This window comes from Stenella coeruleoalba (assembly GCF_951394435.1).
Source record: "Stenella coeruleoalba genome assembly, chromosome: 12".
In the NCBI taxonomy this organism is placed as follows: domain Eukaryota; kingdom Metazoa; phylum Chordata; class Mammalia; order Artiodactyla; family Delphinidae; genus Stenella; species Stenella coeruleoalba.
This window is the reverse complement of record NC_137158.1, coordinates 17694653-17766741: the sequence shown is the minus strand read 5'-3', so window position 1 is coordinate 17766741 and position 72089 is coordinate 17694653. Positions and strand designations below refer to the sequence as shown.

General features: G+C 41.0%; 1 protein-coding gene across 2 annotated transcripts; it reads left to right on the top strand.

The window, feature by feature from the left end:
* Positions 1-37176: 37176 nt before the first annotated feature.
* TENT5A (terminal nucleotidyltransferase 5A) lies at positions 37177-45240 on the top strand. Of its 2 annotated transcripts, none has more exons than XM_079939285.1 (3): positions 37177-37320; positions 37565-38120; positions 39233-45240. In XM_079939285.1, the coding sequence occupies exons 2-3, from the start codon at positions 37602-37604 to the stop codon at positions 40007-40009; spliced, it is 1296 nt and encodes a 431-aa protein (XP_079795411.1). In that variant the 5' UTR covers positions 37177-37320; positions 37565-37601; the 3' UTR covers positions 40010-45240. The 2 variants fall into 2 exon arrangements, with proteins under 2 accessions (XP_079795411.1, XP_079795410.1); XM_079939284.1 differs by having other exon boundaries at positions 37209-37375.
* Positions 45241-72089: the final 26849 nt, after the last annotated feature.

Below are 72089 nucleotides of genomic sequence, written 5' to 3'. Positions count from 1 at the left end.
TTTGTCTTTTGGCAAACTGTTCAGACCCTCTGACCTCCAGCTCTCTCAGCTCTAAACCGGGAATAATAGTGTGTGCTGTCTGCAAACCTCTTAAGGTTGCTGCCAGTATCATAGCGATATTTGTAAATTAAAATATGCTCTCCAAATGCAGGCTATTACAGACCTTAAATAGCTAAGCTTTGTGTCAAAGTTTTGTCCTTGGGGCATCATATTTCTCTAAGTGAAACTATCTGATTTGTCTTTCAACGTTTTTTAAATATCGGCCTGAGAATTAAGAAAATCAAACTAAACAGAGCTTTTGGATTTTTATTTCCAGACTCAGCCTGAGAATCAAAGTTTCTGGCACTGAATAAATACTACTTACTCCAGTCTAGTAGTGGTGTCAATCAAAATGGCAATATTCCAAGTCTGTTAACATTATTATTAACAGACTTTTCCTTACACTGCCAATCATGCAATTTATTGGTGCTTTAAAAGGAGTTAAAAAGTAACCATTTTCTTTTCCTGCTAAGGTTTTCATCTAGTTAGTTCTGATTCTTTGAGGTAAATATAAAGCAGCAGTGGATATTTTATCAATAATAATATCTCTGCCTCAGAAAATATAAACAGTAAAAAATATAAGCAACAGAGCAATTTCTGAAGATGAAATGCAAATGCCGTGTTAATTATTCTAGAAAAGCCAATTAAAAAGTAAATCCAGGGACTTCCCTGGTGGTGCAGTGGTTAAGAATCCAACTGCCAATGCAGGGGACATGGGTTCGAGCCCTGGTCCGGGAAGATCCTACATGCCACGGAGCAACTAAGCCCGAGTGCCACAACTACTGAGCCGGAGCACTGTAACTACTGAAGCCCGTGTGCCTAGAGCCCGTGCTCCACAACAAGAGAAGCCACCACAATGAGAAGCCCTCGCACAGCAACGAAGAGTAGCCCCCGCTCGCCGCAACTAGAGAAAGCCTGCACACAGCAACGAAGACCCAACGCAGCCAGAAGTAAATAAAAAAATTTATTTAAAAAAAACAATCCACCTTCCAATGCAGGGACGTGGGTTCGATCCCTGGTCGGGGAACTAAGATCCACATGCCGTGAGGCAACTACTGAGCCCACTCACTCTAGAGCCCTCGCACCACAACTAGAGAGAAGCCAGCGTGCTGCAACGAAAGATCCCGCATGCCTCCTGCATGCTGCAACGAAGATCCCAAGATCCCACATGCCACAACTAAGACCCGACGCAGCCAAATAAATAAATAAATATTTACAAAAAAGAAGTCCCTGATCTGTAAAAAAAAAAAAAAAAAAAGTAAATCCAAATATTTTGTTGCCTCGATAACCTCATCTACCCCAGAAAATGTAAAGGTCAAAATCTCTGTGTGTCATATTAAAACAATGCTTCAAGTTTCCATTTTCAATCCTCTTAGAGAATCATAGAAATTCCAAATTCCCATATATATAAATTTTGCAATCACACGATCCATTGCCCTGATATTTATGGTTGACTTTCCCATGCCAGAAAGTCAGACATTTAAGGACATTAAAAATTGTCCTTCAGAGAAGGCGGCTCTGGTCTAATACTTAACTCTTTAGAGTGGCTAGGGAAGGTCTCTACCACCTCAGCAGAAATCTCTCCGTCAGGAAGACATTGTTCCATAGGTGATAGACCCAAGGAGATGCCTATTATTATTCCCTGCAGTGATTCAATCAAAAGAGGACTTGACGTGGATTCAGAACCGGGGCTTGAGCTCCAGCACGGACCTACAGGCTGAGTGACCTCAGGCAATTCACTGAACTTCTCAAGACTCAGCTTCTTCCATCTGTGAGATGTGAGTAATAATAGCTTAACTCACAGAGTTGTCGAGAGAGTCAGATCAAACATATCTGTGAATGTACCTGGTAGACCGTGAAATGCTAATAAGTGCAGAGCAGCTATAGTTCCTGACAGGGTAATTCAAATTAAGTACTTGCTTTGATTTTACAAAGTGATTTACGTGAAAACCAGTAAAGTATGAGCGCTTTTGCTCTCTCATCTTGTGCAACAGAACCTGTGTGTTCGTTCGTCCTAATCAGCTCCACGTTTGGGGGGCAAGCATTTAACTTTGAAACAGGCCTCACAAGATACCACAAATATAAAGTGTCCCCCAACTGTTTGCACCCTGGAATTATTGCCTTGTGCAACAAGCATCAGACAGAAGTGGCTTGTTCACGTTCCTGTATTCAGATGGTGTCAAAACACTGTACCTTTTCACACCCTATTCCACTAGTTTTCCATATATCCGTCCTCCCTACTCCAGGCAAGACTATTTGCCTGCCATCTTCCTCACACCATTTGATTGCTTCCTCTTCTATATTTTTAGATGGTGAATTTTTATTTCCCCGGTTACCCTCCTTACTTTAGAGCAATGCATTACTCTTACCCCCTTTAAGATCTACCTCTTCTGTACAACTTTCCCTGACTGACTCCCATGCTTCTTTGCTGATTCTGTTTTCAACCCCACATTTAGAAGAGAGTCATGCAAGATCCCATATTTCGTAGATGTTGATGGGGTTTTAGAATACTACTTGAAACTAAGACTGGGTCTGCATAATGACAGTGGATCCATTAAATAATTTCAGTCAGTTCATCGCAGCTTTTTCTTTTAAAAACAAAACAAAACAAAACCCAGAAGTCCTAAAGCAGTCCGTCCAGTTCCTATATGAAGAGAAACTGCTGTGAATCAGATAAAAAGTGAAGGTCACTCCAACTTAATGTGTGTAGGCATGAGTGTGTGCGTATGTATGTGTGTTTGGGATTGTCTCAGTTGCTTAACTCTTTGACTGCTTAATCAGTGGAGCATAGAGGAAATTCATTAGGTAGGAAATTGTAATCTGTGCTGCTGCTAATTTGCTGTGAGTCTTAGACAACCCACCGCAGGCCAGTCCTCTCCTGTATAATGAGTGTGTCACACTAGCTGACCCATAAGGTCCCGCCAAGTATCTATGACCTATAGGCAAGGAGAAATCAGTAACCTATCTACTCCATAACGTATCTGAGAAATACCTCGCCATTCTCTGGCACACCACTTACAGTGAATTTCAAGTTGCTTTAATTTTTTTTTTTGCTCTGACTTCTGGAGCTTTGGAAGGTAGCAGGAAACTATGCGGGTGACCTTCTTGCAACAGGCCCCAAAGTGAAGTTGGGTCTCCCTGTTCCTCCTGCTGCCGTTCTGGGCAGCCTGACCCAGGGATCTGGATCAGCAGGTGCAAAGAACAGAGTCTTAAATCAAATCACTCGTTTTGACTAAAAGACTCTGACATACCTGTGGGCAGTTGATGGATGACCTAGGGATTTTGAAGGCTTGGTAGACTTTCTAAGGCACTGAAGCGAACTGATAATGCTAAGTCTTACACAGAATAAATGCTTCATAAGTGTTTATTGAATTACTAAACCAGATGGAGTAACGTTTTAAAGAAAGTTCTCCAAGAGCAGTGATGGTGAGCCAGTACCAGGAAGACAAAGTTTTATGGAAACAAGCATCAAGCCCTATTCTTAGGTTGATATTAATAATAAAAGGGCCTTATGTTTGTATAGATTTTCACAGCTTACAAATCATTTACACATACTTATTCCATTCAATGTCTACCCCAAAATGCCACATTCCTATATTACCACTTTTTAATAAATACAGACAGTATAACTGTGATACAGATACTACAAACAACTTGCCCAAAGTCACACATCTAGTCAATTGCTGACTGAACTCAAGATCAGGTCTTCTGATTTTAAGTTTTGGGCTCCTCCTAGAATATATTAAGGTGCTGTGTGCAGCTAAGGGACCATGTGTGTTTAGATAGAGGAAGCCCTGTCTCCATCAAAATACCTTTGGTGAGTAGCAATCTTAACTCACCTTCATGAAAATACATCATACAGGACAAGACTAACACGTCTATTGAACTGTGTATTGGTAGGCCATATATGGAACACATATTCTATTCTGAGTTTTATATTGTAAGGTTTGAGATGAAGAGTCATAAAGTAGAGAACTGCCAGGAATTCGTATTAGTGGTTAAAGTTCTGAAAACTTTCCCTTACAAGGAGCAGCTGAAAGAATTTGAGGCATTTAGCCTGGAGAAAGTTATATTGGTGGTGCTGGTGGAGGGTGGGGTGATTAGGGCAGGGAAAGTATACATTCATTGTCTCCAGAGCTCTGAGCAGCTGCTGCATCAGAGGGATTAGCTATATTGCTCCAGAGGCCAGAATAGAACTGCTGAAGAGAAATTACTGAGGTCATTTTTTTATTCACCATAAAGAAAAATTTCAAAAAAATTAAAGTTGCTCAAAAATTCAGTACATTTTCTTGTGAGGTATAACTTGTTAACTAATCAAGCAAAGCTGAGTAGACCTACTGGTGTGGATGATATAATCATGATTTTGGCATTGGGTAGGAGGTTGAAATAAATGTTCTTTAAGGGTTTTTTCAGGGCCTCTAAGATTCTATGGTTTAACCTTTCTCTAAAATAATTAAGCTTGAACAGAGGCAGAAACATATCTATTTTCATAACCTGTGTTTCTAGTGGTACCTATGCTGCACTATCAGTGTTTACCTACCATATTACCCCCAAACTTAGCAGCTTAAAATATGTATCCTGTGAGTCAGACCAATGGAGAGGTCTCCACATCTTCTAGTGCTCAGCTGGGAAGACTCAACAGCTGGGGGGAGACTCAACAACAGGTGGGGTGAATGGATCGACTAGAGGCTGGAATCAAATCGTCTAGAGCTGTCCAACACAGGAGGCACTAACCCCACGTGGGTATTGACTACTTGAAGTATATCTAATCTGAACTGGGTTGTGTTCTAAGTGAAACATGTACACACACATAAACACATATATACACATACTGTTCCAAAGACTTAGTATGAAAACACATTAATAATGTGTATATTGGTTACATATCGAAATAACAATATTTGGATAGTGGGTGAAATAAAATATATTAACCACATTAATTTCCCTTGTTTCTTTTTAATTTTTAAAATGAAAACTTAAAGTTTTATGTGTAGTTCATTCTTATTGGACATCACTGATCTCATGTATATGGTGGTTAATGCTGGCTGTTGACTGGCATCTCAGCTGGGTGACTGACTCTGGAGCAGCTGCTTGTGGTCTCTTCATGATGCTAGGGCTTCCCCATAATACGGTCATCTCAGGATAGCTGAACATTTTGTAACTGAAGACTCCAAAAGTAAGCCTTCCAGTGTGGAAGGTGAAAGCTGCATTGGCTTTTTGACTTAGTCGTGGAAATCACACGCATCGCTTTTGCTGCATTCAAATGGTTACCAGTGTATATAAACCAGCATAGACACGAGAGGAGGGGCACACTGCAGTAGAGACTGCAGGATGGGGGCTACTGTTGCAGGCTTCTTGGAAAATACAATCTCCCACAACTTGTTATGGGCATAGACCAACAGAGTTATGAAATACCCTTCAGATCTCAGGAGCCATTTCTGAAGTTTAAGTAAAGTCCTGGATGTGAGACAGATTAGAGTTCTTCTGGAGAGACCTTCAAATCTTAAAATTAAGCAAATATGTGATGCTCAGGAATTGCATTAATAGCCATTATTAAAGCGGAATGTAGTTTAAAGTGCAAACTGTCCTTTAGGTGTTTAAAACGCTGTGCACATGCCAAGGAAACAATCAGAAATCCAGGGTTGTAGTCACAGAGTTGAATCACATGGCACAATACTTCCAGGTTTTTTGTTGTTTTTGTAGTCTGTTTATCTTTCATTAACCAGTAGAAGAAGTATGTTCCTAATTCCTTAGAGATACACGTTCAAAACGGACTGGCAAAAATCTTTCCTTTTTCCAAATGTACTTAAATTTTTCTTCGTTTAAGTTAAGCTCTTTGAACATCAATTAATAATTTATACAATGAATGTGAAGATGTGTGGTATGTGTTGGCTTGAGGATAATGCGTGATTTGTAACAAGCATTAAAGTATTTTATAAGATGTAATTTATTTAATGCATTATCCTATATTTACTTTTTAGAGGGCATTGTGGAGCAGTGTACCCAGAGCATGAAATGTCATGAAGGTTAAATCAACATTGGGCTTTAGTCAAACAAGTGTAATTGGCCCAGAGGGCACCTAGTAACTATGGACTTCTGGAAATGAATGATTGTTGATTTTTGTGTGTGTGGTTTTTTTCTCAAGTAATAATAGGAATTGTCAATGTCAAGTTAGCTTAAATGTTCAGTTTGCATCGTTCCTTTTGCACCTCCTCTTTAGAGTTTCAATTGCTCAGATTATTTGCACTTTGAAATTAATCTGTTAATACAAACTATTATTTTCATCTATAATTGATTTCATTATTAATCACTGAATAATTAACCATGATTTAATTTTAATTTAATTTAATTAATCCTCAAAATAAAAGTATATAAGTCCATTACTTTCTCCTGGGTTATATGTGGAAAGCACTTTTTGATATGCATCATTATAGATGATATGATGGACAGTGAATTGAACTTGGCATTGGGAGTGGAGAAAATACAAAACAACAAGAACAACAACAACATACAAAACCAAAAATAAAAAATAAGCCTGCATTATTCGTAAAAGTTATCAGAATTCTGCACTGCTTCTTAATTCTGGTTGGCATTTTATTCCTCTTCATACAGCAGCCAGAACACACTGAAAGATTTCCCTCCACTTCCAGAAAGGTGGCCAGATTCACCTGTTTGAAAAGCACACTGATATGGGCTGGATTTTATTGCACATAGAAGATGTTCAGCTCTGCTCCTAACATTTGCTTTCTAAATAACAAAGGCTCTTGCAATGAATCATGAAACTAAAAACAGGTTCTAGTACTTTTCAAAAGGATTTTCACTTATAAGAAAAACTTTTTGGCCTGTGGAACTTTTCACTTCATTCCATTTTCTTATACAAACAAGAAGGACCAACAGGTAGCACAGAATACTAATGTTTTCAATTTAGTATTATGGAGAGATATGCTACAATCCAGTGAATTGAAGAGAAAGCTACATCAAATAACCTGAAGCAAAACTAAAGCCTTTCAGGTCTCAAGTTATTTAAATTAACTAATAAATGTATGATGCTATTAAAGTAAAGGTTAATAGCATGGGCTTTGGGTCATACACACATAGGCCATATACGTTTCCTCATCTATAAATGAATGCAAGACTACCTAGTAGAATTTTGGGGAAGATTAAATAGGAAAACATAAATCAGTGGCTTAACACAACACATAGCAAGGCGTCACTGTTGTTATTTTTAGAATACAGTAGAATATCAACAAACTGCCTATTGAGGGAATGTACCTCAACATGATAATTGCCATATATGACATGCCCACAGCTAACATCATACTCAGTGGTGAACTGAAAACTTTTCCTCCAAGATCAAGAACAATACAAGTTTACTCTTGCCACTTTCATTCAATGTAATACTGGAAATCCTAGCCAGAGAAAATTGGCAGGAAAAAAGATATAGAAAGCATCCAAGTCAGAAAGGAAGAAGTAAAACTGTTTCTTTTTGCAGAGGACATGACATTATTTATAGAAAACCCCAAAGGCTCTACCAAAAAACCATTAGAACTAATAATCAAATTTAGTAAAATTTCAGGATACAAAAATCTGTTGCATTTCTATACGCTAATAAGAGACTATCAGAAAGAGAAATTAAGAAAACAATCCCATTTACAATTGTATCAAAAATAATAAAATATCTATGATATATTTAACGAAGGAGGTGAAATATCTGTACACTGAAAACTATAAGACATTGATGAAAGAACCTGAAGAAGACTCAAATAAAAGGAAAGATATTCTATGCTCATGGACTGGAAGAATTAATATTGCTAAGATGTCCATATTACCCAAAGCAATCTACAGATTCAATGCAATTCCTATTAAAATTCCAATGGCATTTTCCACAGAAATAAAAAAAAAAGCAATCCTGAAATTTGTATGGAAGCAGAAAAGACCCAGAAGAGCAAAGCAATCTTGAAATAGAAGGATAAAGCTGGAAGCATCACACGTCCTGGTTTAAAACTATATTACAGGGACTTCCCTGGTGGCACAGTGGTTAAGAATCCACCTACCACTGCAGGGGACACAGGTTAGATCCCTGGTCCGGGAAGATCCCACATGTTGTGGAGCAACTAAGCTCGTGCGCCACAACTACTGAGCCTGCACTCTAGAGCCCACGAGCCACAACTACTGAAGCCCGCGCACCTAGAGGCCATGCTCCGCAACAAGAGAAGCCACCGCAATGAGAAGCCCGCGTACCGCAACGAAGACCCAACGCGGCCAAAAATAAATTAATTAATTAAAAAAATAAAATTTAAAAAAAAGTATCAGGCAAAGAACTCAACTTAAAAAAAAGAAAACGATATTACACACAAAGCCATAGTAATCAAAAGAGTATTGTATTGGCATAAAAACTGACACACTGATCAATGGAACAGAATAGAAAGCCCAGAAATAAACCTATGCATGCATGGTCAATTAATGTATGACAAGGGAGCCAAGAATTTACAATGGGAAAAGGATAGTGTCTTCAATAGCTAGTGCTGGGAAAACTGGACAGCGACATACAAAAGAATGAAACTGGACCACTATCTTATACCATACACAAAAATCAACTTAAAATGGTTAAACTTGAACTTAAGACCTGAAACCATATGACTCCTAGAAAAAAACATAGAGGGTAAGTTCCTTGACATCAGTCTTGTCAATGATTTTCTGGATATGACACCAAAAGCAAATATAACGAAAGTGAAAATCAACAACTTGGACTACATCAAAGTAAAAAGCTTCTGCCTGGCAAATAAAATCATCAACAAAGTGAAAACACAACATAAAGAATGGGAGAAAATATTTGCAAATCATATATATGATAAGGGATTAATATTCAAAATATATAAGGAACTCAGAAACTCAAAAGCAAAATAACTAACAATACAATTAAAAAGTGGGCAGAGGATCTGAATATGTTTTTACAAAGGAGAAATCCTCTTTACGTGTGAGAAAGACCCTAGCAAATAGGAAAAGGTAAAGCCAGGATTTTAAACTGGAATTTCAAATCTTTAACTCTTTCCAAAACAACAAATATTAAAAGTTGGGTGGGAGGGAAGGAGAGAGGGAGGGAGGGTGGGAGGGAGGGAGGAAAGGCACAGGGACTTCCAGGAAGCTATGCTGTCCTTGCATCCTTGTAAGCCTGACCCAGCATTCATTAACCCCTCTACAGTCTCCCTATCTGCCCATAGCCCAGTCATTAGAGTGTAGATGTGGCTCTGGGCAGCCTGGTGGATTCTGTCCTGTGCATTGGAACATAAAGCATATTTTCACAGCATATCTGAGAATTCTGAAAGGTTCTTGCCACCTCTGATGTCCTGGAAAATCTATTTCAAATAATCTCCAAATTGCTTTATTTATGGGGAATGGAGCCTGGCACTTGCAAATAGAAAAACGAGACAAACAAACAAGCAAACTTTGCTGGGAAACACTAGGATCTTGCTACCTAGCTTATCCAGGTTAAACATCAAAATCAGTTCACAGCAAGAGGACACGTATTAAAGAATTATGTGTGAGATAAAAGGTGAACTGAGCAGCCAGCCCTGAGGTTAAAGCTCTCCTTGCAAAAGAGGTAAGAACGATTGACATTATTCTTATAGTAACTGAACTCACCCCATCTTTATGCTGGTCATATTGCTATGGGGCATAGATTTTTGTCATTTCAGGTGCCTGAGGTTACTCTCTTTGTCCTACGGAGGGGCCAGGTTTTCTCTGTGTATGCAGAATCTAAGCCAGTCAGCCCCAGAGCCCATCGGAAGGAGTGGGATGGCAGAAAGCACAGGAATGTTGTGGAAGCTGTGGGGTTTCTTTTGAAAGAATGTGTTTTCAAGCTCAGTTTTTCTGGAATTTTTTTTTTTTTTATTGACGTATAGTTGATTTACAACATTGTCTTAGTTTCAGGTGTGCAGCACCTGCATATATATATATATATATATATATATATATATATATAGTTTTTCAGATTCTTTTCCATTGTGGATTATTATATATATGTAGTTTTTCAGATTCTTTTCCATTATGGGTTATTACAAGATATTGAATATACAGTAAATCCTTGTTGCTTATTTATTTTATATATATTAGTCTGCAACCGTTAATCCCAAACTCCTAATTTATTCCTCCCCTCCTTTCCCCTTTGGTAACCATAAGTTTGTTTTCTATGTCTGTGATTCTGTTTCTGTCTTATAAATAAGTTTATTTGTATTATTTTTTAGATACCACGTATAAGTGATATCATACGATATCTGTCTTTCTCTGTCTGATTTACTTCACTTAGTATGATAATCTCTGGGTTCATCACCTAGAAGCTATTCTTACAACTTGGGTCTGCCATCATTTATTTGGTATGAGCTCACAAGTAAAGGCTTTTTAGACACATCCTACACAGCTTCTGGAGGACAGGCACATACACAAAAGTCAAAGCTCATTCTGATCATTTTAATTTAGTCATGTGTTCACTCTCAGTGAATGAATGACGTGACACGTCCCACACTTGAAGGCTTTTGCAGCTCAGAAGACCCTGGGTAATCTGGCTCCAGCCTCTTCCTCATGATGTGATAAAGGAATAGATTTCTCTGAAGGGCTTGGCCTCTGACTGGAGTGGATGCGTCACAAGGCCTGGCTGAACTTCATAGCTCTTCATCTGGCCACAATCTGGCCTTGGATTCATCCCATTACTGCTGTGAACAAGCCCCCAAGGTGGGCCCAGTGGGAGGATCGTCCACCAGAACAAGGTGAGACAGCTTGAAACTGAAACCATGCACCTCAGATTGGGACTTGAACCCACAGTCTTTTAATTGAGATTACACACCTGGTCTCAGGACTTAATGAAGCTCATGTTCCTGAAGTCTCATGGCAGAAAGAATTCAGTGAGAGACAAAGTGATACATAAGAAGTGGATTTAGGGGCTTCCCTGGTGGCGCAGTGGTTGAGAGTCCGCCTGCCAATGCGGGGGACACGGGTTCGAGCCCTGGTCGGGGAGGATCCCACATGCCGCGGAGCAACTGGGCCTGTGAGCCACAACTACGGAGCCTGCGCGTCTGGAGCTTGTGCTCCGCAACGAGAGGCCGCGATAGTGAGAGGCCCGCGCACTGCGATGAAGAGTGGCCCCCACTCGCCACAACTGGAGAGGGCCCTCGCACAGAAACGAAGACCCAACACAGCCAAAAATAAAAATTAATTAATTAATTAATTTTTTAAAAAAGAAGTGGATTTATTTAGAGAGAAACACGCTCCACAGACAGAGTGTGGGCCATCTCAGAAGGTGAGAGGCCCCAAAATATGGTGTGGTTAGTTTTTATGGACTGGGTAATCTCATAGGCTAATGAGTAGGGGGGATTAGTCCAATTATTTTGGGGAAGGAGCGGGGATTTCCAGGAATTGGGCCACTGCCTACTTTTTGACCTTTTATGGTTGATCTCAGAACTGTCATAGTGCTGGTGGGTGTGTCATTTAGCATATGCTAATGTATGACAATGAGTGCATAAGGAGGCTCAAGGTCTACTGGAAGTTGACTTGTCTGCCATCTTGGACCTAGCTGGTTCTAACCAGTTTTTGTCATGTCCTATGGCTATATCATTCTTTTAAAGGTTGTGCCTTGCCCCCTTCCCTTGTGTTTCAAGCTCAGGACACTGAAGCTTAAAAGGCTGTGCATTTCTAACTTCTCAGGAAATAGGCATCTCTTAGGAATGGAGACTTTTCACTCAAGGCCTCCAGGTCCAACACTGACCATGGCAGGATGGACTTTTACTAAAGTGTCTTTCCCCCCAAGGAAAGCTGCCTATTGCCTCATGCTCAGCTCAGAAATCCTCTCCTCAGATTAGTCTCTGGGATTAAGCCCACTGTGGAGGTTGACTGCCTCTGGCTGACCACCGTTTGAAATCTTTGTACGATCTACTTGTTAGAGGCAATGGAAGGAGTAGAGGCTGCAGGGCAGCCTGGCTGGCTTTGTATACTGGCTCTTCTACTTCTCACAGACAGCCTTGGGCAAATTACTGAATTTTTGTGTGCCTATTTTCTCATCTTCAAAGTGTGGAATAATAGGAGTGCTTACATCATAAGGGTACTGTGAGAGGAAAGTGAGTTAATTCGCGTAAAGTGTATAGAACAGAATAAGTGTATTGATCAGAGCTGATCACCATTAGCTGGTATTTTCATCTAGAAATCTGGGAAGTTAGTCCACTTTCTAAAGTGGGAGTTGACTTTTTAGAACCGAATCTTTTCCTGAAGGAATGAGACGGTAAAGAGAATAATAGGGCAGTAAGAGGGGAATCTTAGCTTGGGGTGCTGTGGGGATGGTCTGGAGATTTGAGCCATAGGGAAGGCTGAGAAGGTGGTGCTGGGGATTAGGTTCTCGTTTCCAGGAATGGCAGGCTGGGCTACCTATCTTTGGTATCTTACGGGTAACAATATTGGTAACTTTAAAAGGTGAAGGCAGTATAGGTAAACAAAGTGAGACGGCTAATTATATTTACCTGAACTATAGTTTTGCCTAGGGTTACCTTGGCAGAACAGGATTAAATGAACTATAAATTCCTTTGAAGCAGAAACTGTTGTCCTACTGCTCACAGTGAGCTCTCAGTAAAGGTGTGCTGAGTAGATTAGTAAATAATGAATAAACAGCTCGAGGTCCAGGCTGAATTTACTTGGTCCATAAACCTGGCTTGGCTAAGTCCAAGGATGGCCTTTAGACCGAGCTTCAGGGATGCAGTCACTCCTACGCGTTCTTCCCCTTGCTGATTTAAGGTCTACCGAGAAAAAAAAAGGGACAGCTTAAAAAAAAAAAGTTTAATATGGGGCAAATCACAACTGTGTCTTTCTACTTCCATTAAGGCTGCTCCATATTTTCTTAGGGTCAGCTAAAGGGATGGATCAGTGATGGTTATTCACACAATTTTCAGTTTTCTTCAGCAGGTTCTCTCTGTTTAATTTTTTTTTTTCTGAAATGAGATGGTAGTCAATTGGAAAAATAAAAATAAAATCACTAACATCTTTACTGATGTGGGTAGCAAGAGATGATCGCAAACAAAAAGGCTTTCTGGATTGTGTGTTTACTGAGACATAGTTTTAGATGACCTGAATTATCTTTTAACACTGTGCTGCATGTAATTTTGCACCCACCAAAAACAACCTGTCAGACGAAATGTTTTAGTAACAATTAGTCAATTGTGACAATAGGAATGTAACAAACAGGCGAAAAATGTGAGCATCCTTTGACAATGAAAACCAAAAACAATCCCCCCCCCCACAAAAAAAACCCCTGAATGTAGCAAATAAATAGGAATTTAAAAAATGATGCCACAAAACAGCATACTTAAATTACATATAAATACATCTGGAATCGGTGAAACTGTAAGTGCTCTCTTTTTAAAAATAATTGGCGGGACTTCCCTGGTGGTCCAGTGGTAAAGAATACGCCTTCCAACGCAGGGGACGTGGGTTCGATCCCTGGCCAGGGAACTAAGATCCCTCATGCCCCAGGGCAACCAAGCCTGAGCGCCACAACTACTGAGCACGCGTGCCTCAACGAGAGAGTGGGCTGCAAACTACAGAACCAACGTGCTCTGGAGCTTGCGCACCACCGCTATAGAGCCCACGTGCCCTGGAGCCCGCGCACTACAACTAGAGAGAGAAAACCCGCGTGCCACAACTGGAGAGAAGCCTGAGAGCCGCAATGAAGAGACCTTGTACCTCAGTGAAGATCCCTCTCCCGCAACTAAAACCCAATGTGGCCAAAAAATAATAAAATAAAATAATTAGCAATTGACCTTTTTTGAATTGTACTTCTCAACGTCAAATATTGAAGTGGGCAAAAAGTTTGTTTGGGTAACATCTTATGGAAAAACCCGAACGAACTTTTTGGCCAACCCAATATTAGCTCAGAGATCAACAAACTTTTTCTGTAAAAGACCAGATCGTCAATATTTTTAGGCTTTGTGGGCCAAGAGACCGAATCGAGTATAATTAGTAGGTACCTATATAGCAAAGAGAAAACAAATTGCCACACTTTTTATTCACATAATTAAATATATAATAATAATAATCGAGTATAATTTTTGTAATGCAAGTCTACTAATGAAAATAATGGATTTTTTTTTTTTTGGTGTAACATTTTACTTGAGAGTCAACCTCACTGTTCCCTTCCAATTGATTGCAAATGTTTTCCTGTAAAAATCATCCTTAGTTACTGGCATCCTACAAAAACAGGCTGTTGGCTGGATTTTGCCTGCTGGCTATAGATTGTTGATCTTTGGGTTGGTTGCTCAGGAGAAGACCAGCAAAGCACTGTGCATAAAACAGCAAGTGATAGTTAAACAGAAACAGCCCTTGGTTACTGCTTTTCCATGTGCTGGTAGTGGTACAGTGCGCTAGTCTTCAAACCAAATAATAGGGAGTCCTTAACGTAAACTTGGGGTCTTTTAGTAGAGACTGAAAGTAATGTGAAAATGATAGTAAGTATTTTGACACAAGAAAAGGAACCCAGCACAGAGCAGTGTGAGCTAAGAACAGCCAACACAGAGGGGGAAGAAAAGAGTGAGTGGAAGGGATTCCCTTCATGTGAGTGGTAGAGATATAGACTGTTCCTTAGTGAGGAGGAACTAGAAATGTAAAGCAGATCCTACCCAGGATTGTTTATATTTGTGTTCAAAATACTTGTTATTAAAATGAATATCATTCTCATTCTAGAATCTGCGATGGCTTCAGATCCCTTTACCATCTTTATAAAGTCCTAAAAAATATTTTAAGTGTTTGGTATCATAGTATTTTGGCAAGTTGTATGTCGGAGTCAAGATTCTGAGCTTCAAAGTGAGGAAGAAAGATGAGCAGCCTTGACCTCACTCTCTCATCTTCTCCTCCGGCCAAACGCTCTATTAACATGACAGAAGTGTGTCTGTTACATAGAAGCCCTTAATTGTCCATATCACGCTCTATTTCACATACAACAATCAATTTAAAAAATTCTTTGGCCTGGGGCAGTAATTTATTCATTCAAAAGCGTTTACTAGTTTGTGTGAGCATTTAACCCCTTTTTCATATTTTTATTTTCTTAATTTTTATTGGGGTATAGTTGATTTCAATGTTGTGTTAGTTTCAGGTGTACAGCACAGTGAATCAATTATATATAAACATATATCCACTCTTTTTTGTTTTAGATTCTTCTTTTTTGTTTTAGATCTCTTCTCTTCTTTTGTTTTAGGCCATTAGAGAATACTGAGTAGAGTTCCTTGTACTATACAGTGAGTTCTTATTTGTTTTCTATTTTATATATAGTAGTGTGTGTATGTCAATCCCCATCTCACAATTTATCCCTCCGCCCCTTATTCCCTGGTAACCATAAGTTTGTTTTCTATATCCGTGATTTGTAAATATGTTCATTTGTACCCATTTTTTAGAGTCCACATATAAGCTGTATCATATGATATTTGTGTTTCTGTGTCTACAAAGCTACAGTAATCAAAATAGTATGCTACTAGCACAGAAACAGAAATATAGATCAATGGAACAGGATAGAAAGCCCAGAGATAAACCCACACACTTAATCTATGACAAAGGAAGCAAGAATATGTAATGGAGAAAAGACAGCCTCTTCAATAAGTGTTGTTGGGAAAAGTGGACAGCTACATGTACAAGAATGAAATTAGAACACTTCCTAACACCATACACAAAAATAAACTCAAAATGGATTAAAGACCTAAATGTAAGGCCAGACACTATAAAACTCTTAGAGGAAAACATAGGCAGAACACTCTGACATAAATTGCAACAAGATCTTTTTTGACCCACTTCCTAGAGCAATGAAAAGAAAAACAAAAATAAACAAATGGGATCTAATTAAACTTAAAAGCTTTTGCACAGCAAAGGAAACCATAAACAAAACAAAAAGACAACCCTCAGAATGGGAGAAAATACCTTTTCATATTTTTGTGTCCCTAGGGAAAAGCATTCTTCTTCTAGGAAAGGACTCAGGTAAAGAACTCAGACTGCTGGATTTGAATCTCAATACTACCCTGTAAGCCCTTGGGCAGTCACTTTTTTTCCCCTCATTATCAGTTAGCTCAGCTGTAGAATGGGGATAACAATTTCTACCTCAAGGGATTTTTGTGAGCAGTAAAGGAGTTAATCCACATAAAATGCTTAGCATTCTGCCTGATACATATTATTATATATGCTCAATAAATATCAGTTATTTGTATGATTATTATTATTAAATTTACCTATGATATTTATCATAATGACAATATCATTTTTTACATCAAATAGACAGTTTACGAATTCATTCACAAATATTTATCAAACATTTACTCTGTGCCAGGCATTACTGTAGGCAAAGAATATACATAGCGTAAACACAACAGATCAATATCTGTAGTCTATGATGATAATAGATCAATATCTGTATCTATGATGATAAATGCTATGTGGAAAATTAACACTGGAGTAAGACAGGGAGCATTGAGGGAGGAGAGATTGCAATTCAACATAGGCTGGATGATCAGGGAAGTCTTCCAGGATATGGATGGCCTTTCCTCCTGAGGGGCTGAAAGACCTCGGTTAGGTTGCCAGAATTAGTGAATAAAAATACAGGATGTCTAGTTAAATTCAGTCTGGCATCCTGTATTTTATTTGGCAACCATGGCTGGGGATGGGGGATGAAGAGGGAATCCTGAGGGTTTTGTTTTGGGATGAAGGACGAATAAGTTTCACTGATAGATTCCAGTGGGGCGGGGCTAAGACGCAGTGTGAGGTGTTTGCACTGCTGCAAGGCCTGGGCCAGGCTCCCTTACTTGGAGTACTGAGGTTCTGTAATTTTCCTGATTCCTGCCTTCGAGTGGGTGGGAAGTGGAACAAGTGGAGCTTGGCTTCCTCTTAAGTCCTGATATTTGTTGCTTGGGGTCATGGAAAGTCAGACTGAAAATGATCTGCGATGTCAGGTTAGACAATCCTCAGGAAACAGACCCAGAAACGTCAAATGAGTTGCTCAACATTGTGAATATAGTTCCTCTCTGAACCTGGATTATTGATTTAGATGCTGCAATAAAAATAAATTCTCCATATACAATTTTCCCTTGTTTTTCCTCTGTAATTTTTCATCTAGGGTTTAGGATAGCACAATTTCCCCCAGAAGGAGGATTTCAAAAGTGAGTAGTGGTAGTTTCTACCATACAATGTAATTCTTCCAATGATTAAATGCTGTCTCTTATACACAGTGAGGGGAGAGCTGGTTTCATCTCAGCTCGTGACTATGGTGATAGTGTCGACTAGTGCATGAAATTGAAAGATGGAGCCAGTTCCATGTTAAATAGGGGGAAAGGGGTTTTGTTCGTTTTTGAAAGTTCAGTTTCTAGAACACTGCCTAGTACATTGTAGGTACTCCGTAAACATGAATATGAATAATGGATAAGGATTTGTGGTATTATGAGATTTTTTTAAAATCAAAACTTAATTTTTGTTAAATCACTTTGAAATAATGCTTATTTGCATGCTTCTGCCCAAAATAAGTGTGTTAGAGATGTTTTCTTGCAGATGCTGAAAGAAATGTGTGTCACAGTGATTCAGAGAATAGGCCCAGATAATCCTCACTTCAAACTTCCTAGCCGTGTGACTTTTCCTTATCTTTGTACCTCAGCTCCCTCTTCTATAAAATAAGAGCAATAATATACTAGTGTCTCCTTTCTCATTAAATTATTGAAATAAGTCCATACGTAAAACATTTAGATCAGTGCCTGTTGCATACAAGGCACTAGAATGTTAGCCATTAACCTTATCTTAATCTTTTATTAGTTCTAATATATTTATATATATTTCTTTGTTTGTTTTTTATTGGCCTCACTGAGAGGCTTGAGGGGAATTTTAGTTTCCCAACCAGGGATCAAACCCGCGCCCCCTGTAGTGGAAGTGGGGAGTTCTAATCATTGGACTGCCAGGGAATTCCCCCTAACGTATTTATATTATCTCCAGTATAATGCTTAGCACATTGTCTGATATCTAAAAGATTATTGAGTGACTAAATAATGTCCACATATTAGAAAAAATGTAAACTATTTACTATTTAGAGTCCTTCTGAAGATATTGCAAAAGAGTGTAATGAGTAAAAATATCACTACTTAACTAGTCCAGTCATTGATACCCTAGAGAGAGAGGAGGCTGAACAATTACAAGGATGAATAAGCCTTTGTCATTGACCTCTCCTGAGCTGAAGAGCAAGCATTTTTATATGGGAAGGATGCACTGTCTTCCCCTTTTAATATGGGTCATGTCCACCTTGGCAAGTCTGGGGCCTCTGAGCTTTTGTTGTGGGGAATCCAAAGAAAATACAACGGAGAGTGAGGTGGAAGAGTGACTTGTCAAGATGTCTGTTTGCACCGTCTTCCCTTCCACCTATGCCTATGCACAAAGTATACCACAGAAGTAAGTAACCCCAAACTTAATCCATCACAACTTGGCTTTCTCTCTGCCATGCCAATAAGTACACTTTGGCTAAACTTATGGGTATTCTTCCTATGAGTCAAACCCAGTGATTCCTTCTCAGCACTCGCCTTGATTCTCTGAAGTGTTTCCAGCATGCTCTCCTTTGTGAAAGTACTGTATGATTGGAATCTAAAACATGCCACCCACCCCTACCCCAACTGTCTCCTTGGGCTGTTCCTCTCTCCTCACTTCCCTATAGTGGCTCCTCTTTATTTCCCTGTTATATATTTATGGTTCCCAGTGTTCTATATTTAGATTTCTTTTCTTCTTATAATTTCATCTTCATTCATGTTTTACAGTATCGTATATTAACTAGTGAAGTAGGCTAAACAATGGCCTCCAAATATATCCGGTCCTAATCCCTTGAACCTGTAGATGTTACCTTGCAGATACGATTAAGATAATCGTCTTGAGATGGGGCGATTATCCTGGATTATTCTGAATCATCCAGGTGGGCCCTCAATGACAACACTTGTGTCTTTAAAAGAGAGAGGGAGTTGGGGATGTGATATAGATAGCAGAGGAGAAGACACTGTGAGGCAGAGATTGGAACGATGAGGTCGCAGTACAGGAGGTACCAGAAGCCATCAGAAGCTGGAAGAGGCAAGAAATAGATTCTCCCCGAGAGTCTCCGTAGGTAGGGAGCATGGCCTGCCAGCACCATGACTTTGGCCCAATGATACTGATTTTGGAATTCTGGCCTCCAGAACTGTGAAAGAATAAAGTTCTGCTGTTTTAAACCCCAAGTTAAACAGCGGCCACAGGAAACTAATACAACTAGAAAATCTAAAATATATGCCTGTAATTACTACCTCATTTCTGAGTGCCAGATCTACAAAATCAAAGACCTCTGGACATCTCCGCCATATTTCCCATTTAACATTCGAGCTAGTCACTACTGAGTACTTGCAATGTGTCAGTACTTGCAATGTGCAATGTAAAGCCTTAGATAAATATTTTCTCATTGAATTCTCATTGAATTCTCACACCATCCCGATCAGGTGAATACTTTGTTATCCTCACATTAGAATAAGGGACCTGAGACACAAAGAATTTAAGTAGCTTGCCCAAGACTGTAAAGATGCTAGAAGTGGGATTTTGGTCCCAGTGTGGTCTGGCTTCAGAGTCAATCACTAAAGACAGTGCTCTGCTGCCTCAAATTACCTGACATCTCAGGCTACTCAGAGCCTATACCACGTCCAACCAGCAGTGTCCAGGCTCTCTGAGAACAGATCACTTTAGTTGGATTCAAAAAACATTTACAGAGCCCCTACATCCTGTCCTGCTAGGCATTCTGTGCCAGCTCTTTGCAGCCATGACCAGAGGCAATCTGTTGTTCTTGTTCAAATAGCAAACTATCTGAGCCTAGAACACTTCCCAAATCTCATGCGATTTCAGAGTTAGACCTTACTTCATGAGGGCGATCTGAACCTGATCTGAATTACTGTTGCCTCCTAAAAGCCTAATGTTTACTAACAAACTCTGTTCTTAGAGTGCTGTGGCTGTCACGTTGCCGTGGTCACTTTCGCTGGGTTGCTACTGGACCCTGGGGCAAAGTAGAGAAATGGAAACTGCAAGCATCACCCCTTAGTATTTATAGAGTTCGACCTTCTGTGCCATGTGTGGTACATCTGGAGGCCCTGGACCCTGGGCTGTCCAATATTCCCCTCTTGGTTCTTCCCTTATAGTTATACTAGAAATGTGGACAGTAAGTACAATAGCTACAATATCTTAGTCATCTACTAGGTTCCAAATAGTCTACCTATGCTATCCATTTAATCCTTTCCACAATTCTGCAAGGGAAGTATTATTATTGCCATTTTAGAGATGAGAAAGCTCAGGCTTAGGGAGGTGAACTAATTTGTCCGAGCTCTTACAGCTTCTTAGTGGCAGGGTAGAGTTAGGATTTAAAGAATCAGACAGTTAAAATTATTAAACTAGACTGAGACATTTCTTAACATAATCTAAGTTTCTTCTTCAGGTTGCCTTGGGCAGTGCCGAAGGAGTGGCAGGAGAGAACCAGGTACATGGTTCAGGAAGTTTCTCCCTCCATTCCCCAGGGAGCCAGATATCATGATTTCTGCCTCTGAGATTGCCTTGTGCTTGGGCACAAAGGAGTTTAGTAATGATACTGATATTATTTTTACGACATATGTCTAAGCCCTTCTAGGATACTGAGTACTTTAGCACAAAAGAGCTCTTCCCATAAGTGGGGGTGGGGGACGGTAGGACTTTCTCAGAATTCTGTGTTGCGATATCCCCTTTGTGAAGAGGAGGGTTTCCTGTGAAGCTAAAGAAGTTTACATTTTCAGGGACTCTAATTTGCCGGGGCATATGCTTTTGTAAAATCTGAAAAAGTAGAACATTTTAATCACATCAGTTAAGCCTGCTCTCTCTTTCCACGTGGAATTCCTCTCCACGCCCCTTCGTGTTGGGTGGTGTCAGATTGGCTGAGGACGTTTTGGGTATTTGGCTAATGGTAAACTGAATTGGGGATCCTTTTAGATTGGGTTTGGTGGGATGTGTATATTTATGTGGATTGTGGTCACTTCCAGGTGTAGCTAAGTTCTGCTATCTGTCCTCATGCAGACACAATTTCCAAAATACTCCCACTACCCACTCATTTGCAGTCATGGAATGAAGACACAGGGTTAGAGGTTATAATGTGATCTGAGCATATCCTTACAATGTCAGAAATATGTGGATATAGAGGACTAAAAAGGTTTGAAATGCTCAGAGCCAGAAGCCCATTTGTGGAAAGTTCTTCAAATCATCCCACATGAACAACTGTAGGCAAAGGTTTTGGTTCTCATGGATGTGGTTAATGCAGAAGTTCTCTCCTATCAGGAGATTCATGAGGGAGCAATTAGAGTATGCAACCTGAAAAAAAAAATTAGGAAAAATATACTATAGGGTGTATCAGGAAGGTAATTAAAAACATTATTTTATGGATTTTGTGATGTTTGTGGCATTTGTCAGCTTTTTAAGTGTAAAATTTGTGGTGATTTCTTCTTCTAATTAAATAGTCACATTTGTGTCTATTATTTGTTATTTTGCACTTTTTCTATGAAAGAGGGCTCCTGTAATTGTATAAGCTTCAGATCTCACAAATCCTGTTTCTGCCTCTGTCACTGTGGTCCTTAAAAATGCACTAACTAACCAGACCCTTCGTGAATGGCTGGTGGCAGGAGAAAGATGGAAGAATCCAACCTATGGGCTGCCAGGGGAGAGGTCTTAGAAATGATCTGGGACGGGGGCTCTCAGGCTCTGGTGTGAATGATCAGGTCCCACACACTGCGTGGCCCCCATGCCTCGCCCACACTCTCAACAATTTTTTTCCAGCAAGGCTGGTCTAATGAGCAGGCAGCTGTCATCACTCCAGAGCAGTGAAGCCTTCCCCAGCCTGCTACCGTGTCTCTTCTCTACCTCCTACAAGGCCTAAAATGTCAGAATTATAGGCACATTCCTTTGGGTTCAAAAAGTTTTTCAGTCTTCAAGCAAATGTTCTTACAATCAATTTCATCGTAAGTCAGTATTAAGTATCCCTCAGTCCTGAGGCTTAGGAAATGCAGAGGATGATGCAGACTTAACAGGTTTTGAACGTCTACTATGTCTCAGGTCTTACATGCACTGTATCATGTCTAGTCTCAGTTCATGCTCCAACAGAAGATGCTTAGAAGGGCCACCAAATATTGGCTGAACAAGATTTCACAGAGATTAGGGCCCCAAATAGTTAAATGACAAATTAAGAGACAAGGGCTTAAAAAATGTCGGGCATTTCACAATCATGCCTTGGGCCAGCCCTGCTTTTACTGTTTTTCCCCAACTCCCCAGAAATGCTTATTACTACTTTTCCTAATCACACAGGGCAGGGTGGAATATACTCTACACTATGGAGGATGTAAAAAAAATAACCCCTGGTCAATGAAAGTATGTTCACCTAGCATAAGGCACATAATTAGGATTAAAAGCCAAATGACACCTAGATTTCAACAAAAATCAGTTACCAAAGGAGAAAGGGTCTTCATGACAACCAGAACCAGACAGTTAAACATGAGCTTTCAATGGTTTGGAGTGTTTAGGTTTTGCAATGGTGCGGTTTGGAAGCTCTCCAGCAGAAAAACTATTTTCTTTTAAGAGGAGAGCTCTCTGTAATATTTTCTTTGCTGAAATAATGTGATCCTTAATGACGTCTTATATGACCCAAACTTTAAATGGATCCATTATTTTAGCTGACTTCATTCTTACTAGGTTTTTACAGGTCAGCAATGAACTATCAACAGCTTCCTGATAATTATCCTACTCACCCAAAGAACTGTTAGCCTGCTGGTCTTATCTATGTTAAAAGGAAGCTGTTATATGTACCAGACTTCCTCAGTGAATAATACAAGTCAAACTGAAATTCTGCAGAAAGGGCCAACATTGTGAGGTTTGAGAATGAAAAAACAGGTTGAAAATGATGATGCTATCCTGTCTTCAGCTCCTTACTTGCTGAAATTCTGTGTTTCGTCTGGCACAGGAATGGCTTTACAGTAGAGTCAGCAGCATAACTAGTTGGGTCAGGAGAGGCTCTCTGGGTGGCTTTATCAAAATGTGTGGACACTCAGCATATGCAGTTAGTTACCTGGGTGATCTAGTTTGAGAAGCAATGTGGAAGGCACTTCAAGTAGCAACTAGTAAAGTTTCCAATGGAAGTTAATTTTCTACAATTAGAGACTCATTCCTTTGACTATGAAATCTTTAAGAGTCTGCTATTGAAATACCACTATAGTCTTTGGTTGTCACCTACCCCCAAAGCAAGACAAGATTCTGATAGGAGGGGAGAGAGGCATGTTTTTACAACTGATGTAGAGAATCCCAGGAAGAAGAAAGGTGATGAAGTAGTAAGCTTGCTTTCTTTAAATGGCAAAGGGAGGAGGGAGTTAATGCTGTTCTCATCTAGTAATTTGTAAATGGGTTGTTGGAGCATATGGGTCTTAACATGTTCCTAGATTGTGGGTGTGTGTATATGTGGACCTAAAATGAAAAGGCTTACTATTAGATTCCACCTCTCATCAGCACAGTACAAAGTTCCTCAGGCAAAGTCATGGTTTATAATTAAAGGATTTCTGCATTTGCTAATTGCCCATGGCATGTACCCTTTCTTTCCAAGGCAAGCTTCTGAATTTCAATGATGTTTTATTATAAATCTATTTCTCATCAGGTTAGAGACTATCCCAAATAGCAGATTAAATTCAAGCTGCTCAAGTAGAATTGGAGAGAGAGACTCATTTAGATGACCTTCTCTTAGAGAGGTCATTCTATCCTATATTAGGCAAAATGAAACATAAACGGGGCATTTGACCCAAGGCACAATACATTTTTTATCGCTCGCTGCGGTGATAATGCAAGTTTTTGAATAGCTAGTTGTATGGTGGTGACTTTGTACATTAAACCAAGCACAGATCAGATTACATTGTCAAGAAGTCAACAAAACTAGTATTGTTACCTCAGAAGATCAAGGGACACTCCCTCAGAAGAAATGAAGACTGAATAGACATAGAGTTTAATATTTCCTCCCCTTCACGCCACTTTTTGGGTAAATATTCTGAACTTGTTTATAAACTCTGCTAGAGATCCATCAGTGATCCAGAAAAGTAATGCGGAAAGGTGAGGGAAAGACCTACTGGTGACCATCAGGTTATATTCCAGTTCTTTTTAAATGTACCATTTAAAAAAATGGCTGGTTAGCTGTCATTTTCCTATGTCAATGGTACAATCTGATTATCACTCTGCATAAGTTACTGTAAATAATGTTTTAAAGAATAGGCAGGGTATAAATATAGGAATACAATACTGAAAATGAAATAAAATATATCATAGAAATCTGTCTCCTCTCTATGTCCTTTTTAAGGTGATCTCTTCCATCTCCATGTATTTGAAGACATTTTTATGGCGATGGATCTCCTCTTCTTTCTGCCTCCACTGTGGCCATCCTGTATGGGTCAGTGGCTTCTTTGATCACTATTCAGAGTGATAAACCCACTTCACAGTACAATCTACTACTTGAATATCTATAGGTATGTCCATAAGAAACTGAGAGAAAATATCATGAAGTGATACGATGGCCTCTGATATTTTCTATTGCACACCATTCTATTTCACTGATATTGCCGGTCAAGACCACCAAAATGATTGTGTGATCCAGAGTTTGAAAAACAGTAGTCAAAGCTAGCATCACTATTTGCCCGGATATCTGCAGCAGCCTGTTAGCTAGTTTCCCTTTTTCTATGTTTTCCTCTTTGATTCCTTATTCCATAGAGCAGCAAGGAGACTCTCAAAAGATAAATCAGAACATGTAACTCCCCTGCACAAACACTTCAGTGGCTTCTTGCATTCAAAGTCTGAACTCTTCACCATGGTCTACAAGATGGAGCCCTTGACTTCCTCTCCAGCCTTATCTTATGACCTCTCTTCTTCCTCAACATACTCTGGCCCTCCAGAACTTGTGTCAGTACCTCCAGGACACCAGATTCTTGCTGCCTGGGTATCAGATGCTCTGTCTGCCAGGAACACTCTTTCCCCAACTTCTCATGGCTAGCTGTTGCTTATCCTTTAGTTGTTGGCTTAATTATTTTCTCTGCAGAGAGGCCTTTCCTGACCATCCCTTCTTATTACCTATCTCAGCCTATTGTTTGAACATGTACCACGTTACAAGAACGAGGAAAAAATATGGCAGCTAGAGAAGTGACCAAGTAACACGTAGGGTGGGGTGGTGGGAGGAGGACCCTGGGCAGGAAATCGCACAGCTTTGGGGGCTGGGCCGTATTCATCTTAGGATCAAGAACTTGGAGTTTGGAAATGTGACTTTAGGTGAGGCATCTTGCCTTTTTAGTTTAGTATAGAATCACATTAATTTTGAAAATGCTACATGTCTCTATTGCAGAAGAATGAAGTAAAGGAAGGATGTAGTTATACGTAGGCCAACAATTTAAAGAGAAGCCATCAGGTCCCAGAATTAGTGGTGACAGAGGTAATCAAAGTGACAGGCCGCACAGAAAGACAGTGCTCAGGTACATGGGTCAGAGGCTGCTGGTAGGGCCAGCTCCTGCCAGCTGGCTGTTCTTTTTGAGATCTCTTCTTGGCTCAGAACTTAATTAGAGGGTTTTATGTGGTGTTTGAATAAGGAAGATGTTTCCATCTTCTCTAACTTTGGAGATCCTTCCTGTTATGGAGACCATGGATAACCTACCAGTTTACTACACCGGAAGTCCTGGTGAAGAGGCACTGTAAACCTCTTTGTCCTAGGGATTAAAGGTCCCTCTTTCTATCCCAGCAGTTCCAGATCTACAAGCAGATTTTGTACACAGTGTCACCCCTCACCAGCAGCCAGCTGGAGGATGGAGATCTGGATATACCTGCTTTGGAGTCCAGGTGGGACTTGGAAAAAGATAAATTTGGCTGGGCCTCAAGGTAGACGTCCTTAGAGAGAATTCCCTGAAGTCAGATATTGGGAGCATCATCTGAACCTCCTGGGGCCTGATGCCCAGGAGAGCACCACCTGGCCCCGGGTAACCCCCTCTGCCACTGGGGGCTTTTGCTCCTAAGCATTAGGGCCCCACTCCAGCTCCTGCGGTAGAGCTAGCCTGCAGAGCACCAGGCACGCTCTGGGATACACCACCATGCACTTTCTCACTTCCTATTGCCCAGTCTACCCTTGCAGCTTGGCCCACCATAATAATCTTATGTTTATTCCTTCTCAGCTCAGCACCGGGGGATCGTTTCTCCAAATCTATGACATAAATGTACATGTGGGTGTTTCAGTCCACATCTTTCTGGGCCCCTATAATTCCTCAACAGAGATTTGTGTTAACTATTTTGCTCCTCCCCACACCCCCTGAGGCTCAACCTTGAATAGAGTTTACTATGGCCCCGTCATTTTGAAGGGATTAATTGTTGTTGTGAGTTCTCATAGAAAAAAATCTGTCTTAAGAACTAGGAAAAAATATCCATCCCCAGGGTTCCTGCATCCGACTCTCAACCTCATGATTTAATCACTTCATTTTAGAATAATGCACTCAGCTATTTCTATGTCAGCCATTGACTTTTCCCAAGTAATGAATAATAAGGAAAATGTGGCATTAACTAAGGCAGCCTTGCCATGAGGTTAAAGGAACACAGACAGCTGATCTCTAGCATCTCTGGACCTTTGGAACAAACCTAGTTTCTCCCTAGGGCCAAAATGCTTTGAATTAAAATTTATTAAAAACAAAATGAACTGGCTATTTTTGGACTAGAGTTTGACCTCTTACCTAAATCCTGATTGAAAATGGTTTGTGAAGTTCTGTAAGAGCAGCCATTCTTTTCCTTTCTTTCTCTTTCCCTTCCTTCCTTCCCTCCTTCCCTTCTTTCTTTTTCTATCTTTCTTTCTTTCCCCTTCCTTCCTTCTTTCTTTCTTCCTTCCATCCTTTCTTTCTTTCTTTCTTTCTCCTTCAATTATAATTCTGGAATAATGTAACAGATAAAAAATATAGGAAACAACTGGGAATTCAACAGCATTTCTGGAATTATGAGGATGAGCCACTGACAGGCAAAGCAATAACAAAAAACAGACTTCAACTGGCAAGAAGCAGCTGGTCACTGCCTGCAGGGGATGGTCAAGTCAGAAATTTGACTGTTTCATGTGTTTGGATAATGTAATCTAACACAGATGCTGAAACAACTTATGCTATAATGATATCATATTTGCTATGTTCTACTTAATTGTAATCAAAGTTCAATTTCCTAGTGCTATTAAACATAGTAAAATACATTGTAAGCATTTATTAGCCAAAATTGGATTTAAACAAACAAAGTGGCATTGGCCCCAAATGAAAGCAAATTGGACTGAGGCCAAAGATGAAGGGAGCCTTATAGATAAAGTCACAGCAAGAGACTAAAACTGGGGCCCCTGCGTTTGAGAAGACTATAGTGCTCTTCAGGGAGACACCACATTTGTCCACAGGCTTTGAGAGAATAATTTACATTTCAATTTTACAACTGATATTTGTGATCAGTGCTTCAGTTAGGTGTACAAAATCTTTAAGTGGGAGAGTATGGTGATACGTCTATGGGTTTGTGAATGTTGAACTGAAACCCCTACATTTCATTTCTGCTATAACTTCACAATGGCCAACAGATGATATGAAATGCTGCTGTCAGAGAGGAATGAACTGAAGGCATAATCAGAATCCTGTATGGTGGATGGATGACCATGAGATCTTAGATTTTTGAAGAACTAAACAGACTTAAAATATACTGTCCCAGGAATGAAGACGCAGACCTAGAGAATGACTTGAGGACATGGGGAGGGGGAAGGATAAACTGGGATGAAGTGAGAGAGTGGCAATGGACTTATATATACTAACAAATGTAAAATAGCTAGCTAGTGGGAAGCAGCCGCATAGAACAGGGAGATCAGCTCAGTGCTTTGTGACCGCCTGGAGGGGTGCGGTAGGGAGGGTGGGAGGGAGACGCAAGAGGGAGGAGATATGGGGATACTTGTATATGTATAGCTGATACGCTTTGCTATAAAGCAGAAACTAACACACCACTGTACAGCAATTATACTCCAATAGAGATGTTAAAAAAATATATACTGTCCCTTTGTTCTCGTAAGCCTATTAGTATTTTCAGACCACATACTTTTTAAAATTTGAGCTATACAGTCACTATACTTAAATGTTCTAAGAAAATAAGAAAAGTTTTTATCAATACGCTTATTACTATAAAATTTGAATAAGTAGTAACATAACATCCTTATACAAGTAAATGTTATATTTTAAGTTTTATAGCTCATGTATGAAAGCACAATTTGAAATCTAAAACTGAGTATTCTTCATAAATCACTTGATTAAAAAACAGAATGTGGTGGAAACTTTTGAAGTATTCCCAGAAACACTGAAGAATAAACAAGAGAGAAAAGTTAAATCTGCAATAAAATCCATTAATCATATGTAATTGGGGCTTCAGAAAAATGAGTCATCAAATGATCATAAGTTTGGAAACTGTTTCATGATGGCATTGAGGATATTTATTAAAACTTTAAAGTTGACCATATTCCAACTGAAAACATTATCTTCCTAAATAGAGAATTTTTACTAGAGACACACAGGACATATTTAGGCTATTTAATCTAGATTATTTGCCAGGTGATTTTTAGGTAACCATAGTGATCAGACCTTAAGCATTTACAAAAGGTTAACAGCAGCTGATAGCACTAGATTGATTCAACAGTCATTTATCTGTATTAATGAATAGGGAATGAGAAAGGATGTGGGAAAGAACAAACACCTAGAGAAAAAATTAGGGGAGATATAAGCAGATGTGTATACCCATAGGCTCACTTCCCACTACGGCTGTGACCAAACCCCCTCCCACAAGACACACACACACACACACACACACACACACACACACAACTGCAACTCACGTATTCAGGGGTTGTGCACTGCATTGGGATTTAAGGGAAGCTAAAGGCTCAGGCTACCCAGGTTTTAGTGCAGCTTGAAGTACAGTTTGCAAAGCGTCTGGTTAATTTGATCAATACGGGCATTCAAAATCAATAATGTAAGTTCCAGAGTAAATGTTTTGATCAAATTGGTCTTTAATTAAATTTAGAAGACAACTGAAATTTCCATTTTGCTCTATTAAGCATAAGAAGTTTAACCAGACATCTGGCTGTTTAATATCATGTAGATAAAACAACTAAATAATTACCTTGTTTTTCAATGTTTTAATCCAAATGTTTGCTAGCTTTAGACACAAAGCAGATTAAGAATTAGTCATGATAACTCAATTTCTTTGATTTATGAAGAAAGTGTGACTCAAAATAATGATCTATCCAATAAGCAAAGGGTAATTACTTTCATGTCAGAAATATTTAAAAGTCATCTCTGCACTTGGTCGAGAATTATAACATATAAAATAGAAAACATTGCAATGTACTACATAATTATAATGTTATAGTAAAATTTAAAGTTAAATATGACTATTCTTACTGTTTTATTTTTATGATTATTGACTTTATTTTTTAAATAATGAATTAAAAATATAGACGTGTTACTCTGAGAAAGAAACGGACTAACCTGCAGGAGTTTCCAGTGCTCCAGAGAGTTCAAGGTGCCGGTGTCACATGTACACACCTGTGACCGGTGACTTTCTCAACAAGCCCTGTAACCCAAAGAAGGACAGAGATAATGTTCCAAGACATGTCAGGAGTAGAAGATTAGAATAAACTAGACAAGTCACAAGTGCTCACAAGAAGCATTTCTTTTTAACACACAGTAAAGTCATATATTCTTGGTCAGTGCAACTACGTTGAATTACTGCTCACAGAGAACTCAGGTTGAGTAGATGGGGACAGTATGGCTACCAGATTAATGCCAGTGGAGGGAAAACCAAATATCTTCAGAATTTTAATGGAAACCAGGGAGAGGTTGTGGAGCAAAGAATCTCATGTGCCATTTGTTTTCTTTTTTAATATTGTAAAATGGCTTTCTGATAAGAAAAAATCAAGAATGTCACTTCTTTTATGCTAAACAATGACCTCATTGAGTGATTACAAATATCAAAACCTGGAGGGCAGTTCTATGGCCCTTTAGAGTTATCTAAACTGTGGCTACTCAATTATGTGTTAGTGCAAACTCCCTTTTAACCTCTAGGACCCCGGCTAGAGTTGTGGCTTCTTAGAAATCGATCTCCAGTCAGAAGCTTCCATGGTTCAAATATTAACAACTTTGATAGCTCTTGCTTTCCCCCTACACCTTCTCAAGTAATGCCTAATCCACTAGCATCCTGAAGCCTTTCTTTTATTAGAACGTTAAACTTGAATCTCTTTTATCCCGTATTGCTAGAATAAATTCAGGTGTCTTAGTGCTTAGAGAGTCTGCAGTTGGTTTTCCCATTCATATTTTACTTAAGGAGCCCAGAATTTTCAAGGTGGTCAAATTTATCTTCCCAGAGTCCAACTTGAACAGTTTAAAAAAAAAACCCTGTCTTTTAAATGTGTTCATCACCCTAGTAGCTTTGGGAAAAAAAACTTTCTTTTAAAGATTATTTGTTGTGTTCAGCTTCTCAGACTTTCTAAGACAATGTGCTTTTTGGTTGCTTACAATATTCTGGAGCAATTTCTCCCAAACATCAGGATAACATTAATTGTACTATTTAATTTGTGATTTCTTTCTTTGCAGCAGCTAATTTTGAGGTTAAGGGAAAGAAGAGGAAAAGACTTTAACAAAGAAAGTGATGGTAGAAATGTTAAAAAATAATCCTTTCAAACAAGGAAGTATATGCATTATTGAATCAGTGAATGGTCTAAGCAGGTGAGCAAGTATATTTTTTGTAGCTGCTATAAATTCATATGGTAGTTATGCAATTTCTGGATTTGGCATATCAAAATGGTGCTAGTAAAATGGATATATACCATGTTTAATTATCTCTGAAATGTTGAAAGCTCATATAAATCAACTATCCGTGGCCAATAAATATATCAACATAGGTACAAGGTAAGAATTGGCTAAAAATGTATATGAATGAGCTGGATATACCCATAGAAGATGGTCTTTTTTTTCCCCCTTTTCATAAGGTACATACATAGTTTGGCCAAATTCCTTTTAGAAAAAAGGAATAATTCATTATATTCCCCCTTTGTGCCCTTCTCAAAGCTTTACAAGCACCACAAGTAAACATCGCCATTTTCTTCAGAGAAGTTAAACATTCTTCTAATACAAACTGCAGAAGGAAAAACTCATAATATAAATATGACTTTGGGGAAAAACAGTTTACTTATTCATATTTGGTAGGTTTTGAAAATACATGTATATTTCTAGTTTACATTTTGCCAAATGAATGTGACTTTTGAATGTCTCTTTTGTTTGGAGGAAAGAAAACAGTCTGGTCCGAGGGACTTGCAACATTGATTTAAACGGCAAGCGTTTCACCAAGATGTCAAAACAGGAAGAACTTCCGGCATAATCGGCACTGATAGTAGCACAAGAAAATACTGGCTCGTCTTTGATGAAAACCTTTATTAAAGGATGATCTGTATTGAGTTTGATTTTAAGAGTGATGACACAGGACTGTGTTGCTTGCATATTGAATTTCCTAAGCTCACTGATCTCTGACTGTGCAAAGAACTATTTTTATGTGGTCATATACTTCAAATAAATACTCTTAAAAATAAACTTAGGAAATGACACTTAGAAGATGCTCAACTGTAGAGTACAGATGCTTTTATAAGATGTTCACAGGTGAGAATGCAGTCCATACAAATGACCCTCTGTGTGGCTAGAGGATCTCTTCAAACTGAACGATTTGTTATCGATTATTTAAATACACTCAGATAGAAGATGAAACAGTGTGATCCCAAGAAAGGGGTGCTGGCCCGTGACTGAGAGCAACTGAGTCTTGCTTTAACTTTTCCAGAACTAGCTATGTAAACTTACGAAAAACTACCTAGACTTTCTTCATCTCTAAAATTAGGACTGCACATTGGTCAGAATAATTTTGAAGATAAAATGAGATAGTACAGAATGAAAAGGTTTGAATAGTTTAAAATATAGAACTAAACTGTTGATTGCTAATAACCATACAAGTAATAAAATGATGGACTGCTATTCCCAAGACTAGAAGCTGTATGACTTAGCATGTTTCTGGACTTTGATAGGCCCTGAATAAACATTTATTTCCCTGAAAAAAACATGGGGAGAGTCATTTTGTAAGCAGCATTCCCTGGGAAAAGAGGTAATGTAGTTTCCCAAGTGAGTTTTAATTTTTACACGAGGCCCTTTAACTGACTGCTGTTCTACTAACCCTAACAGGACGGCAGAGAGCTCTCTGGTTTGCCCTGCAATGTGGACTTCTGCACGGGCATGCCCGGAGAAGGACACCTGTCTGTCCCTCAGTTGCCTCAGGAACCACTGGGCTTCGCCCTAGGAAGGCGGTGAATGGCAAGGAGGTGGGGAGTAGCCCAAATTCCCCACATTGCCACTGCTCTGACCCTGGGGAGGGAGAGGGGCAAGGAGTTTCTGCAGGGTCCTGTCACTTTTGGTGGAAAGGATCAAAGAGCAGAAGCAGGGGAAGGTGGATAATCAATGGAAAGAGTGGACAGGGCTGGTGTGAAAAGATCAAGAGCGAGACAAGAATCCGGGGAGAGAAAAGAAGTGTTCCTAACAGCAGTGTTCTGAGCTCTTCTCTCTCTCCTTCTGCATAGAGCTTGAGGGAATCACTGCATACTTGTTTGCTGCTTATTTTCTGAAACCATTCCTGAAAAGGCAGGAAGCAGACAAAGCAAAATGGGAAGGGCAGCACAACTGCTAAGTGAACTTGGTGCAGACTCTGAACCTCCCACCCCGTTACAGTGTGTGTGTGTGTGTGTGTGTGTGTGTGTGTGTGTGTGTGTGTGTGTGTGTGTGTGTGTGTGTGTGTGTTTCTCGTAGGCTCTCTGGAAGGCTGCTGGCTTGCTAGGTCCCCCTGCCAGGGTGGCAGGCCTTCCTGACTGAGGAAGAAACTCCCATCAGCCCAGGCAGGTGCATTCTGGCCCCAAGAGCTGTTTCGGGATAAAACACCTTGGGCTTCAGTGATGTGTCCAGTCTGAACGTACAGAACTTGGAAAGAAGGAAGGAGCAGAGTGCATTTCCAGTTCAGTTTTAAGTCTAAAAGGAAAATGAGAAGACAGGCAGAAGGCAGGGAAAGAGATGGAGAGCAGACACACACATGGCTCTGAACCAAGGCTCTGCCACTTCTGTAAGTTCCTTAACCTTCCTCTGCCTCATCTTCCCTATCTGGAAAATGGGGATGTGATATGCAAACCTCTGATATTTGGAGAAAGTTTAAAAGAAATGGTGTATATAAAATACTGAGCATACTGTCTGGCACATTATAACGAACTCAATAATGGTATTATTCAGGCCAAAACTGAATTTCTCCTTATTGTGCTAAGTCCAGATTGATTGTCACTGTAACTTTTAAAGCAAGGTCAACTAATCGTGGTTTTTTTTGTTTTTGTTTTCCTCAGAAATGTATGTAAAGCTTTCTTTTAAGGATTACAGATACGGACTTACAGCATTATATTGCCATAGATCTTTTTTTCCCCTTTTAGATGAGGAAAAGTAAATTATTTACCAAAAAGGTTCAGAAGCTAAAGCCTAATAGACACACACACACATATATGACAACTCTGCAGCTAAATTTAATCCAAGGATAACTGTGTTGAGTGATGACCTTGCTTGTGAATGTGTTTGGAGAGTACAGACTTTCTCATTTGATAATTACTTTGGTTTCTAGGAAAAAAAATGCTTGCAATTGCAAAATTTGCAATTTCATGTAAGGATGAACATTTTTTTTTCTCTCCAGAATGTAAATATCTCAGTTGGAAGACGGGGAGAAGAGAGACAAAGAACAACAGATGCTTTCATGCAACAATATGTATCCAGTGGCCACTATGAATCAGGCCCATATGAATCCAGTCAAAGCACCATCCAGTGCTGCCAACAGTAAGAGATCCCAGATGTCCCAGGGCAGGAGGCGGTGGGTCTGGATTACGGAGATTTGGAAGGTTGCTATGAAGGGAGAACCCGAATGGGGATGGGGAATGCTTTGTTAAGGGGTCAGGGAAGTGTCAGCCACAAAGCCCTGGCAGCTTGAGAGAAGGGGTCTTGCCCCACTGCTGCTGGAACTCTCATCTTTTCCCCTTGCACAGGGTCTGATGCATCGCAGTCTCTCTGTATCTGGCCTCAGGCTCCAGTTCTGCCTCTCAGCCATGCCCTCCACTCTTGGGGGAGGCCATGAGAGCAGCTGGGCAGAAAAGAGCAGCCTCTGCTGGGGAGAGGGTGCCTACCTAGAGAACCAGGCTGCAGTGGCCCTTGTTAGCTCGGTGTAGAGTGGCTGGGCCCGTGTTAGCATCACACGGGCGACGTGCTGAAATGCAGATTCCTTTAGCCCTACAGAACAAAATCCTGGGCATAAGTGAAGCCCCGGTGCTCAGAGGCTCTGAGACTCTTCTGATTTTTTTTTTTCCACTTTATTTTTTGAAAAAGGGTTTAAGTACAAAATAATGGCAGTGGGGCTAACCCCTTGATTTCTTTTTAGTGCAGTGTACCTAATACATGATCTATTCCTTTGCCCTTGTTTTCAGGGGCAGAATTCATATTAGCCTTTGAGAGAAGCACTTTTAACAGGCCTTTTCTTTTTCTTTCAAATCGTTTTTGCTGCTGTACTTGCTGCTGTACTACCTTCCAATGGGAGGTACTGGTAAGCTACAGGTATCCCATTCCTAAAAAACGATGGCTAAACAGCACTCCCAGAGAAATGGGTTGGGTTCAAGGCCTGACTTCACCACTTATTAGCCATGAAAGGGGCAAATCTCTTTACCTCCCAGTTCCTCTGTTTCCAAATCCCTTCTCAACTGAGAAGAATATCTTCTCAACTGAAGATTAAATGAGGTGCTAGGTGTAAAGACCTAAGCAGAGTATAGCCCAGAGGTGCTCAGTAAGTTCCTGGAAATACCCCAATCTCCTTTCTTACCGTGGTGGTCTATACAGCCTTGCTCAAACTCTAATTCCTTTACACTCTTCCCTTTGCTGACAGTGCTTTTCTCCTTCTTCCTCAACTACCAAGAAAAAGCCACTTTTCATGATCCGATCCAAAGGACATCTGTCCTCCACTCTTCTCCCCTAGTTCCCCTGAGCCCACCGCTGCTCTGTGTCACATCGTTCCTCCCCCATAACACATGTACAGTTGAACCATAATTCTCTACTTGCCTGTCATGCCCACTAGACTGCTCGAAACGCAGTAATTCTGAAATCCTCAGCACTCAACTTGGTGCCTGGCACATAACAGGTGGTCAAGCCACATGCCTATATGTGCTTCTTCTGAATGCAGGAGCAGAATGGATGCATTTATGCATGGGTGGCTGGACACATGAATGTGCTTCTGGGGAAGCGACGGGCCTGTGAGAATTGTGTGGTTGGTCGTCCTAGGGTCCCTTCCCCGACCACCCCACCGTGGAGGCCGGCGCTGAGGGATCAAGGCCTCCGTCTGAGGTCCAGCCGGTTCCTCCGCTTTGGGAACGCAGCTCCGCAGGGCACCGGCAGGGGGCGGCGTTGCCACGCAGCTGGGTGCTCCGCGGGTGACCGGCCCCCTCCCCGGCGCGCCTGGCGCGCTGCTTTGGTGACGAGGCCGGGGCTCCCCCAGTTTGGAGAGGGCGGGCCGTTCTCCCTCACAGACCGGGCAGCTGGGGTCGCGCGGGGCCACGGGCGGGAGTATTCAGCTTCCCAGGCGCGTCCCTCTCTCCCCTTTCCCTCCCTACCCCCCCAACACCCCCTCCCCCCCGCCCCCAGCCTCTACGCGAAGGAAAGTGACTCTCAGTTTGGGAAAGGCAACTAGCGGCCGGAACTGACGGCCCGAAGAAAGGGCGCGCTTTCTGGCAAAGACGTGGGTGCGAGCGCGACTGCGCGCGAACATAATGCTACGCTCCTTTCGCGCCGCCGAGGCGACTGAAGTTGAGGGGCTGGGGGAGGAACGCTTGTGTCCTTTGAACTCGTACTATCGCGGGTCGTGGAAAACTAGCTCGTGTCACAATGACATTCGCATTCACTTGAAAAAGGCAAACCTTAGCGCCCGACGACGACCACACTTCGCCTCCTCACTTGTCGGCGAGACACCGCACCGCCGAGCGTCCGGCCCTGCACAGCGGCCCTTCGCGCGACCTGGCGGCCGCGCATTCCCCGCGCCGCGCTCCGGGCCCGCCTCGCTCTCGGCCCCCGGCTGCGCGCCCGCCGGGCCGCCCAACGCGCCGGGGCGTCCGGTCGGGGACGCGCGCCGCGCCCCCGGCCGCCCCGAGCCGCCCGTGCGCGGGAGACGGACTCACGCTCGGTCCCGCCCCCGCGCTCCGTGGGCTCGCCCGGAGTTCCCCGCGCCGCCCGAGATTTCGAGAATCGAAACCTGGGGAGCTTCCCCTGCCCCTTACGCGTGGCGCCTGATTGGCACGGGGAAGTGGACGCTTTAGTTCACTCTGAGGCCCGGTTTATTAACGGAGTAAACGGCCTAGCCCTACACCACATAGTTTAAAAGGGGGGGGGGGTCGAAAGAACCTCTGGAGCCCCGTCATTAAGCTACAATGACGCGCCATAAACGGCGAGAATTTTATGTTGGAAGTTGCTGCAGTTGCGCGACTTTAGCCGGGAACCAGTTGTGAGGGCCATTTAGAACACTTGAGGCATCGGAAGTGTTTCGTCGTTGGAGGGAAGAATAAGAGGGGCGGGGTGTGTGGGGGGTCCATACATCAAATATATGTCTACGCACATCAGTGCACACTGGAATCGCCGCCGGCTTCCCGCCCCGGGGACCGGGCCCGCTGCTGCAGCGCTAGGCTCCGCAAGGGCTCCGGCCGCGGGGCGGGTGGGGGCGGCGCCCTATGCAGATGAGGAGGGTGTGGCGAGCGTGCGGCGCCGGGCCCCGGAAGCGCAGAGAGGCCCCGGTATAAAAAAAGTACTGAGGACATTTCTCCCGCACAACTGCTAAAGCTCCAGAGACGGGAGTGTGTGCGGCGGCGGCGGCGGCGGCAGCAGGAGCCGCCACCTCCGGGACCACCGCGGCTGAGGCGGCGCGGGCGGGGTGAGGGGCGGGAGTGGCCGGCGCGGGCTGCGGGGGTCTGGGAAGGACTAAGTCGCTCGCCGCTGCCGGGAGCGCACTCGCGGCTCCTGAAGTGTTGCCGCCTCGCAGTTCCTCGCTCGCCGCGCTCCTAGAAGGGGCGGCCGCCTCCAGGTGACACAGACGGGACTCTCGCTTGCGCTTTCCAGATGCATCAGAGATACTTTTGGTGCGGGGCTGCTCTGCGGGGCGCGGCGCGCGCGGGCCGGAGGCCGCGGGGGCCTGGGGAGGGAGAGTCTCCGGGGAGCCCCTGAGGCGGGGGGCGAAGCGGGGAGGGGGCGCGCTCCTTACTCCTCGGGCCCCTGTCCGCCAGTCCGCCGCGCGTCTCAGCGCGCTCCTTCCCTCTGTTCTCTTTTAGGACCGACCAGGGCCCAGTGGCGTTCGGCGGGCACTTCATGGCGGAAGGCGAAGGGTACTTTGCCATGGCTGAGGACGAGCTGGCCGGCGGCCCTTACATCCCCCTGGCCGGAGACTTTAGCGGCGGCGACTTCGGCGGCGGCGGCGGCGGCGGGCACTGCTTGGACTATTGCGAAAGCCCCACGGCGCACTGCAACGTGCTGAACTGGGAGCAAGTGCAGCGGCTGGACGGCATCCTGAGCGAGACCATCCCGATCCACGGGCGCGGCAACTTCCCCACGCTCGAGCTGCAGCCCAGCCTGATCGTGAAGGTGGTGCGGCGGCGCCTGGCCGAGAAGCGCATCGGCGTCCGCGACGTGCGCCTCAACGGCTCGGCCGCCAGCCACGTTCTGCACCAGGACAGCGGCCTGGGCTACAAGGATCTGGACCTCATCTTCTGCGCCGACCTGCGCGGGGAAGAGGAGTTTCAGACTGTGAAGGACGTCGTGCTGGACTGCCTGTTGGACTTCTTACCCGAAGGGGTGAACAAAGAGAAGATCACACCACTCACACTCAAGGTAAAGCTCCCGAGAGGGGCCGGGGGCGGCGGCGGGCCGGGCGCGGGGGCGGCGCGGCGGGCAGAGGGGCGCACGTCCGCGGCCCGGACCCAGGTGGGCGCCCTGGCTGATTTTGCTTTTGAGTTTTTTCCTGAGGAAACCAAGGTGCGTGGACTGTGTTGAGTGTTTAAGCTGCTTCAGCTTCCAAGTCTTCTGCTTCCTCCTCTGCCCTGCCTTCTCTTCCTTCTCATTTTTTAACTCTTGGCTTTCCTTTATTGAGTCGTGTCCAGAGGAGATTCTGATAAGTGGAAGAGTGAAATGATGTGAACCTTTCTTTTTTTTTTTTTTTTTTTGAGTCATTTGATGATTTAGTCTCTGGGAAAAGAGCAGCCTGCAGCAGAGGCTAGTCAATGTTCTTATTATTGTATTGGAGAATGTGAATAGATTTCCTAGCTGCCTTCACGTGACGCCGTGTGTTAAGCATATATATGGTGCTTTTCCAGGTTGGTTCATGTGTTCAGGATATAATGGGTCCCCTCCTCCCCACTTTGGTCCAAAGCTCGTTTTATACAATTAGGTAAAATTATCCGAGGAACCAGCCTCCCAGAATGTCTTAATTTCGTTCATATTTGATTTTAACTGCAGGAGCCCTGGCGGGACCGTCAAGATACAAATCCTATCGGTTCCCTTAGCAGGAGGGGAACTAGGTGACTAGGGACTAGGGTGAGAGGCAGACTAGCTTTTCCCTGTAGGCCCTTCTGTCTTTTGAATATTGTGGTGATATTGTGTGAATATTGTACCTATAAGATCATTCTCAAAAAATAACATTTTGAAAGTCAGGCATGACAACAGAACCTCCTAGTACTGCGCTATGTCTGCCAAAAGCCTCACACCATTATTTCTACTCTCTTTCCCAGACGGCAAAACCACTCGTTAAATGTATTTCTTGTTGTTGTTGTTTTGAGAAGACTGTTTATGTTTAATGTTTAAGCCTGCAGGTAGTGTTTTGCTGAAACCTGACAAAACAAAAGGGAAGGAGCAAAATAATTCTCAGCTGTGACGAGGATGTACTTATTTATTGATTATTTTTTTCTAGGTTTGCTCATCTTCTTGTTTTGTCTTTTAAATTGTAGGAAGCTTATGTGCAGAAAATGGTTAAAGTGTGCAATGACTCTGACCGATGGAGTCTTATATCCCTGTCAAACAACAGTGGCAAAAATGTGGAACTGAAATTTGTGGATTCCCTCCGGAGGCAGTTTGAATTTAGTGTAGATTCTTTTCAAATCAAATTAGACTCTCTTCTCCTCTTTTACGAATGTTCAGAGAACCCAATGACTGAAACGTTTCACCCCACAATAATCGGGGAGAGCGTCTATGGCGATTTCCACGAAGCCTTTGATCACCTTTGTAACAAGATCATTGCCACCCGGAACCCGGAGGAAATCAGAGGGGGAGGCCTGCTTAAGTACTGCAACCTCTTAGTGAGGGGCTTTAGGCCCGCCTCTGATGAGATCAAGACCCTTCAGAGGTATATGTGTTCTAGGTTTTTCATCGATTTCTCAGACATTGGAGAGCAGCAGAGAAAACTGGAGTCCTATTTGCAGAACCACTTCGTGGGCTTGGAAGACCGCAAGTATGACTATCTCATGACCCTTCATGGAGTGGTGAATGAGAGTACCGTGTGCCTGATGGGACATGAAAGAAGACAGACTTTAAACCTGATCACAATGCTGGCTATCCGGGTGCTAGCTGACCAAAATGTCATCCCTAACGTGGCTAATGTCACTTGCTATTACCAGCCAGCCCCGTATGTAGCAGATGCCAACTTTAGCAATTACTACATTGCACAGGTCCAGCCAGTGTTCACATGCCAGCAACAGACATACTCTACTTGGCTACCTTGCAATTAGGAATCATTTAAAAGTGTCCTGTGGGGAAGCCATTTCAGACAAGATAGGAAAAAAAAAAAAAAAAAGAAAAAAGAAAAAGGCTGAGTGACCCAGCCATGATTAGGGATATGTTTTGTGCAATGATGATCTGCTCCTGGTTTTAAACTTGGCAAAGCTTGTGGATCTTTTCCTAGGTATGGGAGCATGATCTCAAAATAACCCGCCCCACCACCACCGCCAACCTTCCCTCATTCTCCTACCCAACTGGATTCTGTCCTGAAACAAAAGAGACCTGTCATTAAAAACAACCAGGTTCTCCTAAAATAACAAGAGAAAAAAAGCTTGATGACAATATGGGTTTGCAGTACCTGCTCCCATAGCTTTGCCATAGGAAAAAAAGACAAGTGGAGAGTTTCTTGTAAGACGAAATTCACAAAAGGGAAAATACAGAGGAAAAAAGGGTCTCACTCCAACGAAATTATCAATTCAGGAGTTCAGATAGTAACAACTGTACAGGAGGAAGGGGGACTCCAACATTGGGATTACTATCTGAGGCTTGTAGCAAGTGCTTTCTGTGGAACTCTCCCATTGCGCTAATAGAAATGGCTTGCTCCGAATGAGCAGTAGTAGGGTGCAATTCTCATAACAAACAGCAGAACTTATGATGACACAATCCATTATTTCCAGCTGCGTGCATAGCTCGCATTTTTTAAATGTGAAAATGCAAGCAAAAACAGCTGTAGCAAAGAAAGTATGCTCAAGGACCAAAGATTTAACAGATAAAAATACCCAAGTAGAAAAGAAATAGAATATATAAAGAGTTACTATATTTGTTACACACCAATATACATCAAAGTGCCTGTTGCCTTCTGAAAATTTGAAGTGGAAAAATTTTATGGTTTAATGACTATTTTATCAGGGACTCAAGAAGAAAATAAAACAACACATAAGCTTGTGAATGGTGGAGGAGATGCCCTATTTTTTCTTGACAAATACTTGTATAAAATTAACCTTGTTGGTGTGATATTATCCTAGGTACATGTGTATGTGTGTGTATATTATGTGTATATATATACATATTTGTGATATGTGTATATACACACAGTACATTGATTATGGTCTAGAAAAATGTAGCATATAGGAAATGTTTAAATACTGTGTGCTTTTATGTTTTCAACAGGATGACATGAGACGTGGGCATATTGCAGTGATGAATTAAAACCCACATCTAAAAAAATTAAAGCGAATGAAGGAGGAAAACAATTAATATATTTGATAGGAAGAGCAGAGATTATACATTTTTAGTGAGGTTTTTTTTCCTTTTTTTTTTTTTTTTTTTTGTGAGTCATAGAATTCCACAAATGGGAGAATATTTGTTGGGCAGAGCACTCGTTTTTTACACTAAACTGCCATTTTGATAGTTTGAACCCTTTTACTTTTAGTAATACTTGCATACCTCCCTGGTGTATAATCCAGTGGATCATGGATCAGTGATAGTCTGTTTAAATCCCTGACTGCTAAAAAGAATTTCTGGTGATCTGAACACTACTTATTAATATTTAAATGAATTTTTAAATGAATGCATTGTGCATTCCAGGACCACTAGAATTTAGTAAATGTGAAATGACCCTTTTTAAAGAGTATTTGCACGATTACTTAAAATTTATATATGAAATATATATTATATATAAAATTTTATAAATTCATGCCAATATGAAACATCTTTGACCTGTTTGTCACACTGCATTTAAGTATTTAGTACTGTACTTTAAATTCACTCACTTTGCATTCAATCAGATCCAACTTTATTTTCTGTTTCCCAAGAGACCAGTTACACCTTTGTGAAATGAACCGGCATTACTGTTTCAGTTCAGTGACAGCTAATCCCAAACCCATCCCTTCTCTCAGCCCTTAATTCCTTTGGACACTGGTCTTTGAAAATGTATTTGTTAAAAACAAATCTAACACCCGACAACCTTCCCTTTGTATTGTGAAACAGCTACACAACCCCTACCAAGTCTAGTGGATGACTGCTTACTCTGATCGTTCCTGTGAAGAGTCGACCAGATTTTTGTCATCAGTTAAAGAGGGATTGGGGAAGAAACTAGCATCATCCTGTTGGCAATGTAATTTATTTGTTATCTGGGCATCCTTCAGATGCTCAATGCTGGTTTAATCCACCCGCACTACCTTTCTTGTGCATCTTTCTTTGAAGCCTTAACCAGAACTTGATGGGTTTGTCGTAGCAGCGTCCCTGTGAATTCTGTCTGAGCTGTAACAGCTACTGCACTGCCACTCACTGTTATGTAGGGAACTCTTTCTTCTCCCACGTTGGCTCAGACTCCCTCACTCCAGCCCTGGGTTTGAAAAATTCATTGTAAATTCCCAGGAAGTATTCCATTTGCAGATTAAGCCTGATACTTAACTGTCAGCAGCCAGAGCTCCGCCTCCTTACCTGTTCGGATGTTTCCTAAAAGAAAACTAAGGGAACCCTCGGGAACAGAGGAGGAGTAGCTGGTGATCTGCCTTCTTCCTTCTCATCCTAACTCTTGACCGATGAGTCGTCCACTATTTCAGAAAGAATCTGGAGGTCTCTGGCTCTGCCATAGCGACAATCTGGTGTTATTTTATGACACAGATTTTTGTTTGGAGGGGCCTTCTTGGAAAATACGCTTTTCATTTGTTTTCTCAGATATTTATGTTCTTTTCTTGCTTACTCTGGGGCTTGTAGCATAGTTGGAAATGCCAGCACCTGGCATTCAGATAGAACAGGCTGTACTCAAGACAACCTTCAGCATTTAAGATTTATATAATTTATTTCCCTTTTGTATGTACTATAGTCTTGTGCACGTGTAGTTGAACAAACAGTGAAATATATGTCTCTCTTTGTGGATGTGTGGCCTAAACATTTGAATGTCTGGTGAGAGAGAGCCGTGTGTCATAGGTCAGAGAAAAGGACAGCTCTCAATTCCTGATCAGTGCCTGTGATTTGCTTACCTTTGTGTTTATCTGGTCGAGTGTGCTGTTACTTTAAAGCAGGAAGAAGTTTTTTATCTTCTGGAGTCTCTTCTCACCTGTTCAGCCTGGCATGTCAGGGAACACTTCACCTGTGACAGTGCCCTTTTAACAAGTTGACTTCATTTGCAGTAAAATCTCGTTGCCTCAAGACGTGCTACATCAAGATGGACTTTTCCCTTCCAGAAACGGGATCAAGTGTTTGCTCTCTTTCATATTGGGTGGATTGTTTTAACGTGGCTCCAGAATTGCAAGGATGGAAGAATGTCTGTAAGCCAAGCCAAGGAGGAAACGCCAAGAAAAGTGAACATACCGTTTTTTTGCCACCCCTTTCTGTTTGCTGATCGTAGGTTGCCTTATTGTGCGTCAAGTTGTTTTCATTGCAATGCTTGTCAAATAAATATTGTGAACTATTTTGTAAATGAAATGTATTATGTTAAAAGCTGTCAGCAGTTCGAAAGTAGGCTTTTTTGTTGTTTGAAGACAGCGTGTGTTAGATGAAACCAAAAAGCCAAAAAAAAAAAGTAATTTCATATATACCACCTGTTGGAATATAGTATTTCTTTATGATCTCTTATAGTATAGCCTTTTCAGCGCTAAGAAAGAATCTCTGTGTAACACTTTGTCGTAATAATGGCTTGCTAACAAAGTCCATGGTCACAGTACAAAGTTGGAAGATGTCAAGTAACTTGGCGAGACTGGCTGCAAATCCTTGCAGAATGGAGGATGCTCTGCCCGCTGGCTGTCTCTCTCTCCGACCTCTCTACAACCATCGCCTGCTCCAAGAGGCCCTGATGGCAGCACGCCGCACCTGGGGTCACTCTTTTGGAATACTTTCACTTTAGTCTGTGTCACAGGCAGAAAAGGAGTTGCTGGAGAATGGACTCTTAAAAACTGACTTATTTGAATCAGCGCTAGAGGGAACAGATTGTGAATTTTGTTTACAGCATCCAATATTTGGATTTTTTTTTTTTGTAAATAAAAAGAAGTTATTTTTTTCTATTGATTTGTGCGTTGTTTTCCATCTCTGTGCTGGCTAAAGACCATATCCTCTGAATCCAACCTGTGTCTATGAGAAAAGATGAAGCAGTGTTTGGAGGCGACCCACCTTTATCAACTTCTGATTGGAGTGCAAGTCATTAAAACGCCCAGCTTGCAGCCAGCCCATCTCTGAACTGGCTCAGTAATATCCATTAGAATCTAGATAATGGGTGCCAACATTTTGAATCTGGTTGTGGGCTTAGCTGTGTTGAGTGACCCAGTCAGAGCTGTTTTCCAGGATCGGTAGAGACTCCTGGCTCTGGACTGTAGGTTTGCTGTAGCCCTGAGGGGGCCTTGGTTTTTAGGAGTAGCGTAAGCGTTGTGATTCAGTCATCCCTGGTTTTATATATATCATCCATTTGAGGCTCTGTAGTGTTATTCAGAGTGTTTGCCTCGGGAGGAAGGAAGGCACTAAGTGGAAGAGAAAGTGGAAGGAAGGGCAATCACAGGATCTAATATGTTGTGCTTTGTATGCATATGCTGGCTGCAAAGATGTTGCCCTTTCGATGAGCATTTCAAATAGGTAATCTCACCTGTTCAGATCGCCAGGGAGCATCCATTTATTTATTTATTAATTTTTCTTCTTTGTGTCATTTTGGAGACTTTCTCAGTACTAGTAGCATGAGAATTTTGTAAGCCTCAGCTATTATAGGACGTCCTTGTGGCTTTTAAAACCGTTGAAAGTCCTGACGTTGGACAGAGTACATGCTTGACTCTGCGTCAATGAAAGAGCCATTCCTGGTATTCAAAGCCAGTTTTCTGTCATATACATCATAAAATACGAGGTGGTTATTTGGTTTGGTAGTGTTATTTGTGTGTCATTCTCTTCTTCCTTTGTTGCAACCTCTTCATTTTTTTACAACCATCCCTTGCATGTCTGTGGTCATCACAGAGTCCTTTTTCAGCCAGGGTTGAATAAGGACAGTATATATTAAGCTCCTCCTGGACTTAGGTACATACACCCTGCTATTTCTAGTTGAATTACCAGACTGCACCTAGCTAAACCTGGAGAGAAGTAACACACCCTTCTTTTCCTTAGGAATCTTACTACCTTAACATTCAGTGGCTTTAAGAAGAAAAACAAAACACAAAAAATTAATACCCGGAAAGCAAAAACAAGGAAATTAAAATCATAGTTTTAAAATATAAAGTAGAATAAGAACTGTTAAAATCATCAGATACCTAAGAAATTAAACTGTAATTTCCTTCTTAGAACCAAGTTTGAAATAATGTGAATGTCCTGCGGTCTAATAGCAGATACAGTCAAGCAGGAGGGGGAGGGGAGGAGAAATGATTTTAAAATGACAGGGGCTTTCACCCAGCAAGGCCCAGGTCTTGGTTTCTAATGCTGTGCTCTAGGCCACCTTTGACAAATGGCTGGATCAAGGGCTGGGGCAAGGAATATACCAGAGGAACCTGGAGCATCTTACAGTTCCAGAAAGAAAGGGTGTGCCAGAAAAAAAAAGAAAAAACCCAAAATGATGTGGGGTGGGGGCCATGTCAAAAGGACACAGGGGCCACCTGAAAGAACTCCAATGGCCAAGCTAGAACAATTTGAGCAAAAAATAAATAGTATTGGATTATAATGCAGAGTGTAAAATATCCATGCATCCACACAGAAATAGATGATTGCATAAATAAATAAATAAATGGAGGCAAAAAGATAAATTCCCTGTGCAGAATTCCAAATAATCCAGTAACTGTAGCAGCGTGGAGACCTGACAGACCGTCACCAGTGATAAATCATGAAGATAACAGATAGTTACGGCGTGGTGAAAATGGCAGTTTGCCTCTGCAATCTTCCTCCCCAAACCCGTAATGTCTAATTGTGAGAAGAGCATCAGACAAATTTAAATTGAGGGGCATTCTATAAAATATCAGACTAGTATTCCTTAAATCATCAAAACAAGGAAAATCTGAAAACTGCTACAGCCGAGAGGAGCCTTAAGGAGACATGACAACGAAACGTCATGTGGTATCTTGGATGGGATCTGGAGCAGAAAAGGACATTAGGTAAAATCTAAGGGAATCTGAATAAAGTACTGTATTCCTGAAATAATGACATTTTTATATCTGTTTATTAGTTATGACACATGTACCATGCTAATGTAGGACATTAACAGTGGGGAAAGTGGGTGTAGGGTATATGCAAACTCTCTGTACTCTCTTCACAATTTTTCTGTAAATCTAAAACTATTCTCAAATAAAACATTTATTAAAAAATGAAGACTGAGTGATTCTTCTTTGCTATTTCTAGGGAAGTGACTCCATTTGTAAAATGAATAATGAATAGTGAGTTTTATTTTTTTAATGTCTACCATACTTGAAGTGTTAGGAGAGCGTATGAACCAGTAAAAATAAAATGATGTGTTTTACTCCAAAGTTTTAGAGAAGCTTTATCTACAAGTTTTGGAGAAAATGAAACGGGTTGAAGAGAGCTGAGTTATAGGCAAGTGTTTTTCTGTAGAATAGCAGGAGGAGTTCATATTACCTTAGAGTTTTAAGGAAAGGGAATACTAAATGTAACTACAAACCATTGTGTAGATATCTATAAATGTGGAGTTTTAAAATGAGCAAGGGACTAAAATTTCATCGCCCTAATATACAGAAAACCCTGGGGAGTTGTTGAGGAACTCTTTGCGAGGGAGTAAATGATATGATTTTTTCTAAATGCCAGGGGAGGCTAATAGTTCATGGAGTGTTGAAATGAATTATTATTTAATATAAATAACCACTTTCACAATTTACCTGCTTACCTAAGCTCTTTCAGCGTATCAGGTTTTCTTAAAGTGAAGGGACAGCTGTTCTTCTGTTTACTTTCTCACCTCAATCACTGGCATTAAAAATCGTTGAAAAATGCTGTTTTCAAAAATAGATGCCCTTAGTAATTTTTAAAAGCAGTCATTCCAGCTTTGCTGTTTATGAAGTTAGGACAAGGCCTGTGCTTTCTGCCGAGGGACACGGAACACCCCACCTGCAGGAATTTATGAGTGTGGGGTTAAGTTATTTCTAACCTCCATAATGGAAAGTTCCCTTCAGGATCCCCTTCAGAAACTATTGATTTTCCAGTACAGTGTGTACTTATCAGTAACGCCAAGATTTTGTGGCATCATCTGGCCATGTCATTAGAAAACGGCTGAAACCCTATTCTTTTTTTTTTTTCTTCTTTTAGCAAAATTCAACATAACGAGCTACAGTAGGCACTATGGATAACGCCATTCTGTGCATTAATTCTGAATTGCATAAGGTCTGGAGTATCTTCCTGTATATCTCTGCCAATAAGGTAAAGACGATCATGCTTCATTTGTTCTTTATTTTAATAGGGAATAATAAAAAAGTATTAAAATATCTGCATTTTAGAGTCCAGTTATCAGAGAAGAGAAACAAATTCAATCAGGTTCAAGGCCCAAAGGCTGAATTAGAGTTGCCAGATTTTGTAAATAAAAACACACGACGCCCAGTTAAATTTGAAATTCAGAGAAGCCATAATTTTTTTTTAAAGTGTTAAGTATGTGCCATGCAATATTTTGGACATACTTATACTGAAAACTTGTCTGTATTTATCTGAGATGCAAATTTAACTGGGAGTCCTGTATTTTATCAGGTAACCCTATAACCTATATGGGATTACAAAATAAGGCTGAAAAAGTTTCCTAGTATACAATTAGAGTCCAGAACACTTTATAGCTTGTTAATATCTAACTTCAGGTACCATGAAACACTCACTGCTTTCACAGAGAGTATGTGTAGCAGCAAACCCTTTGAAACATGGTTCATTCATTAAATATTTGCTGAATGCCTTTTATGTGTTTAGCCTGTGCTAGACTCTGAGACCCAAAAGAAGTGAAAGGACTGGTCCATTGACCTTTAGAAGGCTAGGTTCAACTTACAAGCAGAACTTACTTGCTGAAATTTAATTTTTTCAGCTACCCTGGGGTTAATTACTCAGGAGGCTTAGCTCTGCGTGGGGTACCGTAAAGAGCCCTGTGGACTAATGGGGAGTCTGGATGAGGGTAGTAGCCCTTGAAATGTGCCTTCTTGGGAGCTTTCAGAGGCAGATCTCCCCACAGGTAGCCCCTGTGTGGACAGGCACTAGCCATTTGCTTGTTTGGGCAGGAAAGGATAAAAAGTAGATATTTTGCAATTTCTGTAGAGGGAAGCAAAAATTCTCCCCGACCTTCTGGACACTTGTGTTCTCTTTTCAAATCCACTGCGAAAATCTTTAGGGCTTAACTAGAATGCACCTTGAAATTTTACTGCCCTATAATCCTGTTTGCTGCAGCACATTAAAATTCCCTTGAATGTTTCTTACGTAAGCGCGTCTGGTTAACTGTCATCTTGAAGTTATTACAACTTTGTCTTTGCTGCTTTTTTTTCTCCAGAGCTGTGAAAGTCCTTTTCTCAGATGCTTCTAACGCACCAAATGCACCCCGCACCCCAGACCTTACCCCCTCCCAATTTGTGGAGCACCGGTTGTGTTGTCAGTCTGGGTATTTGTTTTGTCAGGGTAGAGATTTTATTTAAGGAACATTTCTAACTGTCATTGGTTATTTATGTACTCCCCTGGCCTGCATTGGGTAGGAGAAATCCACAGCTTTCACCATCATCAAAACATTTAATACTTTCTCATACCCTTGGCTTGATGCTCTGTGAAGAGTTGCAAAGGGTTGTACAAAGCTGGCTCCTTTCACTAGCAGTCTTAATTGAAAAGCGAAACAGGGATATGAACAAACAAATAAAACTCAAAGCAGCAGTGAACTTGCCAAACTATGAGTGGCCAGGCTCGTTCCCACTTTAGAGCATCTGCTGGTTGTTCCAGCTCCTTGGAAAGCTCTTTCTCCAGATTTCTGCATCTCTTGTACCCTCACTTTATTATTATTATTATTACCATCATCAGTTATTGAAATGTTAGTTTCTCAGAGAGAGACTCCTACTTAAAATAGAGTTTCCCTCTAGCATTTTTACCAAGTTACTCTAAGCCTTTATCCTAATTTTAGATGCGTATTATCAGTACATTTGTCTCTACCTGAAATTGTACTATAACTGGATTTATTTCTTGATTTATGGTTTATTTGTCACCGTAGAATGAAGTTCCATGAAGGCCAAGAACTTTGTCTAATTTACCACCATGTGCTTAGGGTCCAAAATAACGCCTACTATGCAGGATATGCTCGTTAAATTTTGGTGAGTGAATGAATGACCGAATCCCATTTGGCCCAGGATGAGAGGTGCAGTGAAAATATCTATTGGGGAAGGTGTTAAAGAAGTTGTAAGAAGGGGTCCAGGGGAAGGGGTCCAGAGGAGACCCGGGTGGAAAAATTCCAGGCTTGAGGTAGGAACGGAGCACCAAACAATAGGAGAGAGACGGTGTCTGTGGGGATGTTTAGGGCAGGAGTCTTCAAACCTCTTCTTGGTTCCTGTGCTCTAGCAGTTGAGAACAGTGGACCAGCTTGTGTGGACAGCATTTATGTGGCCTGGTGCTTAGGACGAGAGTGACAGGAAGCCCATCTTCTAGCGCCCATGGGTCTGTTCTCTTTGTTCCCAAATCAAACCTCATCTGGTAGCCCGGTAAACTGAGGACTTCAGTTGTCCTGGGCCGTGACTAGTCTCTTTTTCATCACCTGCTACATCTCTCAGAACTCAGGAATGCCTGAGAGAAGTTTTCCAGACAGTGAATACAGAGACTGAGGTCTGTCTCCTATTTGAAGTAAGGGTAGGGGCCAGTGTATAAAGGGAAGCGTGTTCATTAGCCCTTTCAGCTGATGAGACTGTTGGCATTTCCACTGGCATCTTCAGCTGGTCAAGCCTCACGGAACAAACAAAATGCCCCCTGTCCTGGGGCATTTATATGTGTCATGACCGTTTGTTGTTGATGTTTCAGGAGTATGCCAATTGCAGAATGCTCTTGTGTTGTCAGACCCCGTGCCTGCTGTGGTGTTGCATATGGTCACAGTAAGCCTTCTGATTTTAGGTGAGGTTCTGTAATTGCCAAAGGTGTTGAAGATCTGGTGCAATAAGGATCCCGGACTTCAAGAAATCACTTAAAAGTTAGTTTCAGACTTTCATTATTGCCACTTGTATTCATTAAAACCAACTTGAACTCTCCCCATCTCGTCCTAAGTCCCAAACCACTTAAGCCATGGCAATTTTCATGAGAAGGGATGTTGGGAGGGAAATTGGTCGAGAGAAGTGAAACAAGCATGATATATTTCATAAAAAGTACTGAGCATCTCACATAAAGCTCCATTATAAAGCAGGTAGGTGTGGGGCTTCTGAATCAACTCAAGGTTTGAAGAGCCAGCAGAGGAAATCTCTAAAAGATGGGCATATAAAGAGATAGTTTTTCCTCATTTCCATGAAAGGACAACCTTCGACAGTATGTGCATGCCAGGATTCTGAGTCCCAACTCCATGAGAAGTCTTCCATTTCTCCGGTTCCCCGTCCCGTGTGTGTGTGTGTGTGTGTGTGTGTGTGTGTGTGTGTGAGAGAGAGAGAGAGAGAGAGAGATCTTTCCAGGCCATTGGGAGGGAGGACCTGACGTTTGTTGAGTTCTTCCTCGGGGTCACGATGCTCAGCACTTGGCGTACATCATCTATCATCTTGTTAACAGCTAATAGTACCAATATTTTCACCACTTTACTGAGTAGGAAATGGAATTTAGGAGGGATTGAGTTCTAGCTCTCCAGCTGGAAGGGAGAAGAGGGAGGATTCCAGGGCGAGTCTTGAACTTCACGCTCTTTGCTCTGTCCTAACCTCTCCACCCCCTTCCACCTCTCACCCTTGGCTGTGGATGGTCAGTGCTGCAGTTTCTCTCCATCCCCTAAACTTAAGAGCAGGAGAAAGAATGCGCCGCACAGCCCAGCTGAGTTAGCGTGAACCCTAAGAAAAAGTGGTTCTACGATGTGAGCAGTTCCCATAGCAGGCCTTCCGGACAGTGTATAATATCAGTAGTACATGTTTAATTTGATTAAATAATTGTGTTTTCCATTTAATCGTCAAAATAATCCTGAGAATTAGATTAAAGGGTATTGTGATAATCTCACTTTTAAGGTAAAAAAAAATGAGACCCAGAGAGACAGAGCTTGTATGTAAGACATAAAGGCCTTTAGAACCTGTTCAGTGATTACCCAGAGGGAGACTATTTCTGCTTGAGGCACACGAGGCAAATTGGTATCCAGGTCCTTCTACCCCCTCTATCAACCATCTATCCAAATGGCAGGTGCATCATAGCAACACAGCAGGTAGAAGATTCAGGAAGAGCATCTGAGCTTTTCTTATACGATGAGATCATGTAAATTGCCTATTGTGAGTGGATTACCTGAGAAAAAATAAGCATGATTTAAATTTTTAGTTTGCACTCAGAATTCAGCAAACTACTTCAGTGCTGTCAAAGCTGTTTTCTGTATGTCGTATTACAGAGAACGGGCCACTTAATCTTTAAAAAGTGATCAATTAGCCTGGCGTACATCACGTCTTACTGACAGTGCTTGCTACCAGCTGGCTGCTTTTGAATATGGGTTTTTTTCCCTTATTTTGAAGAAAATGTCTGAAAGGAAAGGTAAAGAGTGTAATGAGAGATGCTAACCTCTTACAAAACTCTGAATACATTTCTATAATTCCTGAAATGTTCATTAGTTTTCTTGTGCTACAGGCCGATCACACCTGTTTACTTTTGCCACCCGAAACGTTCCTTAGCATTTTTCTCCTAGTCTGCAGTGTCTGCCTAATGATGTCACAAGCCTTTCTCAATACACAATGTCAACAGGATTCTTTGTCACTTGGTAAATAGTCGAGGGAGATTGGGGGCGAAGGGCAAGACCAGAGCTGAGGACCTGGATTCTAGTTCTGTACTAGTACTAGTTGATGTATTTCTAAGATGGCACTTAAGGAAACCCCTTCATGTGATTTTTATTTAGCCTGGAGTGATGCAAGAACATCTATAATTTTTACATAGTGTTTCTGAAGCACAACTCTGCTCAGAACCCCTGCTTTGCAGATGCCAGTAGTGCCCAATCTGTGTCACTTAGCCTAGACATTCTGGTCCCACCGCTTACAACATATTTCACTTTAGACAAGGTACTTAACCTCTTTGGATTTTTGTTTCCTCAATGTAAAAATGGACTAGTAGTAAATAACTCTAAATAACTTAGGTCTTTGCTATACCGACTTAATGAGATAATGGGTATAACATTTCTTTTAAACAGCTGTAATATGTTTTAAATCTGAAAACTTTAAAACATCAGTACTTCAAGTAATTCATGTTGTAGATTGTCACCAAGACTAGAACGAACCTGCCCAAACGGTTCCAGACCCCAAGAGCTGTTTGCTCACCACTGCACCCCCAGTTGCTAATATAGAGCTTAATGAATGTTTATGGAATGAATGATTGACAGATACCGGGCAGCTTATATACAGACTATGAGTTGCAGGTGGGGAAGTAAGAATAGATCAATGTTTGGTTTCACTCATGAGTGGCCAACCCTCTGCTCTCTAGGGTGTGTGGAAAGCATTTAAGGGACTCATTGATTAAGTCTCGCCCCCTTTTGGTTGGTGACCTAATCAAGTGTTTGGGGTTGTCAGTGCATTTTCTTCAATATATGTGTTTTTTTTTAAATAAAGTTATTTATTTTACTTTTGGCTACATTGGATTTTCGTTGCTGCACACGGGCTTTCTTTAGTTGTGCCGAGCGGGGGCTACTCTTCATTGTGGTGCGCGGGCTTCTCATTGCGGTGCTTCTCTTGTGGCAGAGCACGAGCTCTGGGTGCATGGGCTTCAGTAGTTGTGGCACATGGGCTCAGTAGTTGAGGCTTGCGGGCTCTAGAGCACACGCTCAGTAGTTGTGACGCACGGGCTTAGTTGTTCCATGACATGTGGGATCTTCCCAGACCAGGGCTCGAACCCGTGTACCCTGCATTGGCAGGTGGATTTTTAACCATTGTGCCACCAGGGAAGTCCTTCAATACATGTTTGAAGTACTCAATATGTAGTTTTCTTACCAAATCTTGTTGATGCAATAGAGATCTGATCGTCAGGAACCTGTGGAGGATGTATGAATGTATACCTGTTTTTCTCACTTGTCTGTCTTATAAAGTGGTACCACAGAGAATCTCAGTTTCCCATGTATCAGGATCTCCCCAGGACCTTGTTATAGAACTCGCTTTCCTTGCACATCTCTATTTCTAACCAGCTCTGTGGGAGATTTTGAGGCACAGAGAAGTGTGGGAACCACTGGTATGGTGGCTTCACACATTTTGTCTAGTGAGAAAACATTTTTGCATGACCACCTTACACTTGTGTAACAAACACTATATTACATATATTTTGATTTGCATTATACAAGAGCATTAAGAATTTTAGTATGACTCCCAATTTACATAAGAGGAAAATGATGAACCCCATCTTCTTACTCCAAAATACACTGGTATTTCTGTTGTGCATCTAGTTCTGTAATTTCAGTACAGCCTTTGTCATTAATCAGCTTTGTTATTTGCTCCTCTATACCTCAGCTGCCCCTCTTACAAATAACTTGAGGGTGGGCTGGGATGGAGGAGTGGGAAGCTGGGAGCCTGAGATTGGATGGGGAGTGGGCTAGTTTTTTGCCTTGATCTTGACTGAAAGAATAACGTTTACAGGCAGGACACGTATTTTTGACTCATTTCTCAAATTTAAAAATGTAATTCTTCCTTTTTCTGTAACAACAATCGCAACAGAAATCGGTGGTTAACATTAGTTGAGCGCTCATTTCAGGGCAGGCATGGTGCTGAGAGCTTTACGTCCTTTGTTGACTCCTCAAAACACATGAGTCACACATCATTATTGGCACCATTTGCAGGAGTAGAAACTGAAAGAAGTTCAGTAGTTACCTAAAGGTACAGACTGTAAGTGCGAGAGCAGTGGGCCAACTCCAGAGGATTTAACCCCCATGGTGGCTTGCAAGGTGGTGATCCTGACCAATGCATGATGCCTCCAGGAAGTATCACTGAGTACAAGCAGCTAGGTAGAGCTCATTATGGGGACTTTCTGGGACCCATTCAAATTTATTAAAAAGAGAAATGCTTCATGAATTGCTGTATTTTAACTGATATTTATAACAAATTACTTGCATGGCTGATACCAAAGTAGAGAAAATTTTACCTAAAATTTCCAAGGCCTCCTTCTATTCCAAAAGTCCCTGTTGTTTGCTAAATGATTAAAAAAAAAAAAAGATTCAGTAAATACCATACTTCCTCAAACCTTAACACTTTTAATCTGTTCCTGACTAGTGTGCTGTCTAATCACTTGGAACTTCAGAGCTATTATCTAAACAGTTCACATTCTGACTCCAGGAGTTTTCAAAGTTGGGTGAGCATGATAACCTTTTTGGAGCAGGGAAAAAATCTTAGAATTTATATTTTTAAATTTCACAATTTTTATGGAGACATAAAAGACCCCAAATAGCCAAAGCAATCTTGAGAAAGAAAAATGGAGCTGGTGGAATCACGCTCTCTAACTTCAAACTATACTACAAAGCTACAGTAATCAAGACAGTATGGTACTGGCCCCAAAACAGAAATATAGATCAATGGAACAGGATAGAAAGCCCAGAGATAAACCCACGCACATATGGTCACCTTATTTTTGATAAAGGAGGCAAGAATATGCAATGGAGAAAAGACAGCCTCTTCAATAAGTGGTGCTTGGAAAACTGGACAGCTACATGTAAAAGAATGAAATTAGAACACTCCCTAACACCATACACAAAAATAAACTCACAATAGATTAAAGACCTAAATGTAAGGCCAGACACTATAAAACTCTTAGAGGAAAACATAGGGAGAACACTTTATGACATAAATCACAGCAAGATCCTTTTTGACCCACCTCCTAGAGAAATGGAAATAAAAACAAAAATAAACAAATGGGACTTAATGAAACTTAAAAGCTTTTACACAGCAAAGGAAAACATAAACAAGATGAAAAGACAACTCTCAGAATGGGAGAAAATATTTGCAAATGAAGCAACTGACAAAGGATTAATCTCCAAAATATACAATCAGCTCAGGCAGCTCAATATCAGAAAAACAAACAACCCAATCCAAACATGGGCAGAAGACCTAAACAGACATTTCTCCAAAGAAGATATACAGATTGCCAACAAACACATGAAAGGATGCTCAACACCACTAATCATTAGAGAAATGCAAATCAAAACTACAATGAGGTATCATCTCATACCAGTCAGAATGGCCATCATCAAAAAATCTAGAAACAACAAATGCTGGAGAGGGTGTGGAGAAAAGGGAACCGTCTTGCACTGTTGGTGGGAATGTAAATTGATACAGCCACCATGGAGAACAGTATGGAGGTTCCTCAAAAAACTAAAAATAGAACTACCATACGACCCATCCATCCCACTACTGGGTGTATACCCTGAGAAAACCATAATTCAAAAAGAGTCATGTACCATAATATTCATTTCAGCTTTATTTACAATAGCCAGGACATGGAAGCAACCTAAGTGTCCATTGACAGATGAATGGATAAAGAAGATGTGGCACATATATACAATGGAATATTTCTCAGCTGTAAAAAGAAACGAAACTGAGTTATTTGTAGTGAGGTGGATGGACCTAGAGTCTGTCATACAGAGTGAAGTAAGTCAGAAAGAGAAAAACAAATACTGTATGCTAACACATATATATGCAATCTAAAAAAAAAATGGTTCTGAAGAACCTAGGGGCAGGACAGGAATAAAGACGCAGACAGAGAATGAGCTTGAGGACATGGGGAGTGGGAAGGGTAAGCTGGGATGAAGTGAGAGAGTGGCATGGACATATATACCCTACCAAATGTAAAATAGGTAGCTAGTGGGAAGCAGCTGCGTCGCACAGGGAGATCAGCTCGGTGGTTTGTGAACACCTAGAGGGGTGGGATAGGGAGGGTGGGAGGGAGATGCAAGAAGGAGGGGATATGAGAATGTAAGTATACGTATAGCTGATTCACTTTGTTATACAGCAGAAACTAACACACCACGGTAAAGCAATTATACTTGAAATAAAGATGTTAAAAAAGAAAAGTGGCTGAAACTTAGAGGCCTGGCATAAAAGGAATTTCTATTTTTAACTGATCCTTTGAAAGGTTTAAATTCACGTACAGTGCATTAGTGTAGTCGTGTGTGTTAAATCAATGACTAAGTAAACAAACATTTATTGAGGGTGGTCAAAAAATTTGGAGACCACCAATTTAGCCATTTTTCTTTTCTTTTTTTTAATTTAATTTTTATTTTATATTGGACTATAGTTGATTTACAATATTGCGTTAGTTTCAGGTGTACAACAAAGTGGTTCATTTATACATATATATCTATCCATTCTTTTTCAGATTCTTTTCCCGTATAGGTTATTACAGAGTCTTGAGTAGAGTTCCCTGTGCTCTACAGTAGGTCCTTGTGGATTATCTATTTTATACATGGTAGTGGGAATATGTTAGTTCCAATCTCCTAATTCATCCCTCCCCCACCACCTTTACCCTACGTGAAGCTGGTTTTCTCTACGGGTAGAAGTAAGGTCTGTGTTCCACTTGTCTGTTGCTATGTAGCAAACTACCCGCCAAATAGGTAGTTTAAAACGGTATCAATATTTAATTTTCTCACAAAGCTGATGTTTGGGCAGGGCTCAGCGGGACTGGCTTGTGTCCACTCCATCAGGATGGCTTGGAATCTGGGCTAGAGGCTGTCAATTCACAGGCCGGCTGTTGATGCCAGCTGGGGTCTGGGAGAACCCAAACACTTGGAGACAAAAATAACAGGGGCTCCTAGGCCCCTCTCTCTTTCTCTTGGTGGTCTCTCCACGTGATCTCTCCAGCATGGCAGCTTCCGCTTAGCTGGACTTATTATAGAGCTGCTCAGGGTGTCCAAGGTACATGTCCCAAGGGAGAGAGCCAGGTGGAAGCCCGATGACCTTTTCTAATCCAGCCTCTGAAGTGTCCCGGGTCATCTCTGCCACATCTTATTTTTCAGAAGTAAATCACTGGGAATCAGACTCCACTTTTTGATGGAAGGAGTGTCAAAGGCTTTGTGAACATATACTAACACTTCCATGCTTTGCTTAACCTGACTGGGGACAGTGAAAGGCCAGTGATGTGACTGGGCACCATCTAACTAAATCTGTGCCTTAAGCCGCAGGCTGGATGTGAACCGGAGGGGCTGAGCTGGTCTCCAGACTGAGTGGATTAAACCCACCTGTCTCTCTTCCGTTCCTGCATCTCTACCCCAGCACCCTCACAGGCCTGGGGAAACTCTGCCAGGCTTCTAGCCCGGTCCAGGAGTATTTTAAAAGGCATTTGGAGGTGGGAATGGAAAAGAATATTAAAAATAGACTAGGTGACACCCCACTGAAGGGGAAAGGATGACTGGATTCCTTTTTTCTATTCAGGTAGGCCTGAGAGGAAGGGATTCAGGATCCTCCACCAAAAATATCATGTATATCAAAATGTCATCACAGGTATGTGTGTTAATAAAAAAATGCATACCCCTTCCTTCAAAAGGTCATGTCAATAATAGGTATGTGTGCCTATGAAAAAGTATGTATATTTTCCATCAAAAGGTTATGTCAATAATAGATGCGTGTTCTAATAAAACTATGTACTTTTGCTATAAGCATTTTCCTACTTGTAAGTCAGTTGGTGTTCCTAAAAGTATAGCCAACGAACATTTGAAATCACTTTCTGTTTTGCTCCTCCCAACATTTCAGATAAAGTAAATTTATAACAAGTTATTTGAGTAAAATCTCTTTTCTATACATAATAAAACACTATAAAAGAATTCCCTCATGGTAACCTACTCCATTGAGGTGATAGAGCTAAATGCTTCGATTTATGTAGCTTTCATTTAAGTCATAACTTGTAAGAGTATGTCTATTCCTGAAATTATTCTAATTTCTGGTCTAAAGACTAATAATAGCTTCCTTTGACATTTGATCCAGTAGCTTAAAACTTAGAAGCCAGAGAAGAATGAAGAACAGTTGCAAGTTGTTCAGAGGAGAGTCTTAAAGATGATTAAAGGGTTGAGAAATAAGATCCAACAAGGTGTAATTTATTGAGATTATTCAGCTTTTACAGGCAGAGTTGAGGGATGACTCAATCCGAATTCTGTTGACCAGAACCCTCCCCTGCACCCCCCATATACAGTTCTATGCCAAGTGATGCCATAATTGGGATTCTGGAGTAGTGAAAATTTCTGTAATGGCTTTGATTCTGTCTGTGTCCTCTGCCACCAAGTTTAAACTCACTAAATGTAATTTTAGTGCTTTCTAATACTTTGAAAATGGGTAATCCATAGGAGCCTTATTCTCAGACCAAGCCAGAAAATAGAGGATTTTTACACTCTAAACTCTCAAACAGGAAGGTGTCTTGTTGTTCATCTCTATCTAATTGAGCCAGGAGCTTAATTTTGGTTAGTTTTAGTAAAAAAATAAAAAGTCCATAAAAATCAAGTTTATAATTAATAATTACAGTGGAGTTTCTAGGCTGGTTTTTAAAGAATTTTCTGTAGTGGTTGCTAATCAATTTTCCTCTCCCTAGAATGACTTAAATATTATGGTACCTTAAAATGCTGAAGATAGAAGTGATCTGTATATTTCTTTGAAGCCTAGGATCTATGAATTTTCCTTTTTTTAGTTGTTTTTTCATTGACCTTAAGGATTTTTCAATATTCCACTTTAGAATGAAAACTCTTGTGTCGTTTATGTCTGTAAAAGACAAATTTAGTACTGTTCTGTTTGCAGAGAATTCATTGCATACTTACGTTTCTTAATTACTACATTAGGAAACATTGTCTTAGGGACTTTTTCCTGTAATCGATTAGTTTTGTATTTATTTTGGTAAAGATGGCTGTTACATCAGTACTTGACCTGTGTTGTGTAATACACATTCTTGCCCTAGATAAATTTTGTCTCTGTGGTAAACACATTGCACACAGAAAAGACCTTAGACCCTACTTCTTCTTCTTGTAAATCAGTTCACTTTTGTGAGTTTCTAGCTGTGTTCTTATTATAATTGACTCAGCAATGGGAGAAATTTTTAGTTGGATTTCAAAAGACATTCCATCTAGCTGTGGTAGAAGGGCGTTTACTTAAGGTATCTTGAGTATATCTTGTAGGCCCAGCTTTTCTAATTCTTAGAGTGATCAAACCTGATAGATTTCATATCTTCACATGCCTGTGAATGCCCTACAGATAGATGTAAGGGTTATACTCAGCACAAATGCTGGGTGTTTGTATTTGCTTCACTGGGGCGCATTTAAGAAGAATGTGCCAGTACCTAACTCAGGCACCTTAGCAATTTATAAGCTACTGTAAACAATGTGGAGATCTCACAAGCCATGGATACATATATCACATTCCTGGAATGCTTAACAAAGAGATATTTCCCTTTGATGATACTCAAGGAATTTTTTTTTTTTTTAGTTCACTATTATCACTCCTTTTCTTTTTTTTTCAGTTACTAACTTTTAAAATTATTTGGATTGAATTCATTTATGATTAGTCTCCAATCTTTTCATAGAATGTCATGCTCATATGGTGGTCTGTCCCCAGGCAATCACCTTGTGCACTGGGGTGTTCTCAATAAGTTTGATAAAAATTTAAACTAGGATGTCAATTGGTATGGCCAGTCAAAACAATGGGAGACTCCTTTGACAGTGCCTTTGTAGGAAGCTTCTTTCCTCCATTCCTCGGCCCTGTGAAGTACAAAGCCATAAGGATCCTCAGCTCTCAGGAAGGAAAAAGTCATAGCACCTGAGATGGCCGTAGGTCACCTTTATGATTCCATGAAGCTCATTGCTTCATTTCAGGCTCTGCTTCCTTTGGGACTGCGTGATGAACTCTGAAATTCTCCACCTGACTTTTGACTGCAGACTTGTAAGATGAGGGCATGAAGGCTTTCTCTCCTAGGACAAAAGATTGACGGAAGTACAGGTTGCTTGTGAGACCAATCTCAGTTGCAGGCTGAAGGCAGCTTATTTGTTAAATGTTATTAAAATTTCATGGGATAACATTTGCACTCTCCCCAGCTAATTATTTAAAAAAATATTTGTCCTTTCTCTTTCCTGTTTCTTTTTGTTTGTTTTCCCTGAGTGTTTTTGTTTTGTTTTGTTTCGATTTTTAAATACACTGACTCTTTTGGTGATTGGAGTCGTTCTAGATAGGCCCAGACCCTTTAATAGACTGGTAAATCCTCTCAAATTGAAACAAAACAAAATTACACACACACACACACACACACACACACACACACACACAACCACATAAAATCAAAATATATAGAAAGGAAAGTAAACTGTTATACAGTTATTCTTGGGCCTCGGAATTATGCTCATAAAAGCTTAAGGCAAAGTGAAGGATGAAATCTAGATGAACTGGTACTAATGGAACACTTGCTTTCTGCCTTAAGAATTTATCTGAAACATTATGGGCACACTGAACTGCATTTTTAAACTTTGGTACTAGGAGAGCTATCACTGAATGAAATTCTGCGTTGCATCATTTTGCAAAATGAAGAATTCTTTCAATGGACAGGAGATTATCTTTAATAGGTCTCTTTCCAACTTAACTTATCTTTCTTTTAATCTCTTTGAGCATCAAGTTTATAATTTATAAAATAGAAATACTAATTTATCCTTGATAGGGTGGTCAGGAAAATTGAAATAGATTTCGTGTAAGCTTGCTTTTTAAGTAAAAAAAGGTCTATATAAATTTTTAGAGGCTTGTGTTTCAGACTGGCACCTGTATTATATTTATAAGCCTTTAATATGTTGCTATCATATTATTTAATTTTCATAAAGGGGATGTCAGAAAAATTGGTGTCTAGTCCTGCCATGTGGCTGAATTCCAAGGTGTGACTTTGTGAAAATCGTTGACTCCTTGGAACATCAGTTTCTCATTTATTCTCTCAGTATGGATTGAGTGCCTCTAGTGCGCCAGGCAGTGCTGTGGGCTCTGAGGAAACGGCAGTGAAAGGCCGAGGTGGAGCTCGTGGAACTTGCGTTCTAGTGGGGAGAGGCGAGCCCCACGCAAAATGCATACATAGATACTAGGGGGTGTTAGAAGGTGGTTTAAGTAGTGGTGTGCCAAAAGCAAGGGCATGAGGAGTGCGGAGGGTGGATTTTTCTTTTCCAGTTTTAATGAGGGTAGCCTGGGAAAGGCCTCACTGAGAAGCTAACTTTTTTTTTTCTTTTTTTTAACATCTTTATTGGAGTATAATTGCTTTACAATGGTGTGTTAGCTTCTGCTTTATAACAAAGTGAATCAGCTATACATATACATATGTCCCCATATCTCTTCCCTCTTGCATCTCCCTCCCTCCCACCCTCGCTATCCCACCCCTCTAGGTGGTCACAAAACACCCAGCTGATTTCCCTGTGCTATGCGGCTGCTTCCCACTAGCTATCTACTTTACATTTGGTAGTGTATATATGTCCATGCCACTCTCTCACTTCGTCCCAGCTTCCCCTTCCCCCTCCCCGTGTCCTCAAGGACATTCCCTATGTCTGCATCTTTATTCCTGTCCTAGGTTCTTCAGACCCTTTTTTTTTTTTTTTTTAGATTCCATATATATGTGTTAGCATAAGTTATTTGTTTTTCTCTTTCTGACCTACTTCACTCTGTATGATATATAAATGCTGGAGAGGGTGTGGAGAAAAGGGAACCCTCTTGCACTGTTGGTGGGAATGTAAACTGATACAGCCACCATGGAGAACAGTATGGAGGTTCCTTAAAAAACTAAAAATAGAACTACCGTATGACCCAGCAATCCCACTACTGGGCATATACCCTGAGAAAACCATGATTCAAAAAGAGTCATGTACCACAATGTTCATTGCAGCTCTATTTACAATAGCCAGGACATGGAAGCAACCTAAGTGTCCATCATCGGATGAATGGATAAAGATGTGGCACATATATACAATGGAATATTACTCAGCCATAAAAAGAAACGAAACTGAGTTATTTGTAGTGAGGTGGATGGACCTAGAGAAGCTAACTTTTGAGGAAAGACCTCAAAATGATAAGGGTAGAGCCAGGTGGGAATGAGTAGGGGCAGGGAATGCAAATGCTCTGCAGTAGGAGTGCATCTAGGCAGCGAGGCCAGTGTGGCTGCAGGTGAGTCAGTGCGAGAACGGAGCAGAAGATGAGGCCAGTGGTCGGGGAGGGGAGGACAGACAGCATAGGGCCTTGTAGGCCATTTTCTGAGTGAGTAAAGGGAACATTAGAGGATTTTGTATGATTTAGAGTTTAACAGTGTCTTTTGGCTGGATAATATAAATACAGGGGTCAGGCTTTATCTTTTAAAATCTCTTATAGTCTAGATCCAAGATCCTATGATGCTGGATGTTTTCTCTCCCAATTCTCCCACTGTTATTCCAGGAGGAATAAAAGCTTGTTCAGACTCTTCTTGGCCCACTGGTGGGACCAGCTGTTTGGCAGACTCTAAGAATTAGTTCTCTATGAATGCGGGGTCAGTAGCACCAGTTGAACCTTCCCTTTCCCATGGCTTTCTAAAAAATAATTTAAAAGAAGCTGTAATGTTTCAGAAGTACTGAAGAATTGATGATGATATATATATAAAGGTTCGCGCGTGTGTGTGTGTATCATGTATTTTTTTTTAACATCTTTACTGGAGTATAATTGCTTTACAATGGTGTGTTAGTTCCTGCTTTATAACGAAGTGAATCAGCTACATCATGTATTTCTGATCTCAGCACAAGTGAGAAGCCCAGTGCAAACCAACTTATGAACATCTAGGAAGACACCTCCCTGACTTTCCAATTCTTTACCAACCCACGGAAGGCTGCCCTCTGAATGTTCATATGAGCCTCCTGCCTTACCAATAGGTGAAAGAATTTGTCTCAGTGTGGTACAGCCACATGGGATTCCTGGGTGAGGAACATGCTAGTTAATAAATTGTAGTCTAGTACTAAAATTATTTGCTATGCTAGTTTTATCAATTTGTTTTTACATGTGAACTCTCTAAATTCCTAAATACATTGTTATTTGGGCAGTCAATATTTTATGCGTGTGGTGACTGGGAATACATTAAGCTTTTAGAAGGATAAGAGTCTAGTATGAAGTCAAGCAGCTGTTGTTCTTTACATTCAAATGATGGCTGATGATACTGATTAAAAAAAAGAATAAGATAATCTTGCCTGTTTTTTTTTTCTAACATTGTAATTCAATCAAAGCTTCCTTATTTGGAAGTGAAATTTCTATATTTAGCAAGTCCACTAAGTTGGGTAGAGAAATAGAAACACCACCTCAAATTCCCTTATATTCTCTGAGAGAGAGAGAGAGAGACAGAGACAGAGACAGAGAGAGACAGAAAAACAGAGATAGACAGAAAGAGAAAGAGAGAGACCAATGTTCTCTGCAATGAATTTTTGTAGTTACAAAAGAAAACATTAACCAAAAGTATCAACATCGTTAAAAAAGATGTGGGTGGCAGTTACCAAAGGGCATTTGGATCCTCTGTAGAAGGCCTTGGAATTCCCAAGAACTAAGTTTAATAAAGGAAAGATAAGAATGTCATATTGAAATTCATTAAATCAACTTGGCGGGATATTCACAGTTCATCTCACGCAAATGCATAAGACAGTTTCTCTGCATCGTAATGGATTGAAAATGACATATAGGTTGGTATTAAGTTTTAAGACAAAGTAGAAGCTAATTGTGACAGAGCAAAAGGAGCTATTAAAAAAAGGACATTGTTTATGAAACATGAGGAAGTACCATGGACCTCTGGCCAAAAACAGTGACTGTCTTTATGCTTCTGGCTTGAGGAGACCAGGAATATGGGACTGCAGTGTATTATAAATATATTCATAAAAGTATTTCCCAGGTTTACTGCTCGCTTTGAGAAGTTGCTTATATATGATTAATAGGAGGGAAGACACTAACCAGACTATTGAGATTCGTGAGTAAAAGTGATGATCAAATAGTTGGCTTTCCTGATCCTTTATACATTTTTAATTTCCTTCCACCTAGCCAATTAGTCAGTGATTTTGGAACGGTTTAGACAAGCATTGTTCTCTGATGCAAATCACTTGCACAAAAAGTTAGGAGATCCCAGAGATCGGAGCCTGACTAGTAGATGTCATATCCACAACCACTGTGCCACCATCTGTCACCAGCAAAGCCAGTGAGAGGTCCAGCTTTGATTTAGAGGTTGTTAGGCAAATTGTCTCAATTTTGAAAATCATCTCTTTTAATAACAATACCAAGTACTTACATAGGGCTGTTACATGCCAGACATTATTTGACTGTATTTAATCCTCACACTGACCCTGTCTGATGTGTATCAGTTAGCTTTCTATGTGTAAGAAGCCACCCTAAAGCTTAGTGGCTTCATCCGTATCATTTAATATTACTCACTAGTCTGTGGGTCAGGTGGGCAGTCCTGATCTAGGCAAGGCCAGTGTGTCTCCTGGCAGCCTGGGCTGAGCTCTGTTCTATCCTTGTAGTCTCACGTGGGACCACTGGGCTGACTCACTGCTTCTGGTCCATGTGATTGCTCATCACCCAGCAGCACCCTGTTTGCAAGGGGAATTCAGGGCCTCGGGGGAGAGTGGAAGAGAGCAAGGTCCCTTGAGACCTGGTCTTGGAGCTGATACAGTGTCACTTCCAGTGAATTCTGTTGGCCAAAAGAGTCAGAAGGCCAGCCTATAGTCAAGGGAAAGAGGCTGCCCTTTTTGATGAGAGGAGCCACAGGGGGCATGGATATTGGGAGGAGTCAAGGACTGTGTCTGTTTCTCCCATCGAGCACAAGTGGACACAGCCATTTCCATTTGACAGGTGAGAGAGCCGAGATACACACTTTCCGTGACACAAGGTCGTGTGGGATGTAAGTGTCCAAGTCAGCATTCAGACACCGGCAGTCTGACTCCACAATCCATGGTCTTAACCCATATGCTACATGTTTATTTTTGTGAGTGTGTTTCCTAGGTGTCACTGCTGCAGGCGTCGTGGATCACGGGAAGCCATTCTCATTGCCTTCTTTCACGGGAAGGACCTCTCACTCCCACGGCACCATCCATTCCACCCCATCCCCTGGACCAAAGGCTTTCAGTGACTGACACTTCTTTCCCCTTTAGTATTTCCTCCTGGTTTTTACTCTTTATCTCAAAGAGAAGAATCACGAGGTTTTTAAAAGTGGGTTTTAGCAAGGTGTTGCCTGGTAACGTGCTTTTGTCATTTAGAATACCAATAACCAAGGGTAGGAACTGTCTATGTACATTTTTATTTAAGACTTTTTTTTAGCAAATTGCAAAATATTTTTTAAAAAATTCTAAAATCAGCTCTTTCTTTCATTAGCATGTACAAATAACATGGACCTTGACTCCATGTTACAGTTGTTTCACCAGTAGGTAGCCAATGGTAGGCATTCGGTAAGGATGAATTAAATGGAGGAAGGAAGGAAGCCAAAATACGAATGATTATTAATACATATATATATATATATTTTATTTTATTTTTTTTTTTTGCGGTACGCCGGCCTCTCACTGTTGTGGCCCCTCCCGTTGCGGAGCACAGGCTCCGGACGCGCAGGCTCAGCGGCCATGGCTCACGGGCCTAGCCGCTCCGCGGCATGTGGGAGCCTCCTGGACCGGGGCACGAACCCGTGTCCCCTGCATCGGCGGGCGGACTCGCAACCACTGCGCCACCAGGGAAGCCCCATTAATACATATTTTTAAACATTGATTTTATCGAGTAGATTATACTCATATTATACTCTTTACTTTTCAGAATCACTTTCTGTGTTTTTGTTTGTTCAGTGCCATTTTCTTTTCCCATTATGCCTGTTACACTTTATGTGTGTATATATATATATTATATATATATTATATATATATATATATACTTGTGTGTGATACCATAATACTGTATCCGGATTTTAAAGAAATCCTTTGCTAATTTTGAATTCTCTTTCTCTATAGTTTCATATTATGACTCTCTTGATCTGGACACATAGCAGCATTTCTAGTACTTGCATTAAAGTTTTTGAGACTAAAGAAACTTTCCACCCACATTGGGCCTCTACAAAGATGGAGGTCACCACTCACCCCTCCTACTCTCTGCTGCTCTTTTGAAATCTAATCCTTGGGCTCGACCTAGTGCTATGCATTCATTAGAACCCGTGCAAATATGAGTGTTGAAAACTCCTTGAAGTTCTTTATTGGAACCTCTTCTCAGTTACCTGCTGAGTTGTTTGTGATGCTTTTCTCACTTTACCAATGGGAATTGAGACACAGACCAGGTAGGCAGCTTGTCAAATACAAAATCAAGGCCAAGGGATTGGGTAGCCAAGATAAGAACTGAAGGAACCTCATTTTATAGCCCATTGTTCAAGAGACTAAGATACGTAGTTTGTAAGGAAAGAATAACGGGGAGAATAAATACAGCCTCTCTTAACCATGAATTGTGTGTGTGTGTGTGTGTGAAGATTTTTGATTAGAACATACTAAAAGTTTGCTGTGTGGTTAGTTTGTAGAATTAATAGTGGAAACACATGATTATTAATAGGAGAAACATTTTATGATTCATCTCATAAGCATGTATGATTGCTTTCCAGAAACAGAGCTTATGCCTAGAAGACAAAGAGCAAAATGAGCTTAAATTGATTTCTTCCCCCAGAGATTAGAATGCAAGTCACCAGAATGTATGAGAAGGGTCCCAAGTGAGAAAGCCGCTGAACAATGTGTTCTTCCTTTGGGATATTCCCTATTTTAACCCTAGAGTCTGTCCATATCCAGCAACTGGTCTCGGAATGTTTTCTATGAATATATTTTATTACACTGACATTCCTTGTCATGAAGAATTCTGAGTTTTCATCAAACAAGAAGTGGGATTGACTCCTGAGTATCACTGGCTCAAAAGTCTGTGGTCTTTCTGACGTCAGAAGTCACTTTCTTTTGGGACCATTCTTTTAATTATATTTTTAAATAATTAGTACCATGTATTCATACAGTTAGCTGCGTATTTTGCCAATTTATTTATCTGTCTCCACAGTAAGGAAAGAAATTGCTTCAGCGTGGGGGTCACAGACTTTCAGCATCCTTTTTCTGGATGCTTCACCATCCACAGCTCAGAGCTGAGAGTGAAGGAGGTGCCCTAGATGCCCTCGCCACTGGACGCGCAGATGGGTGAGGACAAGGTGTGTGCTCAGAGAAAGTGGCAAAAAGCACACAAAATGTAAACGACTTCTGTGAAAGACTTAACTGATTCAGAATCATTTCTTTCTTTCCAGTTATAATTCTGAGCATTGCATTAGAAAGGGCCTAATAAGAGGGAGTGACAGGTGCCTGAAGAACTACCTGACTGCTGCTAATATAGAAAATATATGAAATTTAAACACAACGATGACACACACACATCTGTGACCGCCTGTTGTGTAGCACTGTACGGGTCACAAAGGCTTTTATCCTGATTAGCAGGGGAGAGTACAGCAGGGAGCACCCTATAAATCAGCCGTTCTCTTTGTCATTTTCAATTTACAGTTATCAAACTGCCTGACCGAGAGGCAGGATAATTAGTGTAGTCTTTCACAGACTTACAAAAAGAATTGCCTCCACAATAGTGGAGCTGTTGTTAAAAACACAGATTCCCAGCTCCACTCAGATCCTGATGAATGAGGGCCTCCAGGAAAGTGCCCTGAAAATGAATATTTTTAGTAAGCTTGGAGGTGCTGTGTGTTAGCTGGTAGTTAGGAGGACCTAACAGAGTTCAACTCTGCCATCCGCTGTGTTGAGATGAAGCGTTATTTTACCTCGTTTAAGTATCAGTGTCCTGCTCTGCAAAATCAGGGTGATGATAGTACCTCCTTCTGAGTGCTGTTGTGAACACCGAATGACCTCACGTGTGCAAAATATTTATCACAGTGCTTGGCACAAGTGCTGGATGAGCTGCTTCTACTGCTGCTGTCATTATTGTCATTTTATCCAATGAGTGTGTTATTCGTGGTCTAGCCAGTTGCAGAAAGTCATGCATATAAATGAGAAAGGGAATGATTCTAGGGAAAAGGACGAAGGAAAAGAAGCTCTGACAGGTTGGATGAGGGCTGAGACATTCTAGGTTAGAGTCCATGGAGAAAATGGGCTTGGATAGAGTTCCCAGGGCAACTGAGGGTACCCAGTTCTGTTGGTATCCATACTCCAAGTATTTGCTTTGTTTTCCCCCTCTGGGGGGGAATCAGGGGCTCGGCTCACTTACCTTGATAAGAAACGTTTCTGGAGGAACTAAGGCATGATACAAGTTTAGTTGGTCCATAATATTATTTTATTTTGTTTTATTTTATTTCATTTGGGATGTGCTGATAAGAGGGTATTACCTTGCATGACCAGGTCTATCAGAAATGTAAATATGTAGGGTTCTCATGATGTCAAATTCATTTATTCATTCATTAATGCCATACAGATTTGTTGAGCACCTGCTATGTGCCAGGCACTGTTTTAAGCACAAAGGTTATATCAGCGAATAGTATAGGCCAACATTCCTGTCCTCACAGAGTTTATGCTCTTGTGTATGTAGTGGGGGGCAGTTACTAAACAAAATAAATGAAAATTATGTGATGATAAAGAGAAATAAAAGCAAAGAAGGAAGATAGGGAGTATGGGCAGGGTGTATGTGTGTGTACATGTGTGTATGCATGTGTGCTCACACGTAAAGTGAGGCCAGATCACGTGGGGCCTCGGTAAAGACTTTGACTTTAAGTGCTATGGGAAGTTTCTAAAAGGTTTTGAGCAAACAGTATTTTAAAAGGATCCCTCTGGCTTTTGGACAGTACATTCTAGGAATGGAGGCAATGGAACTAGAAAGCAGGCTATTAAAATAAACTTAGAGAGAGATGATCTCAGCATGGGCCAGGGCGGTGAGTGGAGGTGGGGACGAGTGGTCTAGTTTGAAGGTGGAACCAACAGTACTTGCTCATGGATTAAATGTAAGGAGTGAGGGAAAGAGAGGACTCAAGGGGGACTCAACTGAAATGTCGGAATTACCATCCCCTGGGATGAATACACTGTAGGGGAGCAAGTTTTTAGGGGTAGATCAGGAGTTAAATTTTAGGCACGTTTAGTCAGAGATTACCTATTAGCTATCAAGTGGAGATGCTAGAAGCGACCATCTGGATATAAAGGTCTGGGTCTCAGGGCAGGGACTTGGGTCAGAAACATGGATTTGGAGTTATAAGCCTGTACACGCACGTGAGGCCAAAACTAAAAGGCATCACTGATGGAAGGTCCAGGAGAGTGGCTCAAAGACAAGATCCTGGAATGCGTCAACTGTAAGAGGTCAGGGAGATGAGGAAAAACCAAATCAGAAGATGGTGAGAGCGGCCAGCTACTGACCATGGCAGCAAACCAGGAGCATCTGTGTCCTGGAGGTCAAAGCAGACACGGTTTCAGGGGAGGGAGTGATCTACTGTGTCAAATGTGACCGAGACCAAGATGAGCATTTGAATTCCCCACTGAATTCAGCAGAGTAACAGTCACGGGTGATTCTGTGAGAGCAATTTAAGTGGAGTAGTGGTGTGACAGATGGATTAGGATGGATTCCGGAGAGAAGGAGAAGAATTGAATTAGAGAAAGAGAGAGAGAGAGTACAGATAAATCTCAGGGGGAAGAGCTTGGCTATGAATGGGAACTCAGAAATAGGCAGGAGCTGATGTGGGAAGTAAGAGTTGTTGCTTTAAGATGAGAAACAACAGGGTGTTTGTAAGCTGAGGGGAGTGATCCACGGCGCAGGAAAATTAGTGACATGGAACAGAGAGAGAGGTTCTCAGAGGTATTGTGCTACTTCCCTCCCACCCAAATACGCTCAAACCTTCATATTCTTCTCCAGTCTCTGTTTCTATGCCCCAGGCAACAAAGCCAAGGCCCAAGGCCTTAGACAAACCAGACCACTTACGACTCTCTAAAGCCCTCAGGATCCTCAATCCATCTAGCCACATACAGAGTTTTGTTTTGATTTTTGCTTTTGAAAAAGAAGTAAGGAAGCAAGGAAAGGAGGAGGAAAGGAAGGAAGGAAGAAAGGAAGGGAGGAAGGGGAGATAAATCATACTGTGTATATTTTTGACAAATAGCGTTTTATTTAAACCTGCCTCCTCCTTTGATCTCTTTTAATTTTTATAACAACCCTTTGAGATGGGTATTATTTCCTTTTTCCATATGGGTAAAGTGAGTTTATAGTGATTAAATAACATGTTCAGGATCTCAGAACTTATTCATAAGAGGCTGATTCAATTCAAACTCAGATCTGTCAGACCCCAAAATACCAATTTCACAGATTTCTCTGACATAGTAAAGTCATGATGGGTCCGTGGTTTGACTCAACCTTGGAAACACAGATTCAGCCCTTAATTGTTTGCTTACATGATTTCATCACCTCTGTAGCAGAGCCATCTTCAATTATGTCATTATTAAGCATCCCATGTTCCCTTTACTGAAAGCATTTGTTTCAAAACCAAATTTATTTTTCTATAAAAATGACCATCTCAATTAGTCAGTAAAAAGGAGGCGATCCTATGCAGAACACCATATACACTTACCCTGCATTTACTGGATACATCTAGAATAAGTCATTTTCTGAGACGCAGAAGGGCTCATATAATTTTATCCTTAAGAAGAGGTTAGTGGAAGGGTCTTATTCTGCCCAGACATTGTGAATATAATTGGAACAGAAAATGTAACAGACAGCTGCTGACAAGGGGCTTCTGAAACCAGCAAAACCTGATTTTACTTTTGTGTGTTCTCTTAGCCAGTTCAGCCCCAGGTCTCTTGGCTTCCTTCCTGTTGGGATATCTTGCTTCTCCTTACCAGTCTGCAAACTATTAGAAGAGAGAATTTCTCTACTACTGTGTTTGGTGCCTTGAAACTCTAAGCTTCTTACAGAAATGCTGATTCTGCTTTCTCAGGAGGAATTCTCACAGCAGGTATTTCCAGCATCTTCTTCCTGGATGAGGAAGTCTTTTAGGGTATTCCTTGCAACAAAAATGAGATGCACCAAAATGGTTTGGTTGAGTAGGTTGGTAGAGTGTGGTCAAGTCTTGACAATCAAACAGGTGTGTCAGCTACCAATTCGTCACAAATGGTGCGTGATAGAAAAGGATGGCTGGGAAAAGTTAGGCAGCTGCTGACATGATTCTTTGCAGTCAAATAATCGGAGCCATACTAGGTATGTTGTCTTTGGAAAATTTAAAAAAAAAAGGCACTCAACAAACAGTTCATGAATACCTACCAGCTATAGACTACAAACTGGTTAGATGAGTTTCCTTCTAGAATGCCCAGCCTAGTGGAAGAGATTGATAATTAGGTGATAAAATAAACACCATAATTCCTACCACGAGACATTACTAAATGGTTATCTCCTCCAATCCCATCCCCCAAATCAGGAATGCTCCTGTTTTAACAATTTCGCAACCAACATGATGAGATATGTTATCATGGAGAAGAGGGAAAATAAAATTGTATTTATATTTTCTTTTACCAAAATGGAAATCAGATTGAAAGAGTTCAGCCAAATAAAACACAAAATTGAAAGTTATCAAAGCTAATCTATAGCTTGGTGACTGAGAGGACAGCAGTAGAATAAGGAATATGAAAAGAATATGCAAAAGTTGAATTAACTAGTCTTATTTATAAGGCATTTGTATAAAATCTGAATAAATTGTTTTTACTAGAGGAAAGAAAAAAAAAGTCCTTACAATTGAAAGTCCATGACTCAATTTTTGTAAGTTTTTCTCTTTTCCTCAATCAGTTTTTTCCTTCCATTCTCTCTCTGAGGTTTGGTAAAGAGGTCATCCAAGATATGCGGTTTTCTTCTCCTATTTCTTTCCCTGTTTGGGGATGTTCATGACAAGGTTTATTGGGTAGTATTCACATGTTCATAAGCTACTAATCTTTCCTTTGTGGTATCCTCTTACTTCAAAGAACTCAAGATATTATTATACAGGTTAAAAAATAATTTTTCCCTGCACTCCTGGGAGATATATAGTAAAAAAAAAAAATAGGAGTTATTAAGAAAA

What these genes read in the sequence shown, in the direction of transcription:
- TENT5A (XM_079939284.1), top strand. Translation starts at nt 37,356, where the DNA reads ATGCATCAGAGATACTTTTG. An exon ending in ATGCATCAGAGATACTTTTG is followed by an intron (nt 37,376 to 37,564) that starts GTGCGGGGCTGC and finishes GTTCTCTTTTAG; the next exon opens with GACCGACCAGGGCCCAGTGG. An exon ending in TCACACCACTCACACTCAAG is followed by an intron (nt 38,121 to 39,232) that starts GTAAAGCTCCCG and finishes TTTAAATTGTAG; the next exon opens with GAAGCTTATGTGCAGAAAAT.